Source organism: Diadema antillarum, unplaced genomic scaffold (genome assembly GCF_040938485.1).
Source record: "Diadema antillarum isolate AM-2024a unplaced genomic scaffold, OU_Dant_1.0 seq00000386_RagTag, whole genome shotgun sequence".
Taxonomy (NCBI): domain Eukaryota; kingdom Metazoa; phylum Echinodermata; class Echinoidea; order Diadematoida; family Diadematidae; genus Diadema; species Diadema antillarum.
The window spans coordinates 2,543,196-2,594,850 of record NW_027271384.1 but is presented as its reverse complement, the minus strand read 5'-3'; the positions used below and the strand labels follow the sequence as shown (position 1 = coordinate 2,594,850).

Here is a 51,655-nt window from a genome sequence, read left to right as displayed (position 1 = left end):
GTATATAATTAGTTTGTACACTGTTTTATGTAAAGTATACTAATGTACCATGTGCCTCTGAAGTACATTGATCATCTCTGAAGAAGTTTCACATCATTTCCATTTCAAAGCCAGCTTTTGTTTTTTTAAAGCATTAAATGTAAAAAAAGGAAAACATTTTTTTTTTTATCAACAGGGAGTGACCATGTAAGTGCAAGCCATGTACTAAGACACTCACAAATAGCAATTAACGTTCTAAAGCACAACATCAAAAGAAATCGATTGATCGCACTGTTGTTGTTTTGTTCCTATTCAACATCACTAGCTCTCATGTAATGGATGCCAGTCATATGGCTCATGGAATCATTTTCAAGCCCTAATAATTTGTTCATCATATTTATATCTTGTTATACTTAATGGGAATGTTGGAATAAAACAATGAAATGTATTGATTTTGATTTTTGCATATTGCTTCCTCCGTTTGAATGCATGTGAGTCAACTTGATGAGTCTGTGGGTCTTCAAGCAGAGTTAAAGCGCATGGCCCACAATATGTGTGAATGGGGAACATTCCAAGTGGCATTACTGTGTGATGTCATAATCACACTTGACAGCTCACTCATAAAGAGCAGCAAAGACAGAAAACGAGAGAGAATGATTATAAAAAAAAAAGACGTTAACACTCTACTTCTCATAGAATACCAAAGACAGAGGGCATATTTACTGATAGATTTTATTGTAATATTCCTTTTTTTCTTAATTCATGACTTTTCATGTACTACATAACTTCCACAACAGCATTTATACTGCATAAGCTGTTATTTTTGCACATGGATATTTTTGCAAATGAGGTGGTCACAAACATTTTTCGTGAGATGTTGTTTTTGAAAATTGACACAGAGGCTCTCATAAGTGCACTCTAACCCTAGTGCATGGTGATAGTTTAGCGTGTTGTTTAATTTGCAAAATTCGCAAAATTGAACCCCTTGCGAAAATCACAGCTTATGCAGTATCATTCACATATAGATAGCTTGAAAGAGACAGACAGTCCAATAACCCTGGTAAGAAATGGAATGGTTCATTTGTTCCCATGACAAATTGAGCCCAAACATGCAAATTACAACTAGGCGAACATATACTATCTTCATGTTGTCAATTGTCCATACCCCTTTTCTGCCATGACAGTACAGTTGCTTGACAGCAATGTGCTTTACAGGGTTAAATCATACACAAGGTACATGTACTTGCTCCCATTCAAACTGCAAGTGGCTGAATACACTTACAGCTGAGCTTCAGTCTATGCCAAGCCCACAGGGTTGACACATCAAACAAGAAGTATATCTCAATGAAGACTTTAATTCTGTATGCACACCCACTAAACACAGTAGAGACTAAACACCTCCAGTTAAACCAATTTCCTACAATATATTGTGTATCTATGTCCCACATAGAAACTTGCATGCCCGGGGGCGGCCATTAACACTGAAAAACCTCAATGGCATTAGTGTCCAGTTTCATGCCTGAAATTTAATTAACTAAAATGAATTATCAAAGGGAACAAAATGAAAGGCACTTTCCACATAGAAATAAACTACATTTCAATTTCTGCTTTCTGCCATTGAAGTAATCTGTATGAATTAATCATCTGTAATGGACACATGCTCTGCGAGAGAGCTAGTCCCAGCTGACACACCTTAAAAATCCTAATGAAACACATTCAATAAGAAGCTGGAAAATAATAATCTACACATATGTCACTTGAGCTAAATTCAAACAATGTTTACACAATCAAACAACAAAACAGAAAGTTGACTTGGTCATTTCAGAGAAACTTGGTCACTTCAAAGTAGAAGAAAAAAAACCCCCACCAAGTTGATTATATCTGTATAAGTTCACTACTCTTTGTGACCAATGACCAGAAATTAAAATACTATTCAAAAGTGTTCAGAACATGTAATAACCCTTAACCAGAAGTCAGAACATCCACATGCTGCACCATTTAAAATCTACTACAGTGTACCATCATAATGAACTTCTGGGGTTCCATTCTTTTTTTTTTCTTTTAAATATTCACAAAATGAAGTTCCAAATTACTCATATGAGGATGACACAGAACAATATTCATCTTTGAAACTATACCAAATGAAACAATAGTCATCCCCTTAGAAAAAAAAGAGGAAAAAAAAAACCCAAACAAACAAGCAATGATGATGAAGGATTGGCAGTCAGTGATAGGCAAATCTTGTGTCATACTCTTGTGACACTTGGATGGTGATGTGCCTTAAAACAGGCATCTTTCTTCATTCCTGCCTCCACAATAATGACCAACATGCTAAAGAAAAAAATATATCAAAGATCTGGAATGGACATTGGTAGCAATACATGTACAGCCCATCTTGAGTTTATTAGTCGCTTTGATATACTTCATACACACTTCCTAGACAATGGCCACCAGTAAGTTACAAAAACTACAACTCTGAAGCCCGAGTATTCTCTGGCAGGTGTCTATGGGAAACGTGTGTTAAAGTAAAATCAGCTCGTCCTCGACAGGTTAACAAACTTTCATGCAGCAGCAGACTTTGTGTGCACTGTGCATTGCATCGTTTTCATGATCAATGTTTGAATACCGTTTCACGATTCTGTGATTCCAAAACATGGGGCAAACTGTCACTTTAGGTGTGAGGCTTGTAACATCTGTGCGGACGAGAACTACCATAAATTTGAATACATCACGAGAGAATAAAAAAAAAACAACTCTTTCATTAGCATTGCCATCTTACAGTTACAAAGCAACAATAAGCCTAAGAAGCAGCAATAACAGTACTCTGTTACTACATTTCTGTGAAAGCCTATTCAAACTTCTGAGACACAAGTATATCAGGGATACTTGAACTAATCTATTTTCTTCCTGAAATTCCCTGTTATGCTATTACATTGTATGTTGCTTGATGTTCATACAAAATAAAAAAAGTGAAAGCACTTCATATTCAATTCATAAAAGATACCAATTGGGAATGTGCATTAGATTTGCTCGTGAAAGATGTGACGATTAAACCACTGTTTAAAAAAACACAAAACACATAAAAAAACAAGAAACAAACAAACAAATACACACACCCCAAAAAAGGAAAACAAAACAAACAAAATGGAGTTAACAGGATTTACGTTTTTTTTTTTTCATGCCCAACATAGGGCACACGTACAATATACAATAGTAGTAATAAGTGTACTCTTGGATTTTGACTAAATTGAAGTTTGTCATATCATCTTAATTTCATTGTGTCAAAAGATGAAACGTTTTGAATCAACGTGTCTCTGAAAATGTCAAAACATCCATCTGATCACAAAAGAATATAAAAAAAAAGAAAGAAAGTATGTCACTATTTGTGGGCAATTATTATTTCAAAATTGTGAAACTAAAGTGTTTGACAATTTCCCCCAGAGAAATTTCATTGTTACGAAGTAAAACCTTTTCCCAAATTTGTCCCCCTTCCCCCGAAACCCCCAAACTTCATGAATGAGAGCATTCCAGTGGGTGGAAGACAGTACAGCATTGTAACACATTACAAAAAGTTTCTTGCAGTATACAGTCCATGACAACTTCAACAAAGCCTTGGCGAATTGCTACATTCAAGTCAAGTAGATAAGCTTTGTTTATAATCAAGAACAGAGCAGTTTCTGCCCTAGGTGTACGAGAGAAGAAGGTACATTCATGAATAAAAAACTCTCACTTTCCAAATGAAGTAACGCTCCTCAGACAGAACACTGAGAAAGTATCATGCCACACATGCGACTTCCTTGGTCCCATTGTCTTCTGTAACAGGACATCTGTAGCATCAACAACAAGCACTTCACCGGGTATATCTATGATACAAGAATACATGCTATCTAAAGAGGACATGTTCACATACATATATACATGTACACCCAACACTCCTTTTGTGTGTACACTACAACAGCAAAGAAAGCTACTGCCTTTTTGGATTACCGATATGTTGACCAATCACATCTTCACAAGCAGGTGGGCAGTACGAGTGACAGACACCATGTAGCTTTATCTGCACCCCATACTTCTTGACAGTACACACAAGATTACAGAGAGAAAAAAGGACAGATAAAAAAAAAAAATCATCACTCAGATATTCAAATGTGAGATCCTACAGTTATAAAGTTTTCGAGCAGTGGGTACCATGGATGCTTTCTGTGCATTAAATATTTCTCTGTGCCCAAAACATGCAATGTCATTATTGGATCACCATAGTTAACATGCACTATAGAAAAGGACAAGACAAATTTGACATACAAACACATCACACAAAATCACTCATAATTCAGATAAATTTGCAACAGATATATATTGTCTGTATGTCTACATTTAATCATATACTATGCTTTTAAGTACACTTATCCCAAATCATCAACATACATTTGTATGTTCTCTTTATCTTATAACATAACACTGATCAACAGGCTGCTCTATTGTGATCCCATTCTATAAAAGCATTAACTCCTCTCCCAAATGAACAAAAGGTATCTAGGCATTCAGCACAATGTGGAAATCATGTAGAAGGAAATCAGAACACCGTTGATTAACCCGCGTAATGCCGGCAAATCAACGTTCATGTTCCCTTCTCTAGACACAAGTATTTTACTGCTTGGCATGTCCAGCTGAAGTGGTCAAATGGTGAGAAAGGTGACTAAAAAGTGCTTTTGCTAAGGACTGACAGGTTCAAGACTTTGTCCAGAGCAACTTGACCATTAGGTCACCTTGTCAACGGTGGACACTTTCGCCTTCTTTGACAGACCTCTGTTGACAGTTTTGATGGAACATACAGCTAACTTGAGTGCAAAGACACTCATGATTTCCGCATAATACATCGTACTTCTACACTCTACCTGGGTCACTGAGTAATGCTAGCCCGCAAGGCAACTTCATCAAAAGGAAAAAAAAAAATCAAGAATTAATGCACAAATGTACATTTCATACAAAAGATCCAGAGAGTAATATGGTATACCTACTTTACATCTTCACATTGTTTAATACAGCCAATGCAGCATGTAAAAATTCAATTGGAAATATCATCACAATGATGTCCTGCGTTTTCTCCAAATTTACAATGTGCTTCATATGTTCATCACTTTCACCACACTTAATAAAACTGCTGCTTGCTATTTATCAAGGCAGTTACTTAACACCACTGTACACACAGAAAATGTTTCATTGCACTAGAATCCCTTCTGGCATTTAACCCCGTCTTCTTTTCTCTCCGCCAGAAAGCTTACATTGTGCTTAATTAAGTATCAAAGCATCAGTCATCTAAACCCCCCCCCCCCCAAAAAAAAAAAAAAAATAACAACAACAACAACAACAACAACAAAGAAACAAACTCTAAACCTTAAGATTTCAATATGACAATGTATATAACACAGTCATGAGTGTTCTTTCTCCTCCATAATATCAATCTAACCTGCAACGAGAGTTGTTTGAAAATAAGCCTCACAGCTTATCAGAGTTCTAGTGCTACTTGAAGTGTTTTTTGGCTCTTCATAATACAGAATGGGTGAGAAGGTTCCTTACGAAGCAATCAGGAGAAAGTTAAATGTCAGGAGGTAGCTGTTAGTGGAAAAATGAGCAAAGGTAGTGTTGTGCTGACAAGATAATGTTAGTTGGTCACTTCCAAGAAACTTGGTCACTTCAACCAAACTTAGTCACTTTAGAAAACTTAGTCACTCCAAGAGGAAAAAACAAAACAGTTGGTTGCAGACGTTACAGTTTGCAACCCTTTAAAGAAACTCACTTACTTCAAAGAAAAAAAAAAAACACCAGTTGGTTACACATGAATATTCGTTCGCAACTTCATGACCTTTGACCGAAAAATCACCATACTACAAATTTTTCACTAGTATTCAAAACACTTGGCAACCTCTGACTATAGAAGTGAGAACATTATCATGCCGCACCATCTAAAAATTACTGCCGTAATTACGAGTTTCTTGAAATCAATTCGCTTTTTTGAACATTATGAACTATGAATGATGATTCATTTGTTTTACCTTCTAAAATAAATACTGCACATGTCTGGTAATAATAATGGAATACAATAGGAATGATCTACCAAAGCAAACTAAATCTGTGGATAATTCCTACTTTTCATAACACCAATTCACATATCATCTATCAGGGGGCACGCATCCAAAGGCTGGCATCATAAATACTATGGTGCTATATACAATTACATTGCTCCACCATTTCAGCCAAGTCGTGACTTGGGTTGTACCCAATGTGCTCATTTACACTCCACAGGTAGCAGATGTGAACAGTAGTCAAAGGAAATGGAATAGCATTAGAAGTTTATTAACATGAAAATAGGAAATCAGGTAGCCCAGTCAATATAGAGGAATACATTTCAATTGGTTTAGCACAGGAAAAAACACACCATATAATGCTCTCTCTCTCTTCAGAAACATGATAAAACAACAAAACAAAACAAACTATACACAGAATAGAAATAGAACACACTCTTGAACAGAACACGGAAGGGCAGAATCAGGTGGCTTCAGGACCTTTGGCAATAACGACAAAGAAGGTTCATCTCTGATTATCTCTTCGTTTTCTTTTGTTTTTTCTCTCTACCTGTGCATTTCTGAGTTGCTGTTCTAATCTTTGACAACGTTTACACGACACTGTGTTGGTGCAAACTCAAGCCCCATGCCCCATATAAGGTTGGGATATGTAAGAGTGTGTTAAGAACAAATGCCTTTATTGGTACTAGGCAAAAAGAGGAGAAAATGAACAACACAACAGAACTGGAAGAGGGACAGTGGAATGAGAGATGTGGAAGTAGTCGAAAACCGTGTCAGTGAGAATCCACCGTGAAGATGGCGAGGACGGTCATGGAGCCATTTCATTGTGGCTGTTCAGCTTGTCGGGGAGGTAATCACACATGAGGCCTTCTATTCCACGGTGACTGACTTAGCCAGGTTTCGCGGGCAGTCCACCTGCGTGGGTAAAGAAATCACACAAAAAATTAGTGAGAAGTGATCCAATGATTCCTGATGCATATGTACATTGCTTATGTACATCAGTTGGTTTCCGCAACAGTATCAAAAAAAAAGAAAAGAAAGAAAAACAACAAAAAAGGGCTGCTAACATATAATGTCTTCTGGTCCTATGGCATTGTGACAAAACACTGGACATGAATCTACTCGAGCAATACTCATATGTTATAAAAACAGGAATAGCACAATGAATAGAATTTGAAGCATTGCCCAACAGTAATTCCATTTGCTAGATTTTCTCCTGATGCCACCAGCCATTTGCATTTGCACCATTGCAATAATTTGAATCAAATTTGTTGATTGAAAACACCTTTTTTGATACCTCAAGAACTAGGATATCAATACTGCACATCCACATGTCTATTGGGCCCAAGGTAATTGCATTGAACATGTGTATAGGTCATCACATACATATGAAAATACTTCTAATATGTTAAAGCACTTAGAAATGCCTGCATTAGTCAAGTACTACGTGAAGCATATTTTCTCTTTTACCATAACTGCTATTAGAGGGCATCAAACAGATGGATAATGAAATAGAGCTGCTTTACAAGCAAAACACAGAGTATTTCACAGCATAGTTTCCTTGAGTTTTGATTCCGCTTCAAGTAGTTCACAAAATCAACATTGTCTGTCATTATAGAGTATGCCTAGTAAGATAGTGGCATGGTGGTGTCACTTGTTCATACAACGCAAAAATGGGCCAATGAGATAAACAGATCTCCTATAGAGATCAGTGGTATGCATAATAGTGTAAAAGTTTCCCTTAGCTGTCCGATAGAGGGCGCTGTACTCACATCGAACCCTCTGAGGACGGCGATGTGGTAAGCGAGGAGCTGGAGGGGGATGACACAAAGGATGCCGGAGAGGCAGTCCACACAGCTGGGCAGCACCAGGCAACGGGATGCCGTCTCCTTGGCCTCATCGTCACCAGCCTGGCAGATGATGATGGGCTTGCTCTGTGGGACAGGAAGAAGAGGAAGAAGAGGAGGAGGAGGAGGAGGAGAAGGAGGAACGAACAAAAATGTCATCTCTGAAACCAGTGACGCCTCAGGTCTATCTAAATTTGTTTGACAAAATTGCTCCTAAGCTTTGCTTCATTATGAACCCTGTACATTCTTTTTTTTTTTTTTTTTTTTTGCAGCACGTAACTTTGTTACATTATTGACTTAATGACAATACAAAAAGTGAGCTTTTCCGACACATCCATGGCATTATTTCAGTTCCCAGAGCCTTATCTTCCAACCCAGAGTGCTCTGATATTCAATTCTGTCTCAGGTAACTCTCCAGGAAATCTTATCCATCTCAAGAGCAGATTTCTACAAAAATGTCTTCCAATCTTAAAAGAATATATGAGAGCAGGCTGTGCTGAAGCTTTCATCAATTGAAGCATGCAGGAGGAATACAAGGAACAGTCTACGCATTTGGGTCGAGGCTGCTGAATAACAGTCATAGCAGCACAGGAAGCTGCAAAGTTGTTGTTTTTTTTTTCCCCCGGAATATCTCGTGCCGGGATCAAAGGTTTGGTCAACAGCTCATTTCTTTGTATCACATTTCCTTTGATTCACATCACATTCAAAAACGATGGCAGAATATACCTTTCTCATTCTATTGTGATAGTTTAAAGAAGACTATCTCAGTTCACATCACTCGGCTAGAGGATAGTGAGAATATAACAAATACACAAGGCAGCTGTAATGACATGTGGCTTATATTCGAAATACATGAAGACATCATCTTTGGACTTACCTTTCTGGCAACCACCTCGTGCAATGCATTTTGGCATTTCTGAAAATGAGAGAGAAAAAAAGAGTCAACCATATGCACGGGAATATGAAAGAAACCTGAAAATTAAAATGGACATCACAGCTATTACTTACTGTTGCAAACTAATCCTATAATCAAGACTTTTACTGCAGTCTATGTTGGCTCTTCTTGCATGTTCAAGTCACTGATTGACATTGAAAGGCTACCCATTCTGTACAGACTCCAGTAATCTATGACGTGATCTATCACTTGGTCTGCTCCCACTTCATCTAATAGCCATTTAGTCTAAACCCACATGGTCTAGTCCCGTTTCGTCTACAACAAGTTCGTCTAATGGCCATTAAGTCCAACTGGCACTTAGCCTCTTTACCAATTAGTCTACTTCCAGATGGGCTATGCCCATTTTGTCTAACACCTACAGTTTACTGGACAAAATGTGGAAAAAAATCCAAGGACACAAAGACTGCCATTAGAACATCTGGTCATTAAATGAAATGCTAATTAGCCACACTGGGCATTAGACCAAGTGAGGATTAGACTAAATGGGTATTAGATGAAATTGATAGACCAATGAGTTTAGCTGTAGTGGTGTTAGACAAACTGGAAAGTAGACCATCTGATATTAGACTTAGTGGCAATAAACCATCTATGACCCATGTTTACGCAAATAGTCACTTTGGATCCAGTCAGCTCTCCATTGTAGCTAACATGAGGCCTGCAGCTCACGGGTCGTAATTGCTTCAGTTTCAGGCTGGTTACTACATGTACATGGCTGGAAATGCAGTCATTGCAGAGAGCATGTGAGCTACATCATCTAGGTTATTTCATCGCATACTCATTGTGTAACGTACCTTATTCCCTCTCACAAGTATGGGAATAAGTTTAAAGACAAAGAATTTTTTATTTGCACATGAGAGGAATCCAGTTTATTTTGTTGGTGTGATTGGGAAGAATTGATAGCATCGTGAAATACGAAGGATTCTCAAGGTACAAGGTGTAAGCACTGCTACTTGAGAAAATTGTGACATCAGAATACTGAGTTTATTCCTCACCAACATCAAAAATGGAAAAAGGAGGGTAAAAAGAAAGGAATGGACTTTGAGAGACTAGATAAAGATGACTACAAGGATTAGAAAACTTGGTTTGGCATGGGGCGTTTCCGAGGGGAAAAAAGCTATTCTGTGCCGACATTAGGCAAACACCCCTGCTTGTAAGAATGGAACTTACTGTGTAGGTGCCATCCTTCATCATGATCAGTATGACAGGCATGTCCTCATCCACCAGAGCCAAGGGGCCGTGCTTTAACTCTCCCGCTAAGATCCCCTCAGAGTGCAGGTAGCACAACTCCTTGATTTTCTGTCGAGTGTAAACAGGTCATAAGCAGGATGCAATCAAATGGGTTAAATGCCAATAAAGAAGGAGATAGAGAAAATTGACCTAATGCTGATTTGCAATACTGTATCCTGAAAAAACCCCTGTCTTCCTTCTCATGCTAAGCAATTTCACAGCTGTTCGGCATGAAGATTCATTTCTACATTCATGGATATAGAGAGAAGTTTGAATTTATCAATGCCAATCATGGTGGCCTTGTGATCAGCTTGTTGCTAACAGTATTGTGCTGCCCAGATTCATAAAGTCATGCAATAGAGTCAGAGGAGTGAAACACCATGTCTAAGGAAAGAACAAAAAAATTAGAAAATAACAATAGTCTTTAAAAAAGCTGAAAATACAAATGGAAAGGTAATTGGAACAATCCCAATTCTCCTTCCATGTCAGGTCACAGAGTACCGAAGTAATGATGTCACAATTTTTTTGTTATAGTTTGGGTTGGAACCAGGTGTGAGAATGGTTAGCATCAGGCCAGGTGCCATTACTTAGAACCAGTTTCCATGGCAACGAACGGCTATGACATCACACATTGGTACTCTATGCCAGCAATCACTCACCAGAGCTCCTTCCAAGCAGGTGGCAAAGTTGAAGCCACGCCCCATGAGGAGGATACTCTTCTTCTGGTAGAGCTCCTCTGCCAGGTTCTTGATCTCATCATCCATCTCAAGGACCTGTTTGATCATGTCTGTTAACAGTGAACATGATGAAGAAGTACATTGTTAATTTCTTTGTATCGCTCTGGATCATAGGAGTATATTCACCGTAATCCATCATGGTGGTTTGTTAAAAAACCTGGTATTCATCTAATCATCCACTTACCTACATCTTACTGCTTTTGCGATTGATCGAAACAGCTTATATCTTGCAAAAAAATGCAAGAATCACTTTTCAGCAACCACAGGAGTTCATCTACTGCAACAACAGGTGGGGTTTAAATATTGCAATGGTTCATGCGAGTTCATTTGTTGTCCTAGATAGTGGTACTTTTCACAATCTACTCGAATCCCTATTCTCTCTTTCAGATGTCCATAAAGAATGACATTCTCAATATTTCTTCAGTACTGTAAAAAATGCAATTGTGTGTGTGTGTGTGTGTGTGTGGTTTTGTAGCTATTCTTGAAATAAAAGAGCTTTACAAATGAAACTTCATATGCACACATTTGTGAGTGAATGTTTCTTATGATGAATCAAAGTCAATATTGGCAGTTACATACACCGATAAACCACAATCTACACGAGCCCTATTACAGACACAATTATGACAGCTTACAAGAGTTTATTTTCCTCTCGTTGTAATGATAATGATACTAATACAGAGGACGTGAGAATATTAGTATTCACAGCAATTTACAGTCACAAAACAAGCTCCTAAATTGTTACTCTACTAGGGATCTTCAACCACAGATCGCACTAAACAGTAAGAGGCTGGTTGCATTTGATTGTCACTGCAGATGAGAGATTGTGATCGTACCAGGCAAGCGCTGGAGGTGGCTGATGATTTCCTGTCTGCGGGTGGTGAAGGACAGCCGGTCTTGGTTCATCATCAGTGCAAACATGACCAGGGAGATGAACTGGCTGGTGTAGGCCTAGGGGCGGGGCAGGGTGGGGTCAGGTAGGAAGAAGACAGGACCAAAAAAAGGTCAAGGCTCATATAACTCACAATATATGTACTGAAGCCTAAAGTAACTTTCCAAATACTTCAAACTATCTAAGGCTACCATAATAAGATCAAATCAGTTCAAGCTCTTCCACAAAAGCAACTATTGTAATGGCCGATGCCTCTATAAGATAGAAAGCATGTAGTCTTCTACATGCTGTATGAGTATGAACACATGATAACATGCACACAAACAGAAATCATACAGTGTGTATCTCTACCATAGAAGGCAAGTTGTGTTGATCTCTATCATGATATGTTTCACCATTAGTGTTTGTCACCTTTATCAATGTTAAAATCTTATTTTCTTATTCTTTCACATTGTCTTGGCTGACTAACCCCCCCTTCCTGTGTTGGAAACAAATCATGCAGATTCAACTAGAAATGTCGCGACGGCGACTGATGCCTCCGCCATAATGCATGATTCTCCCAATAGGTGTATAGTACAATGTCTTCACAATGTGTGACGACAGTTTCACATAACTGGCAAAATATCGAAATAACACTCAGGTTTGTCAGAAATATCTTGAATGTTCACTTTCCACGAATTGGGTTTGCTATTTAATTGACCAAATTGTCTATTAAAGAGTGCAGGTACACATATTTGGGGAATTGAAAATTTTTACTTGACTTCTGACCGACCTTATTCTAAGTTTATGCATTGAGTATAATTTCCAAGGTATGAAGAAAGTGTGTAATTACAGTACAAAATATATATTTTTTTTCATATAAACCTGACCTTTGACCCTTAACCTTTGACCTTTGACCTTCTGGCTGGAAATTTCCAAGAGAATCTCTATTAAGTAATACATACATATATTAAATTTTAAAACTAATAATGCTATCATTGCATATACTAACTATATAAGGGAAATAGTAACATTTTAAGGAGTTGACCTAAATTCCCTAGATAATCCCTGCCAGTCAGTACATGCATATGTACCAAGTTCCATGAAGATACATTGAACCATTTGCGAGAAAAGTGATATTGCAACATTTTCACCTAACCTTTGACCTTTTGACCTTTGACCTTATGACATGAAACTCTCTCTGGAGAATCTTTACACAGTAGTACATGTCTACACTAAGTTTCAAGAAAATAACTGCGGGCATTGCATAGATATGGGGGAAATAGCAACATTTTTAGCATTTGACCTTGACCTTTTGACCTTTGACCTCTTGTCAACGTCACTAAAATCTACTCAACTAATTGTCCCATCATACATCATCCTTGGACCAAGTTTGGTGAAAGCTGCTTCCTCCAGTTTTGAGTTATCACGTAAACAGATAAATTTTAAGATTTGACCTTGATCTTTGACCTTTGACCTCTGTCCGATTTCACTGAAAAACTAATCAAGTAATTGTCTTATCAAACATCATCCTCCAACAAAGTTTGGTGAAATTTGCTCCATCCAATCTTGAGTTATCGCGTAAACGGATACAATATCATGATTTGACCTTGACCTTTGACCTTTAGCCGATTTCACCCAAAATCTAATCAAATCATTGCCCCATCATACTTCATACTTGGACCAAGTTTGGTAAAATTCCAGTAAATATTACTCAAGTTATCGCGTAAACGAAAGCGGACGGACGTACGTACGGACGGACGTACGGACGGACGGACGGACAACCCGAAAACATAATGCCTCCGGCACCACTTCGTGGCGGAGGCATAAAAAGGATGCCAATCTCATCTTCATATCCACAACAATCAGCGGACACACTGCTCCAGCAAAGTCTGAAAATAACGAGCTTTAGACCTGCAATGCAAACGCTAAGAAAATGCCTCCTCCTGGGTTAGCCAATGGAAACAGCTGTCTAACACATGTGCGGAATACCAGTTTTTGCCTAATAGCATTGTCGTTATGTTTGTGTTGCAGATCTAAAGCTCGCGATGTATGCAGGTATTCAGTATCACATTTAGAAACAAAACAAGGACAAATGCAATGATGATATGCATTTTCATACAATTCATAATACACAGAGATTCTTTAAAGGGGAAGGCTAGTAACTGATCAGTGGGAATCAGTGGAAATGCTGGGAGATGATTGTTCCAATCCTTATGGGATTCATTCAAGAGTTCATTGTATATCTATTGTTGTGTGAAAATGATTTGCTTCAGAATGGTCTCATATTCAAGTAATGTGCAGTTTAATGCTTCCAGGTTAGCGTCCCTGGTCAGTGACGGAGCATTAATCTGCACATTACTTGAATATGAGACCGTTCTGAAGCAAATCATTTTCACACAACAATAGATATACAATGAACTCTTGAATGAATCCCATAAGGATTGGAACAATCATCTCCCAGCATTTCCACTGATTCCCACTGATCAGTTACTAGCCTTCCCCTTTAACTAACCATCTTACATGAAAAGAATTGTGGCACAATATATGACTTCAATAAATAACAACAACAAAGTGTAAGACACATTCTACGAACTGGTGGATCTTCTGAATATACAGATAAGATAATGTTTGATAGGGCTTTGTGTATATATATCATGCCATGACTCTCAATCATACTATTCACCCTAGTGCATTCTTACCTTGGTGCTAGCAACACCAATCTCCGGACCAGCGTTGATGTGGACGCCGCAGTGCGTCTCGCGGGAGATGCTGCTGCCGACGGTGTTGGTGATTCCGACTGTGAGGGCGCCCCTGGACTTGCAGTAGCGCAGAGCATTCAGGGTGTCTGCAGTCTCTCCTGGCATGTTGAAAAAAAAATCAAGTTTAAAATCAATAAAAGTACCGACTACATTGCATTCATAGTGTAGAAGAAAGGAGTAAGCAGTGCACCCCTCCAATGGAATGCTAAATTTGCCCTGTCGTCTGTGCATCAGTCATTATCTGCTGGGGTGATACTTATGCCCTGAGAGACTCTCTATTTCATTACAACAGCATCAACATACATGATTAGTATTTTGTGCAGTGAAATTTGCATCTCAAGAAATGCTAGGTACAAGCTTGATTATGTAATTCGGTAATGCATTAGGGTGGGATTTCTCGGAGCATGCGAACGATTTGCGAAGGACGCGAATGGCAAAATCCAGCATTCGCATTTTGGTCTGCAAAAGATCGCCAAACGAATGTGAGGGTTCGGAAGTGTCGTCAATTGTTCGCGAATGTCGTTTTTACTTCGGCGAGAATTTCAAAAAAGTTTGAAATTTTCTGCAAACCTTTTCCGCACACTTGGTCGTGATTAGCTCGTGAATTGTTCTCGAAAGTGTCTTTAAAGCCTCGTCATATGCGCAAGACCTTCGCAAGACACGTGCGATGTTCGCAAAATGTTCGTGAAACCCCAAACAAACCCCAAACTTTGGAGAATGTCTCGCGTATGTTGCGCGAAATCTGCGAAGTTTTTCCGATCATTTTACGACGTAATCGCAAACTGTTCGCGTACCTTTTGAGACATTCTCGCGAACGTTTAGCGCACGTTTGGGGATGTATGACCTATACGTTTTCTACAAATAAAAATCGTAGCATACACCTAAACATCAAACAATTAGTAACAACTTTAGTAACAAAAGAAATTTAAGACTAGCAAAGAGAAAGAAATGTTTGATATACAAAAAAAAATCGCAGAATACAGTTAAAATTAATCTAAAGTATGTAAAATTTCATTTGAAGTATAGAGTTTATGTGTTGGAGGAACTGCAAAAAAAAAAAATCATATGCTTTACTAGTGGAGATACGTCCTAGGGAAAAAAAAATGTAGGCAAGCACACAATAGAAAAATGAGAGAAAAAGAAAGGAGAAATAGAGGAAAGAAAAAAATTCAACTCAAGACAGCTTCCACCTCTCCTTGGGTACATTTTCTCCCATGATTATTGAAAATTTTTCGTTGTTCGCATTTCCGTCGCGTGTTCTTCGTGTACGTAACATGCTGTACTTTAGCAATGATACACACGACATTCGCACATACGTCGTGGAAACTTCGCACAAATTGCGCAAGAATAGTTTTCGGTTTCATTGTCGGAAAACATTCGGAGAAAAACTTTTCCGAATGCTGGATTTTGTCCTTCGCGTCCTTCGCAAATCGTTCGCGTGCTCCGTGAAATCCCACCCTTACCAAGACTCCACATTTGTATAATCATTTCCCCTACTGAAAGAGAGAATCTGAGCAGGTTGGCTTTTGCATTGAGAAAATCCAGGTACAATGTGTAAGGTTATTCATCAGATATTGATGAGTTTAACTGCATGATGAAGTAAAGTCCACTGCAATACAGTTCCGAAGCGAGACTCGTATGGGTTTATAGGAAATAATACAGCCCAGTTATTTCATATGTAAATCAGAAGACTTTACATATTTGACATGTAAGCTCAAGCTTCTTCAAGGAATGTTTTCTTGATTGGCCGCATATCTTTGCTATGAAACGGTGGGAGCAAAATTTGGTGGAAAAGTATCCCTCAAGGAAACAGGGTAGGTCTTGAAAGACCCTCGTGTCCTTTTGGGGCTTGGATCTGGCTCGCTCTTGCCAACCTCTCCTTATCCGCCCCCCGCCCTTGAAGATGCGACAGCTAGAAGGCCAGGGTAAAGACAATGGCAACTCCCAACATGGTGATTATTAGAATTTGATCTGGCTTATACCTGACTGGCTGATGAAGAAGGCAACATCATCCCTGAAGATTGGGGTGTGTCGGTCCAGGAAGTCGCTGGAGAGCTCCACCACCACTGGCAACTCTGTCAGCTCCTCAATCAGCTGACGAGTCTGATGACAACCAAAAAGAAAAAAAAAGTAAAAAGACAAGACAAAGGTCACAGACATACTCACTCATATATGGGGACATACATCATTCTCAAAACTACGTAAAGTTTGAGAAGACAGATTCCTGACTAGGATACAATTGCTGTACATCTCTTCACATGTTTGATGCAATACCAAACTGTAAAGGATGAATATAATCACATTTTCAAAAATCATACAGCTTAACCCTTTGGCTTTACTGCTGAAGTTTGACCCTCAAAGGGAAAGTGAAGCCATATTAGCTTTATGAGGGCAGAAATCATAGTCTGTCACTCTGAAGAGAGTAGATCAGGCTTTAGAAAATTGGGCAGACAGGATGGAACTCTCTTGGAGAGAGGACTTACAGCAATGGCGGAGTGATAGCTGGTGCCACAGGCCAGGAAGAGAAGTCGACGACACCTGAGAATCTCATTCATATGATCTTTTAGACCACCAAGGCTCACTGTTGGAACAAAGGGGGTTATAAGCGATTTAATGTTGGGAAGGGGGAGGGAGAGGGACCTTAATCAACGTAGAGAGTATCTCTAAAGAAGAGTACCAACACAAGATGAATTGAGTCAGAATTACTTTTTAGTGAAATCTGACAGGTACTGTGGGGCTGCCAACATTCACCCTTCACAATCAAAGAGATTCCATAGAGCAATTGGGGAGAAACTTGTGTATAGTAAGACATGTATCTCAATGAGCAAAATAATTCCTGAATCAGAGAGATTTTTATATTCTCTTATCTAGACATGAAAAGATACAGAAATTTAAAGGAAGCCTCTTACAGAATCACAGGAAGGAAGCTTCTTACAGAGACTTGGCAGCTCTAACTGGGTGCTGTGCTGATAACAACTATTCTTGTTAACCCTTTACAAGACTTTATCATGGGAAGCCCCATTGATATTTTACAAAGTACAGTTGCCCACGAAACATAAAAGAGTTAAAGACCCGATAGAGTGAGGAGACATGGTTGGCCTGATTAGATCAATTTCCTTTGCTGCCCATCAGGGTACACTGAAAACCATGAATAGAGCCTGTCAATGAATATCGGCATTAAATTGTCAACTCCAGTCGGGGGTCTTCAGCTGTGTGTGTACTTACAAATACAATGTAGATCACTGGTAAAGCAGTACACAGTTTGTTACAGGAATTCTCACATATATCTGAGCCAGGCGAGTCTTCCCACTTCACAGTATCCCCATGCTACCGAGTCTTTAAGCCATACAGGCCCCCCCCCCCCCCCCCCCCCCCCCCCCCCCCCGTCATGACAGTTGCCACATGTTTTTGACAATTGATCCCTGTTATGTCTGCTACAGGAATCCTAGACCCTCAAGACACCTGCTCCATTACTAGTACTTTGCTAAAGATAAAATCAACAACATACAACATGTACAAACATGTACCTTCCTGGACATCCTCCAGAAACCAGAAAATCATTCCCTTGACGACAGATACTACATTCCAAGAAATTTCATAATTCAGTCATTCATGAATGCAGATTAGTTAACTAATCTTGCTTTTTGTTTTGGGGTGATATATCAGACAATCTTGTTTTATGCCATTACCAGTCTTGTCCTCAAAGTTGAGCCTCCCTCTCATCGTGTTGATGACAGATTCAGGCTGCTCAAAGATTTCCTTCAACATGAAATACTTGTAGTTCCCTGCAAACACGATGTATAAGAGACACCCAGAAGGCACATAAGACACAAAGTTCATGGATAATAATCAACAAAGAATGAGAGAAAACGAGGTGGAAAAAAGGGCAGCCTCTTAAATTTACAGTTAGGTTGATAGTTGTCAATTTTTGCCTGCCAGATAACATTTGCCTAACACAAGAACAAAACTGATGGGCAACATGACACTTCAAAAGAAATACTGGCTGAATTAGTTGATGTATGAAAGGATCAATAGACACTGCTTTGAAATGCAGACAGCATTTGTTTTCCTTCAGAATATCAGTGGAAGCCATAGAGAATTTCGACATGGCTTAAATATGACACTCATAACCTATTTGCTATCTAGCTAGAGACTACTTTTTTTTTTTAAATCAGTGGCAAGAAAGCACATGCTCATCCTTGCAACTACACTTGTAACTTCAACATTTTGCTCTTGGACTGGTCTACTTCATACATCTTTCACTGACCAGTCTAAAAGAAAAAAAGAAGAAGATTAAATCATAAAATATATTTGAGGTGCTGCTCATGATGGTCCCTGAACCTTGGTAATGACACAAATGTTTCACCAAATGGGATCCTGATATTAAAGAGAATACTGACCTTTCATGATTTGCTGGATCTCCATCTTGAGTGTCTGGACTTCCCTGGACATGGACTCTCCTTGCTCCTTCTTCAGACGGTGGATGGAAAGAGCTGCAAGGCAGGCAGGAAGGGAAGAAATAGTCTTAAAAATTGCCAAGTGCTGCCGTGATAAACAGTTTTCCTTTAATTTGACTTATCAGGGCCTAATACCAAAGACAACAGAGATTGTCAATGAGATTTTCAATGCCTTTCAAAGCAGTGGCTTCTTGTGTTCCGTCGACAGATCACCATGGATGGCGAACTGGTGAGGAGCAAACTGATTCAAAGACAAGCAGGCAAAATTCAAAATAAAAAACCCACTATAAATCCCAAAAGTGACATGTTTTACCATACCGTGCACATACCCTGAGAATTAATTCAAGATTAACTGAGCAGGAATGATTTCTTGTGTCTGCTAATAACTGGCGATTGTGCAAGGTGTTCAAGTCTGTGCTGATATCCTTTTTTTTCTTCTTTTTCTTCTTTCAATGGGCCTCACACACAAATTATGACTCGCACTCTACTCGGAAATAGGTGCCCCGCAGGAACGTGGCAGATTTACACTATCAAGCTGTCTCTCTCTTGGTGGGGGCGACAAACAAGCTCGGGAGCGACTTACTTCCTTCGCGGATCGCGGCCACATCGTTGTCCTCCAGATAGATGACACGGTTGGTGTGCTCGATGATGGCACTGGCGTCGCTGGCAAAGAAGAACTCCGCCTCCTTGGCCTCACCGACGACTTCGAAGTCCGTTGTGCTGCTGAACGATCGCTCTAGCTCGGGTCCTGTGCCATACCACACATGCATCGCAAGAGCATAGGAATTAGGGTAGAGTTGATAAACAAACCACAAACTAGTCTCATGAACTGCCAACTGAAACCCCTATATAGACCCTCGCACATGAACACCATAGAACTGTTCCACCTCCAAGGTAAGGTTACAGAACATAATGGCAATGTGCAAGTTTCATGAAAGATCATTGACTTTCAAAAACAATATTGGCATAGTATCAAAGCAACGACTATGAAGCGCTAATTGTCATAGTGGGATACTCAATGATATAGTGGATGACACAATGGTGAAAGAAGCTTGTTAAAAAAGTCTTCAGAGACAATCTCTTCTCACATAAGGAACAGAAAGGAAACAACTCCCTGAAAGCCACTGCAGATTCAAAGGTAAAGAATGGGACCATGTGTATGAATGGATAACATCCACCTTAAAGCTACAGACACCTTGAGGTCCAATTTCCCTCGTCACATCCACCTTAAGGTCCCATCCCCCTTGAAGTAACATGCACCTTAAGGTAGTCATGCTTATATTGTATGTCGGCTTGAATAAATTGTAAAACATGATATTGACGAGGTCAGTTCAGGAATACAGTGGTGGCTTCATAAGGTTGTATATCACATATCACCTTGGCCAGTAGGCCCACAGATGAGAATAATATTGTTTGTTATGAATGATACATATTTTGCATGGCATAATTTTGTTGCAAAATGACACCACTTTGGGAGTCAATGGTCAAAGATCATTCAGCAAATTTAGTATATGTACGTGTAGATTGTGATGAAGAACTGCAATAAAAAGGCATGAATGTACTGGGGTTGCCGACAACTAATTGTTGGCTGCGCAGGCAATATTTACTGCACACACACTGCATTCATGTGACAGGGGAGGGGGATATTTTTGTAGTGGTATGTTGTTGATTTCACATACTGGTATATGACTTGCAGAATTTGCAAAACTATAACCACTGCAAAATATATCACATATTTATGTATAATCAATTGCATAGTTGATGTATTAAGTCATTGACCGATATTTGTGACAGGTAGTGGCATATTGTATGCATTGGTTAGGGCAATTGATACCTTGAAGTACATATGAAAGAGGAAGACCAGTTATATCCATGTACACATTGTGGGATATATGCCAAAAGGGATTACAATATACAAATACAATTTACCTGGATTTTAGATAACAGAGGTAAAATCATAGTGTCTCATAGCATGTCTAGTTAAATCTCAACTACATCCTAACTCTATCTCTGGACGACAACCACAGATTTGACAATTGTATACCTACATTGTAGATGTCTGTAAGTCACAAACTTTCATGATAGTGTTTCTACTTTTATCTTCCTTTCTTTTCAAAAGTTGCCCTAGTGACCATGTGGTATCACCACAAAAACATGCACAGCTGACTCAAATTATCCTCCCACAAACTGTCATGTCTATTCCACTTCTATTTCCCTTTCTTTTTAGAAGTTGCTCTAGCGACCAAATGCTATCACATCAAAAATATGCACAGCTGATTCAAATTATCCTCCCCCTCCTCGTTGCTACCATCGGACAACAGCAACAAAAGGAAGCATTTATCATTAATTTATTTTTTCCATTTTAATTTTGACAAGATTAACTCAAGGAGGTCAAAACATGGTCCATGATGTCAAAATATTTGTTACTGACAAACATGTATTTATAAAGTGGCTATAATTTTGGATCCTGATCAAATGTTTGGAAGAGGACAATCATGTGACCAGTCTATAATTTTGCCTGACATGCCCGGCAGGCATACTGTAAAACACAGTATTTTTTTGCGGCACGAAATTTTTGCAAATTGGGGCCGACGGCATTTTTCACGGCATGAAATTTTTGCAAGTTGCCTGTAACATTCAATGCGTATTGTGCAGCCAAGAACTTTCACATGTATTTTAATTTCGCGAATCTTGGCTCTAGTGAAATTAAAATGCATGCGACCATTCCTCATTTTACAGTAAGTTTTTACCTCTGTGTGATAGTGACTGGTACTAATGACTGCTCTGAGATATACTGTACGTGCATGACTGTGGCTTGCCGCAATCACGCTCAATAACATCACAACTGTGTACTTTAGCAATGCGCACTCACTCAGTTACAAGCGTGCACTCAATCACCTATTTAATGTTAACAAGTTTGCGTTCAGTGCCAGTGTGTTTGGGGCATTTCTTCCGACAACTTGACTTTTTCAAAAGCAAGTTCTACATTTAGTTGATTTGTATCAACCCATAAAATAAGACAAATGAAGAATAGTTCAAAGAACCACTGTATAAAACAAATAATGCACAGGTTGAAGCTTAGGATGTTTGTGGGGATGTTTGTGGAAATGCAGCTCACTCTCGGGTATTCATGACGTTGTACACGATACACCTGTAACATAAATACCCTCGAGTGCACTGCATCTCCACTAATGCCCTCTCACCTGTGCAATATTTGTATACTATTTGCCAACATGTGTCACACTATAGCTATTGAAAAGAGTATTTTCAACATCAACAGCTTTTGTAGATGCATGCAAGACATGGGTCACACCCAATACACCGCAGGGTCTTACTTCATAAACTGGCATTCAATCACGGGAAGGTGAAAAAAGAAATTGTTTTTATTACCATGGCAACAACCAAAATGCTCATAGCTGGATGCATATTCCACCCTGCTCCTGCAGTGCGAAATGAAATTAATATTGCATTGTACAGAAACTATAAACTGTTGCCATGGAATCTAGTCCTTGAAGTGTCCATGCTGCGAAAGCAACTAAATTTATTTCTCGATGTAGGGATGTGCATGTGAGTGTGTTTTGATGAAAGTATCACATTGCACACAACATACCTTACATTACTGCATGCATATTATACATGTATACAAAGATTGTGTGCCTGCTGCTGCACAGTTGAGCGCTCATTATAAATACAGTGAGTGTCAGAAATGTACTATCAGCCCAGATGATCTGTATCTACCCATGCATTTTAGTTTGGCTGCGACATGATGCGCTACAACAATCTATTTCACAACTACAAAGCTTTCCGACACAGCAGAGTTCTGAAGGTGTAAAGCAGAAAACTTTAACCCTATTCCAATGGGGGGGTCAAATTGACCCCCCCTTGACATTTCGTGCCACGATTCCGCAACGCGCAAAAGATTTTGCCGCGTCGTTTCATGACTTTTTTCATTGAAGTCTCCCGCATATTTTGAGACCAAATTTGTGATGTCCAGGTACACTGTTCTGAAGTTATATAATGTTTTGCATATGCATGTCAACCAAAAAATGGCTCAAATTCATGATATCATGTGCAAATCCAATGCAAATTGTGTTTTTTTGTTAAATTGATATAAATAAGATTATTTCAACTTTTAACTATAGAAATTGATCAATTCTAATGTAGATAAGTTTGAAAAAGTGCCTGCAACAAATTTTGGCAAAAAAACAATAGAAAACAAAAGGTCTGAAAAACAACAAAATACATAAGAAATTAACAAAACAATAAAAAACAAAAGAAATAAAATTTGATTTTGCTATTTTTTTACAAGAAAATTGTTTGATGTGTCTTGAGGAACTCTGACACAAAGATTTAGGGATCCTTCAGTCATTTTAATGGAGTTATAGGTGAAAATATGATTTCATACAAATTTGCATAATTAATCTACTAAAAATAGAAAGCCAATATTTTTCTATTGTACCACCATATCATCTTGGAGTTGACATCCGGCTCTATCTTCAGGCAAAATTTTGCGGCGATCGCGAGATCGGCGGTCGAGATCTGAAGGGGGGTGGGTCAAATTGACCCCCCCATTAAAAGCTTGGTCTCAAATAGCCCAGTTAAAATAGGGTTAAGAGAGGAAAAAAAATTCAAATTTCATCAATTATGATAGAGAGCTGTCTCACTTAATGTCATCTCCAACTCGGGACCAGATCAATAAACAATATTCATTTCTCATGATAATAAAGGCAAACTACACTGATATACTTGGGTTAGTAAGACCAGATTGAATAATGGCATAATGAGATTAAGTACCTTGCTGATTGGCATATCATGCGTACCTGGCTGAATATGCGAGTTAGAATACTGCTTTTTTTTTTCTTCTTCCATGAACCAGACACTGAAGTAAGTTTGTACTTCAAGCTTTCAAATACTGTGCCTGCAGTTGGTGTGATTACTTGCAATACTGAACAGGAAAAATAGCTAATACATACATGCATGGTTTCAGTTTGAAATCAGTAAATGACTAATGTTGGAGATGAAATATGAAATTACACAGGAAATGCTGAAGATGATACATGCACATATGAAATTACACAGAGATCCTGCACTCTATACGACTAGATATTTTGCATTAGCATGGTTTTGAAAATTTGCTTTGCATATTTCATTAATATTTAGGATTGAAGCACTATGAGATAAGTTTATGCTACAATCATTACATACAATGAAAAAAAAGGAAGAAAAAATGAGAGGCAAACCTCATTCAAGCAATTTCACTTAAACAAGCAGCAATGTATGATCTGATGTCACCTAAAATCTGTAGTACTAGTATAGTTGATTTGCGCATTCAAATGGCTTCTCTTTACACAAACTATGGCAGAATCACTTCACCTGCATTCAGTGCGGTGGGGCCCACGCTGAAGCCCTTGAAAACATTTCTAGTTCTAATAATGTGGACTAGAGCCTGACACCGGTAAAATGCTACTTACAAAACAATGACTACAAACGAACACTTTGATCATAACATGGAATTTGAAAATAATCCCGAGGCAGAAGATAACAAACTATTTAATACCAGACTAATAAGCTGGAGAAAAGCCTGTGAGACAGGATGGGATTTATCTATCATATAAATCAAACTTCTATCTACACCATTCTGAAAAACAAAAAGAACCCAGACAAAAAAAAGAAGAAAAGAATTGGTATAAATTAGGAAAAATATGGTATATCAAATATGCATTAGTTTCAAGTAAGAGAAGATGACAAAGAATGAATTATAAGTTTTTGACAAAATAGTCTGCTGCTTACAAGGATAGCATTGGTAAAGATGATGGTGATGACAGAGATATAGTTTATTTGTCATTTTGTTCATCCTACGCCGAAATTACCAGAATGAAGTTTCTTAACAAAAACAGTCTTCCACCGAGTACAAACCTTTTGTGTTCCCTTTTTCTAAATGGAAGATATGAAATAAACAGTATTGAAATAAAAAAGAAATTAAAAAATAGGCCTTTTTGATGGCTGCTTGCTTAATATGATTGCTGCTAGTGCATAGATTGTAACATATAAACAAACAAACAAACAAACAAACAAATTAACCCATAGATGTGCCAATTTTCCCAAGCACACAAGACTAGAAGAATCAAAGTCTATAATAACAAAAAACAATATGCCAGCTCACCCATGAAATGCTAGCAAACACATTACAAATCTTCTTCAGGCTTTAAGAACACATAAAACAGCAAAGCAATCCCCATTACTTGTTCTCTTCTCTTTCTTTGGAATTGGAGAGAGAAAGAGGAAAAAACAACAACAAACAAACAAAACAAAACAAAACAAAACAAAACACCAAAATGATACTCAATAAATTGGTTCTTAAATGACAGTTTTCCATATCACATATGCCATGTGTGACGTTTGTATGAATTGTAACAGCCTATGAAGTCATATTCACTTTCAATAAACACAAACCAAAAAGTAACACTTCAACAGTAATTTTTTTTTCCCCCCTGCAGATCTACAACACAATGCAACGTATGTCTTCCACTACTAGTAACTGGGGAGGAACCCAGGGCTGCTAATACACCCTGTGTTGTTTGTTCTGGCATTTACGTAGTATTGGGCGAGGTTGTGTCTAGTACAAACAATGGGTAGGACACACAGCAATACTACTGTGACAGTCTGCCATTTTTTTTCCCCCAGTCTTTATTAAATGCCTTCACTGAGCCATGCATATCCTGGCCCCACCCAGGTATCTTTCTTTTCATTGTTACTGGCAGAGCTTTTCAAAAAAAGAAAAATTTATCACACAGGCTTTATGATTGAAAAGTTCCAAAGGAGGATTCATTCCAAAGGAGGAAAAAACAAACCAGGAATAAAAGCTGTGGAACGTTGAAGAAAAAAAGAACAACAACACAAATTAAACTTTGGGAAAACCTTGGCATTTGGTCCAATGTGTTCATGCCAATTAAAATGCCGGTGATGCATGTTATACACAGACTGCCAAAAAACCTAGGGCAACTTGCAATAATCACCATAGACTGTCATGTTACTTAGGAAAAACTTCCTCGTTCCTCTGCTCATGAAATATCACTTGTTGTCTTCGGAGGCGCGTCATTCTCATTTGAATATTTGCGTCTAGTTTTGATCTAGATTTTTCTCGATTCAAGCCTCTGAACATCTACATTCATTCAATCCTGCTCCTACTCTGGATTACTGAATTCTCAATAAGTAAAAAAAAAAATAATTCCATGGAATTAGTCTACCATAAATGCACACACAGATACACTCTGCTGCAACTAACATGCAGTGTGCTACATGTATATGAAACTTGCTTTCTGGCAAAACCATGCCTGTTAAAAGGGGTGAGTATATTTCTCTCTCTTTCTCTCTCTCTCTCTCTCTCTCTCTCACACACACACACACACACACACACACACACACATACATAACATGCCCTGTCAGAAATTCAATGACCAAACAACAGAGCTTGACATGCAGAATCAAAGTTGACCCTCGCTACCTGCTGAAAGCACACACAAATTCCACTCCGCCCATTCCATTGTCTGCGTACGTTCAAGTTAGCAATGGTTATTGAATGTATCTACATGTTTTATATAATATATTCAAGACATGTATGGAAGTGCCATTTGATACAATGATGACTGACTAGGAGCATATAAAGTGGAACTTTAATCTGTGTGCAACTTAACTTTTAATGAGAATATATAGTGAAAAAAAAAGAATAGCAATATCATCGAAGGGATCTGACAAGAACGGAAAGAAATACAACTTTCACTCTTTTTAATTCCATCATCAGTTCACTTTGAACAAAGAGGGGATCTAAACTTGAATATGAATCAAAGTTATCTACCAGTTGATAATGCGATAGTGGATTATAAAAGGTATATTGCAAATTTTGGGGAGAATTGATGATGCAGCTCCGACATCCCGCTTTTGCAAACTTTTCGATTGGGTCGGACCCCATGGCTGGTGTGGCATTTCCTCTTTTTATCTGAGTGGCCTCATTTCGCAGAATGGGGTGATTGTACTTCCAGGGGTTACCAAGAGCATTTGAAGATGATTGCACTTTGCACTACTCTGTGTGTGTCTGTCAGATTAAGAGCCCACAAGACTTCCCCTGCAAGTGAGATGATCTCTAGACCACTTTTTTTTTTTTTTTTTGTGACCACAAAATTAGAATACTATGTGCTGGTGACGAGGAACCAGTTTAAAGGAACTACGCAATGACATGTTGACTTGTAATGATTCATAATACAATGATCATCACTTATGTGGCCAAAATAATATTCAAATATGTGCCACATAGTTTATAATAATATTTCTACTATTTTTTTTTCAAGATTACAGAGATATGCCCACAAAAATTCTTTCAAATCAAGATTCTGCCAGTGACATCATCAGTCAATGATTGTATGAGTACTAATACGAACAATAACAGACAATTGAATGTACCTTCGCCTAGACCGGGCATAACTTGCATGTTTCTCCTCAGTGTCTTTTGGTAATCATACTGGTACTTTAGCAATGATTGACATACATTACATGAAATCACTGGCAGAATATTGGTTTGGTAGCCATTTTATTTTTTTTGTGTGTGAGTGTATTCAAGTAATCTGAAGAAAAATAGTAGAAAACTAATCATAATATATATGACACACATTTAGATATTCATGGCCACTAAGTGATGTTGAGGGTATCATGAATCAACACAAGTCAACATGGATGTGCATTGCATGGTTCCTTTAACAATGCATTATTCCCCTAAAAGGGAGGGCCACACACGGCAATGGGAACGCTTCCAAAAAGATTTGTTTGCGCCTTGTCTGGGTTGGCACTAAATGCTCCAGGAATGATAAAATATCACCATAGCAACTGCCTGAAGAGCCATAGTCAAAGGGATAGTCTGCCTTTACAAACCAGCACAGAAATCTGATAACATTGATGAACAAGTCTGAATGATAAAATTTGTGGAAAATGGTGAAAAAAAAATCCTATCCCAAAACAAAAACAAAAAAGGACGAAAGAAAACAAGTGGCTTGAAGGTGCTGGTTAGTGTGTGAGAGGGAACAAATATTTGAAGACAAGATGAGGTTATTCTGGGAAGTGAAACAAATTTAGTAATGAAATACTAAAGTATGTACAAAACACATCTCCCAGTGGTACTTTCAAAGGACAAAAGAAAGGTAAGAGGAAATCACTTTAAAAAAAAAAGTTTTTCCCACCAATATGATCTCTGTATTTCTTCAGTCCTTGTAAGCCTAGTACATTCCATTCCAGTGAAATAATGGTCAAAATAAAGCTTATCTATTCCTGTAATATCCTATTGATTCCCTTGTCAAGTCAGTTTATTTGGCTCGCATTTAACTTGTGTATTTGACACAGCCTTAGTTATGTGTAGAATATATGTAGCAGCTTGTTGAAGAGGCAAAAAAGTGTCAACATGATAGATCTATACTTGCTTGGTAAACAAGGCTTCACTCTTATCTTGGGTCAAGCGTGAATTCAATCCACGCATAGAGATCTTTATGCCACTAGCAAATTGACCATACCATGCCATACCCTACTCTAGCAAATTATCTAAGACTTCAGGATCACCAGATTCACAACTGATGTGTGAATTAATTCCACTATCTACTCTTTACATAGTTTACGGTAGATGGTTTGGCATATTTACTTTTTATTTTCTATATTTTATTATTATTATTATCATTATCATTATTTTTTTTTTCTTGTCGGGGGGGGGGGGGGGGGGGGGGGGGGGGAGCATGGAGCAAATTTGAATTGATTTCATCTAAAATGAAATGAACCAGGACTGGACTCACAAGGACTAAAAGAAAAATTGACAAGACACTCTTTATAACGTCTGTACCACTTTGAGACGTGGCAAAGCAGAGGTTATGTGAAGCAGCACACTGCGTACAGTATGTGGGACACGTTTAATACCCCAGTCTTACCTGACACAGAGGCACAATTGCCTGCAAAATATACAAACAGATTTGAAGAGACATCCATGAGTGTGACATCACAGAGGAGAGCAACTGCTACATTCACACCAGGTGACAGAGACACCAGGTGACAGAGACTGTCATATCATCCCTGTGTTCTTTCACAACTCAACTTTCTGTTTTTGTTCTTTTTTTTTAAAACCATCCCTGGGGATTATGAAAGTCTAGATCACTAACAATGAGTTTGCATCCCTGATGAACTTTACAAACACCTCCAGAAGACAACTCATTGCCAATCTTTTATTGCTTTTTTAAATTTAAAGAGTACAGGTATAAGTTTAAGAATCATACCAATTTCCAAGCATTCTTAGGGGTATACTGACACACCAAAGAGTCTTTGCACTGCAATGTACCTCACTGTTACAAGAAGCAAACGGAGATAGGTGTATAGAGATAGATACACAGATAGATAGATAGACAGGCAGATAGATAGATACACAGATATACATGTAGATAGATATGCAGATAGATACAATTGTAGATAGATAGATGTACACAGATAGATAGATATATAGATAGATAAGATAGATAGACAGATAGAGAGATACAGTGTAGATATACAGACAGACAGAGGAGAAAAGAGAGGGAAAGAGATGGGGAGAGAGAGAGAAAAAAGCCTTGCAATGCAAAGTTCTATGCCTGCTGTTGGCGGAATGTATACAATTTCTCATTTTCTCTCCTGTCCAAAAAGGAAAAAAAAAAGTTATCCATCATTACAAAGGCTTTCAAAACACTACTGCTTATAGTTTGATGAGGACTTTGATTGTTTTGGCAACTCAAACCCTCATATTGGCATTATACCCACCATTTGTAGGGAGCAAATTTGTGGTTTGCCATTTGTCCTTATCAAACAACAATATATAGAAATGTTACATACTAACCATGGATATCACAGCATATGATAATGATACTGATGATTACAATACCAATGATAATTATAGTGATGATATTGAGAGCAATGATAATATACTATTGATACTGCCAACATGAAAGAAAATGCCAGCATAAACAACAACACCTGCAACAACACAATCACCTGTAATTAAAGTAATGGGTAAAACATATAAGACGATTTCTGAAACAAGCTATTCTTGATTTATGCAGAGACACGCCAACCCTATCTGTGTCATCCACCAACATTCACCCTTTCCATCCACCCCCCACCCCCGGAAATACTTTTATGCACTCAGCAGCATGCAACCTACCTCTGTTATCCTTGTAGAGGATGGGCACGTAGTTACTGGCCAGCTTCGTCTTCGTCTTGATGCCGATGAGGAGGGGGCTGCCGCGCCGTGTCGCCACGCACTCGCCGGGGAAGCGCCAGCTCTTGAATGCCAGGGCAAACGCTCCTTCCTGCCCGGGAGTGATAAAAAACACTGGAAATGTCTCGCCACCAAGTGATGTATGTTTCAGAGTGCACCACATTTCACAAGTCAACAGTTTCTGGCTGAACAAGGCGTTTTATAAGGAGAAACTGTGTGTACACAGGCAACAATCCAAGCTCATGCCAGCAGAATCACGTATGTTTTTGACAAAACCTCAGCAACAATTGTAGTTACCGCATGAACTGCATAAAACAATTGGCAACACTGCAAATCACTGAACCAGCTCAAAAATATTGAAGCCTCAGCCGTTTAGTTCTTAACTTCTCATCATCCAGTTTTTGGGGGCATAAAAACATTAGAGTGTGTATACACGTAGACGGACTGATTTACAATACAGTATGCTAAACGAACACACTACTAAGTATATGAGAAGAAATATACATCAACAGAGCTTACACATACAATTCACGCAGTCATTCGCCATGAGGTTATTTGTTTATTCTGGCAAAACTCAACATCACACTGCATCAATTCTACCTGAAATATTCCTAGTTGCACAAATGATACCCTCTCATATTTCATTTTCATGGAAAGAACCTCACAATATTATAGGACACAGAAGGCATGAGGTGTGATCTTCCTTAAAAGGAACATCGCTTTAATAACCCATTGAGTCCTGGGGGAATTTGTCAGCAGAAATCATTATCTTATCATCATCAAGTGGAAACCTTTAAATTTCATTGCACAATCTTATACTACTTAGAGGATGGTTAGACGGAGCTACAAGAGTGTTGTTATTCATGAAATCTGCACCAAAACAGAAAGAAATTTACAAAAAATTGTCAAGATCAGAAAAACAAACAAACAAACAAACAATTCAAAAGAAATTTGCAAAATCAACAGGCACAAACCACAAGTACTACTTGACCAACTACCAGTACCATACAATATTTCTACATAGCGTTCAACTTGATTTTCAAATATTTCATTGAAATAACTGATGTGAATCTTAGGAAGCGGTTCTAAGCAATAGAAAAAAAAAACTAAAATCATGATCCGAATTTCTGACAAGGTTGAGTATTTACCTTCCGGCCTCTCCCACCATATTGATATGTCAAAATGTACAAAGAATGTATGAATCTCACTCACAATCCACATTCGATTTTTTTGAAAAAAGATCATCTGGAACCGCCGCCATAACTCTGAACAAAGCACAGATGGCCCACCAAAAAATGAAAAATAAAAAAAAAAGCTGCATATTTGTGCTCATTGATCTCATTATCAAATATTGATGTTAACATACAGTGATTGTCATTGTCACTAAGTTTTATACATGGCAAACCGTGTAGCCAAAAGGCAGACAGGATTTTGTTGTTGTTGTTGTTGTTGTCATTTTACTATTCCTCACCAGCTGTTGGATAACAGATTCCACCAGCTCCCTGAAAGTGATGTTCTCATCATCTCGGTTGTCATAGAGATACTTGATGAGCTTGGCGATGACCTCCGTGTCGGTGTCGGACTCGAAGACCATGTTCTTGCTCTCCAGGAATTTCTTGATGTCCTTGTAGTTGGTGATGATGCCATTGTGAATCACAACAAACTCTGCGGAAAGGGATATCAGGGTATTGTTCCACAGTCATGGCAACTGAACACCATAGTCATGTTTTCAGAGAACATGATCCATTAACTTTGCAACAGTTACTCTCCCCGCGCCCCCCCCCCCCCACATCATGTAAAGAGTCTCTATAACAAACGACTGTAGCATACAATGTACATGTGACATTCAGCAATGAAGACTTACAGTGTAAAGAATGCACTCTAACAATCTGCTGGTATTTCATACAAGTCCTTGTGACAGTAGTTGAATTCTGCCTGGTGCATAAAAAAAAAGCAAAAGACGTCTTGAGGAGGGAAACATATGCTACAAAGGACCAAAAAGAGGGAACCAATATTTTTATGCTGGAGAAATTGAAAGAAGTATATTCATACTAATCTGATAGATGCATCAATGAACAGAAATGGCATTCATGAATAATAAAACTGATCTAAACTCTTCAGTTCTGACTTTACACATACAAATGAGAGCACAACTAAAGCATGTCATGCTTATTTATTTTTAAATGTATGGGTCAGCAAACTTTACTTGACCACACAGACCAGTGACATATGTCCTGGACAAGTCCATCTGACCGCAAGCACACAGTATTTGTCTCCTGACTCACCATTGTTCTCGTCTGAGCGCTGGGGATGGCTGTTGACAGCGTTGGGCACACCATGGGTAGCCCAGCGGGTGTGCGCGATGCCACAGTGGGTTTCGTACTCCACATCAAAGTCCAGGTCCTCTTGGGCTGTGACAGAGATGAGATTCACATGAATATATCACGTATGTTTAAAGAGTGGTTAGTCTTTCCCTGACATCACCTCTGATTTGATCTGATCAGATTTGATTTTGTTTTATGTGGCCACTGAGGAAGCATTGAATGCTCATAAGCAACCACCATGGACCGATGGCTTTGAGTCCTGTTAACCCTTTCTGTGCCAATAAGTCAAATGGGCACAAATTTCACACACATTATACATTGTGCACTATGAACAGGGAATCAATGAGACACGCAGAGGGTTAAAGGACTAGGGAAAGAGGATAAAGTGTCTTGCCCCAAGCACAACAGTTGCAGCTATTGAGGGACTCGAACCAGGGATATCATGATTAACACAATGTAAAGACCGCCACACACTGTACGACTTTTGGTCTTTGGATCTGAAACAAATCAGAATAGCCTCTGAATAAACACGCTTGTTCATTGAATTTCAGATCCAAAGTCAGTCATGTGACCGCAAGTAGTACAGTGTGCGGTGGCCTTTAAGTCATCTGCACGTCTTATCCCCCGAGCTTCAACAGCTCCTCTAACACTAGAGTCTGACTGGAAAATCCTTGGAATTAGTCGACAGGCCTACTGTAAAACATATATTTCGCGGCATGAAATTTTTGTGAGGCAATGGGCTTTTCCGAGGCATGAAATATTCGTGAGTTACCTCTAACATTCAATGCATATAATGTAGACAAGAACTTTCACATGCATCTTAATTTTGTAAATCTTTGCTCTCGCAAAATTCGCGAAATTAAAATGCATGTGAACATTCCTCGTTTTACAGTAGTTGCTTCAGTCAATATAACTTGACCTGTGCCAGTCAATATATTACAAAATAATACATGGGGCTAGCAGCCATTAACTCTACAAAAGTGTTTACAGACAGGGAAAGTGGTTTATGCATTTCTCAAGCTGTCACATGCAGGATATTTCAACGACATGCAAACAGTTCATTCATTCATTGTCTGATTAATGATGAGTTCACTGTACATTGTACACATGTAACAAACCTGAAACTACACTGTACACTTCCACTTTTATGTGAATATATGACACAGTGTTATTTCTTTTGCGTTTGTGTTCTCTTACTTCTTTAAAAAAAAAAAAAAAAATGGGATGCCAGCAAGAGAGGTGTATTTGGACGGGTAAGAACATTTTCCACATGAAACATTACTCAAAACATTTGTAAGGGATGTTTTGTTCTTCCTTACCAAAGAGAGGGGAACTGTTGTTGAGGAAAACTGAACTACAATGTACACCATGAGTGAGAAAAAAAAGTGTTGCATAAAAGGCATATTGGTGCAAATACACCAGGAAAATACAACTCATGTGACGCATTTTACCAGGGACTCACATTCTTGTTTACTTTGATACTACTTTGTGCTGTTGATCTCCTTTCTGTTTTTGGGTTGATTGCACTGGAATGAAAAGATTGTCTCACAGCATCTTGATTTTTCCTTTTATCCAATTTCCCCCTTACACGTATGGCACATTTTTCCTTTAGAATAAATATTCACGGGTGGTCATAACATGTCAATGAAATTTGGATGGTGTTGAAATCAAACTAAAAGCAATTTTTGCCATGTGTACTTGAAACATTCATGGATGAATCCTGAATAGTGGAAAAAGAACAATCAGACCTGTTTATTTGAATTAGTTATAAATTTGAAAGAAACTCCATAAACTGGGGAAAAAAAGTGTCAAGTACTTCATCCTGATTGCCACTTAATGACCAAATACTTGATAGCAGTTGCCATGGCTATGGTTGTATTTGTAAACAGCACATATTATACCCCATGGGTAAATAGGTCGGAACTACAATTGGGACGAAAGTTTTTTCACAGGTGCATACGTGGCAGCAGCTTTTCCTGTGCGGTGATTTATGAAGTGCAATGAATCCGGGTACAGCCTTGTCCTTGCCTTCAAATATCAAGCCTCTCAAAACAGTCAATTTGATTCTGTGCTTCACACCTCTAATTAATCTGGCAAACTGCCTCCTTCTGGCCATGTTACACTTAAGGTCAGGAGCAGCACAATCAGTTGTTTGCATGCTATGTTTGATCATACACTTTTGTCTACAAGTACATGATGGAATCATGGGACTGTATGCTTGCCTGTGACTGTTTGCAGTGGTGGTGGTTTCAGGAGGGGGTGGTTTAGGGAGGGGATGGGGTTTAGGGAGGGGATGGGGTTTAGGGAGGGGATGGGGTTTAGGGAGGGGATGGGGCTCAGGGAGGGGATGGGGTTTAGGGAGGGGGTGGGGTTTAAGGAGGGGATGGGGTTTAGGGAGGGGATGGGGCTTAGGGAGGGGATGGGGCTTAGGGAGGGGATGGGGCTTAGGGAGGGGATGGGGTTTAGGGAGGGGATGGGGTGGGGAGAGAGCAGGGAGACAGGGGAACGGGAAGAGGACGTCTACAGGATGACATTTTCTCACTCACTATTTCTGTTATTAAAGAGTTAATTGGCACAAATCCACCACAGCCACAACCAGATGGTTCTACTGACAATTTGCAGTAGGTAGTAAAATCAGCACAACAAATATCACTTGGGTTTTTGTTTTTTATAAATGACCTGCTCCCCAAATGCAAAGCCTTTACAAAATTCTCAACATGCTCACGTATTGATGCGGTGATTACCTAATGCTTTTATACCCATAAATATATTGATGTACATAGTGATAAATGCTCTTAAGCATACACTGATGCCCTGACTATACAGCACAACTGAACAATCGCAAATTCCAGATATTTGATCATGATTGGCTAACAGCTCTGTCATGTTCAATGTTTTCTCCATAATCTTTCCATCTTATTCCATTGTTTCAACGTGTGTAAATATGTATGTGTGTGTGTGTGTGTGTGTGTGTGTGTTCACCTTGACCAGTGGTAAATCTTACCACCCTAAGGTAACACATATGATTTTATAAATATGTTTGTTCTGAAGACAGGGCTAAATTTTCCTAAGTGAATATGTCGCTTAAACATCAGTGGTGAAAGTTTGAAAGACTACAGTTGTACCCACATATAGAGGGGGAAGTGTACCCTTATCACTAGACAATGGGTTTAAAGAAAAATGGGCAACATGAAAACATGTGTGGCTGAATGAGTCAAGAGTAGATGTCTGTGCATAATATTGTTATCTGTATGATGTATGAATGCCTTAGTTGCTTTTTTTTTTTTCAAATAGAGCACGCTTTAAACAGGTACCATGCCCGAGCCTTTATCATGTTTTTCCTGTTGTTATGAGTGGGAAGGCTGCATGCAACCTGTGAACTACAAAACATGCCAACATAATTGGCAGTAAAATGTACCATGCGCAGAACACACTTTAAATTTCAAATTGATCCCCATAATCTCAATGAAAAATTATTTAAACACATTCCAAAGTTTCTTGAAAATGATGCAGTCATCACACTTATCTTGGGCTTTAATCACAGTTTTCCCACACTATATGCGGTAGATGCATACAGTGTAAATAATTTATACCACTTTCGCAATATAGATTGCACATTACCTGGGAATGGAGTTACGTACAATGTAATATCTTTGCAGCAAGTGAATACAGTTCTGCATGATTTGTGTTTTTCCATGAATTTAGAGTCAAGTTGCATGAAGAACTTGGTCCTAGGGGATTTCAGGATATTATTACAAAGATATACAAGAATATTCACAAAAAATGGAGGCATAAAAATAAATCGTGAGAAGATAACATCTGGACTGGAAATAGACACGAAACTGTTCCAACAAGAACTGTTGCATACAACATACTGCTCTTGCACATGCAGTAAAACATTAGAGCAATCATGATAATAATGCAATAAGATGCATTCTTATACATCTGTACATAAAAAACATGTCAAATCAAGGAAAAAACAAAAGTATTTTACTGTTAAAAATAGTGAGTAATGGTACAAAAAACGGAATATAATTTCATCATCTTTCAAAATAAAAAAAAACAACAAACAAACTCAGATTCTGGGGTGGAGGGATGAAATTAAAATCAAGGAATATTACATTTACACTGTACAATTTGTACATATAGGAATTGTAGCCTTTACAAGGAAGTATTATGAGTCTCCACATACAGTTTACTTTATAGCAGTACTTAGTACACCTTGTATGGCATTAACCTACTGGTCACCATTCAATTTCACAGAAGTTGGTATTTCCTGCGAATATGCATGATTCAGATCATATTTCCACTATGACCATAGTCACTTTCACTTGGTTAAAAAGTTCTGTTACATGTAAAAAAGGAAAAGAAAAAGAAAAGAATCTCCAATATTGACCACATGGATCTTCCTTCACGATCACATCAGCCTTCACGATCACATCATCAGATTCAGGCAAACATACTTCATGGGAAGGGTAAGTCATGGAATGCATGTAACTTACAATGTACAATTCAACAAAATAATCAAAGTACATCGTGCACATGCTCCTATCTTGTATAAGTTTGCAATGTCTAAACCACAGGTTGAAAAAGAATATCATGCATCTTTAAAGACAGTATAAACACTCAAATTTGTTGGCATCAAGGGGGGGGGCAGAAATGACAATTGATTTAAACTTATAGTAATGTCTTCGGTAAAATGTGCACTAAGACGAACAATTTCACATTTTTTCAACGTCTGGTACACCTATGATTTGTACATTAAATGCAAGCCATTATGGGCAAGTTGTCACATTTTCAATGGAAAGTTGAATTGGTTATATTCCATTTGGTACCATATGACAGAAAATTGTTTTATGAGATCACAGCAAATCTACACTGGTCATCAATGCAAAACTGATGCTTCAAGACAAAATGATCTTGCTCTGAGCGGGCAATTGCTACTAGTACACTGTTTCTATTTGTTGTGATCATCAATATGCATACAGTTGCATACTTGGCTATGGGGCACATTGAGATTTGCAATGGTAAAAGTATTTGATTTGGGCTGTTGCTTTTTTTCCCCCCCAACAATCTCTCTCCCTTTACATTTCAATAGTATTTTATTTGTAGCATTGCAATAGGAATCACAACAGTATGTGTAGAGTGACTGCTCTAACTTAATTTTCACTGTTTCCATCACTTGAAGCTACAATGTAATCATGAAAGCGTTCTACAAATGTTTAATCTTTCCGTGGCATACTAACGTAGCAGAGGGGGCACCTTCCGGCTTGTGAGGTCAACATTGCACCACTGAAATGAATCATTTGTGGGTTTTTAGCACTGGGCGCAACAACTTTTTCAAGATTGAGTCCCCTATCCCCTCCCTCCCCCCGCCACCCCCCTCCTTGATGCGTGACAAACAAGAGCTGTTCCGTTTAACACCGAACAATCTCTTTGATTGATAACGTCATGCTGCATACACTTGCTACCTGCTAGGTTCACGTTAGTCCATTTTTTACACAGTGGCAGTGGAGTGGAAGGGAGAGATGGTTCATGAGAGAGGGAGAGAGCAGAATGGTGTAAATATCATCACAAACGAACATCAATGCATGTACACAAGACAGATTTGCAGTTTTACAGCTTTGCGTGGCAAACAGCTGCATACTTACAGCAGGAAAATGGACCAATTATACATCCATAATATCTTGCAAAGTACTGCTACTGTAACGTGACTAATATCTCATGCCTTGACATATACAGTATGTGGCCACACATCACAAAACCAACAAAAAGTCGCACATCCTGATTTTACATGAGGACTCCAAATAAGTGAAATTGATCAACCTAGTCAACCTTTAGTTTGTCATATTTTCTGATAAATAGAGTAATTCTTCTCCCACATAATTCTTAAGTTTGGGATTATAAAACCTACACTGTAATGTCTTTTCAATGCAAGATACACAGTAAAAATTACGACATACTGATTCACTGAGGAACAAGACGACACTTTCATCAAAATCACTCCAGTACTTGATGGGTGAAGACCATCAATGTACAACGTAAATCAATGCCACAGACTCCGTGCTGTTGTCTGGGTAGGCAGGACATGAGGAGAGAATATAAAGTTACGAAAGTACAATGGCTTTACTTGTTTTGAGTCTGAACTAGGTCAAAGAGCAATGTGGGCAAAAAAAAAAAGAAGAAGAAGAAAAAAAGGTGGTGTAAATGGCGGGGTCACGTTTATCTTGATGATGATGATGATGATGATGATGATGTCTGACAGTTGGTACTGTAGCAGGTGTCATCCCATATAATCCTTCTACATCTACTACTGGCTTCATGCCTGTATGTAACGTTGTATCTATCTATCTGTCAGTTTATGTCATTATCTATTATTCATCCATCTATATACATATATTTTTTATCTTACCTATCCATCTATCATCTATCTATCTATCTATCTATCTATCTATTTATCTATCTATCTATCTATCTATCTATCTATCAATCTACACAATCATATCACAATATATAAAAAGTATCAGAGAGGTGATCACCGGATAATATTTTCCTGCTGGTAGAGTATGTATAATTAACACACTATCTGTAATCAGCCAACAGCAATAGTGAAATAAAAGATGTTTGAAAAATAAGATTTCATTCCAAATTGCATCATAATAAACCTCGAATCCTTACCCATGGATCATTTGTATGTGCATTGTTTGCATTTGAAAAGCAATTGGCAGTTGTGTCCAAACATGTGCACTCAAAATTGGGGCTGAATATACTACACATTTCAAGTTAGCAACAAAGAAAATTTCATGGCTAATATGCTGGATTGTCATGTTTTCGGTCCAATTTAAGCATTTTGCTGTAATCAAAAGGCATACTACCACAATACGGCATACTACCACAATACAGTTTAAGTGCTATTCCACTTTCTCTGCAAATTACCAATAACTTATGACAGAAATTGATCCTTTCCTTTGCTACTATGACATGTATAGCCAACAGCTAAATCAGACACCTCTCTGAGGATTGACTTCATGCCTTCTTAAAATGACAATGACACCACTATTTCAATCATAAATGGCTTCTAAAGACCATTATCATATCCCCTATAATAACAAAAAAAAAAACAAGACTGGTTTTATTCACTTAAGCCATCAGACAAGTCGCGAGTATACTAGGGCAAGTGTTTAAGGGAAACGTGTGGTGTAGCAAAATCAGCGCGTCCTCAACAGGTTAATGCTAAATCCAGTGTATGGATGGTGTATGTGTAGGGAGATCCCTGGTTTAAAAAAAAATAATAATAATTAATCCCCCTTCAGAAGAGAAAGAAAAACAAATGGTGGGTTTCCTCTTCCTCCCCTCACCACCTCCCAAAAAAGGGAAACGGAATGTCTTTAATGAGGAAATGGGCAAGTACACAGCCCCTGAATAACTTATTGATAATTGTCATAAGAAACAATGGACTCCCATCACTTCTTCCTCCTTAGTGGAGCTATTGCAGATCATTCCATTAATCCTTTCACTACCACTAGCTCACTTTTCCATAGCAACTACATTTTATCATTTTGCCTTCAGGTATGATAGGGACAGACAGGAAGGAGGTAATGGTGGTAGTGGTGGTGGTTGTAAAGGAGTAGGGGAAGGGGGTATTAATTTATCAGTACATACAATAGTTCTGGGGATGACGTTTAATTGAAGGGTGCTAATTGTCTGTGTCTCATTACGCAGAAACTGTTGTTCTTTGGATTACCGATCTGAAAGGAGTGGACGCCATGCAGACTAGATGATCATCTAGAGAGCTGGTTAACTTACAGATAGTCTCTATGAAGTCTCAGAGGCACATTTCTTCATGACACATGATAATATCACCATCATTCCATTAAGTTGAATTATCGCCTATTGAAAGTTGAAGATCTCTTCAAATTTTCTTCTCTTTTTATTCTATTGATTTTCATCCCTTGTAAGTTGAATTTTCTCTAAGATGAAGCTATTTCTTCAGTCAAAATAGATTTGTCTCAAGCAAAGTTGACTGTACACTCATACGGATGTGCCACACCTGTGATTGGAATTTGTGGAAAGTGCATACATGATGCAATACTAGCGTACTGTAACATCACCCTCAGTGGTTCATAGGATTTATATGTAATTTTAGTGCTCGGAGTCCCTGCATGACTGTTTAAGCAGCTCCAGGGCTCCATTTCATAAAAGCTGTTAGGATGACAACTCTTTCTTGCTACAATAGCAACTTCCTGTGGCAACAGCCAATCAGGAAGCTAGATTCTTGTCATTACCTTGACAATTGCCATTCCAGCAAGAGCTGCTATCATAACAAGTTTTTATGAAATGGGGCCCTGGGGTCATAAAGGGCTACAGTTTGTATGATTCATGTATTGCTATTCTACATGTAGTTGCAGACCCACCCCCACTCCTGCTTCTGCCAGACAAGACATTTCAAAAGAAAACTTAAAAAAAACCCAGAAACAAGGCAAATGACTAAGAATGAGCTGTTGACATTTATGAAAGATGAAAATGATGTATCTTACTGAAGATTTCCTCCTCCAGGTTCTTGACCTTTCCCCTCTTCTTGATGATGCGGGTTTGCCTCTGCTCTGTCTTCTCGGGGTCCTCATTCCCACCATCCACTGCAATGCCTACAGATGGGAAGGGAGATGAAAAGAGACAGAGATATGAGAAAAAATAAGAAGGAAGGGGAAAAAAAAAATTAAAGACAGTCAGAAAGGAAGAAAGACAGGGAGACAGACACACACAGACAGAGAAATATCAGTCAAGAATACTTGTACAGCCGGGAATGCAATGTACATGTATTCAGAATTAAACTGCAGATGCCTCATACAACAGGCGAATCTAGTAACATACACAGTATGGTACTCAAAGTTACAGAGGCTTTCATCTTTTTATATCCCATGAACCTGCTCAACCTAACTAAAAATGCTGTATCATGGTAACATTTTGAATCTGCAACCATTTTGTAAGGTATTTGTCACAACATCAGGTAAGCTTTGATACTATTTTTCTAGTTTACTGACAATGAGAAAAAAAAAATCAAACAAATAAACAAACCCCACATTCAAGTACCCTCATTGTAGTGGTATGCTTTTTTTTTTAAACAACAAAGTTGGAAAAGTATTAAACCTTCTTACGATGCCAACTGTAGCATGTACATGTATATCATGCACTTGCCCTCCCTTGAGTAAAATCACATAGCATATCATGGGTTTATAGATTTTTTTTTAGGTCACTCAAATAGCCTTAACCCTTTTGTGCTCAGGCACTCCAATAAACCTTTTTGTTTTGTTTTTCATCAGCATTCAGAAATCGATCCAAACTTGACCTAACTGCAAGGTTTGCAAGCCTACTCAGGTGTAAAAATGTGCCTCCACCAAACACCAAGGCCATGGTGACACAATACTATGATAGCCTAGGGATTACGGGAAATTAGGTTCAATTTCTATTCACTGACATTGAGTTTCCGGACATCTGAGCCAAAATTAAAGCATAGAAAGGCATGTGTGCCAATCAGTGAAAAAAGTGCAGTGAGGGCTAAACTACACAGATGTATGGTGTACGGTGTATAATATTAAGTGATTCAATTTCTCCTGTTGGCACAGACTGTCTTGTAAATTATACTGAAGTGGTCTGCAGAAGAAATACAAGTTATAAAGATGTGAAAGCCACCAAGAATTAAAGATTAACCCACATGACTAGTAATAGGTGGGCACACAGAATTAAGTAGGCATGAAGGCAAGAGAATGCAAGAGGAGAATTTGCTGAATATCCTACCATTTTTCCTTCAGCTCTTCATTCACTGCTATTATGATGTCATGTTGCTAAAAGAGTTGCCGAGAATAATCTCTAATGATTCATGTGTTCATCTCTTACAACACAAATGCTCACACTTAAGAAGAAAAAAAAAATAACTTAAACACCCAAAGCACTATGTCTGGCTTATGGTTACCTAATATTATGTCTTTGAAATTGATTTTCCTGGAACTGTCTGTGCTAACTCAGCAGTTGCACATAATATGTATACAGAAGATAGTGAAAAACTTGAAAAGGCATTGCAAGTTTAATATGCACAGCTGGTGTCAAATCATCGATCTTGCTTCCACATACAAATTTACTTATGGATGTGGAGGGAGAGTGATAGGCATTGGGCAAAGAACAGGTGCATTTAATTTCCATTAAAGGACTACTTTGATATTTTTTCACTGTAATGCGTCTTCAGTTTTGGTTGAACCGCTTGAAGCAATATTTGCCTAACAGTTGGTGTCAGTGTGCTGTATTACTGTATACGGCAAATATTTCGCGAGGTTTTTATTTTCGTGAATTCCGCGAGTCAGGTGCTATTCGCAAAATTAAAGACACACGAAAATATTGAGTCTGATCCCAATGTGGATGTGACGTGCGCGTGTACATTTTTCCGTTCCGTACAAGACTCCACGATCACGAATTTAACCACTCCCGAAATTGTCGGGAATTCCCGATTCGCGAAAATTTTGACTCGCAAAATATATGGCGCATACAGTACTCGCTTTACTAGAAAGCTGAAGAGAAATAATTCGCTGGCTCTATTGTAATATCACTGAGTCATTACTGAAATGATATCCTGTAGTACTGCCAACAATAAGAGCTACCTTTACAGTAACTGCGACCAGCAACCCCAACGTACAACGTACAGTGTTGGGGCTGCGCCGTTTTGGCATCGATATTTTAATGTTGTACCAAACGGGTGCCGTTCCGGCGCTGTATTTCCTTAATTTTTCAACAAAAACTACTGGGAATACTTACATGGGTCGACTAAACCTAAATGATTCACATCGGCGACTGTTTGATGCATTTCATTGCTTATGATGCAGAAAATGCTGTCTTATAAGGCAAATATCTTCAGCTCACCGATGCTCACTAAAACTCACAATCACTTGCACATGCGCACACAATGCATTCAGTGCAGTGCATTGACAGCTGTATTTACTCGCTACATGATGCATATTCACCGTGCGATGATGCATTATTCATATCCTTTTGCGTCCGTAACGTTGACGTCATTGTTTACGCATGCGTAGATGCGTACTGATGGATATACACGTTCAAAATAGCAGCAAAGCTCTCCACTAGGGCAGACCGCCTACTCCTAAAAAATGTGGAAAATTATGCAGTTTCCAGATAAATTGGTGAGAAGGACCAAGGCAATGGGGTAGTGTATATTTCATTGTATATTGTCACTGTGTTTATGATGGACATTTAGCCATGGTTTATTTGTGAAGTTGCCGTATATGTGGCAATAGGGAGTTGTTCGTAATTCTCACTTGAACGAAACTGCGGGGTAGCCGCCAGGACCCCGCCGCAGAGCGGCGGGTCTCCGGGGCTACCTTTACAGCAGATACATCATGGCTTCATGTTCAGTGATAATCAATGACTGCTATGGAGGTGTCTTTACCCCAGCCTTCACAAATGCACTGTGCACACTTATTGTCTGTAGCAGTAATATGCACACACGTTGGAATGCTTTTCATGAATTTGGACGATGCCTTCAATTTGTTGGGTGCGGCATTTCTGCCAAACAGTGAGTATTTAAAAGCTATCTGTTGGGATTTATGTCTTCAGAGATGCCAAAGGCAGTGTAGACTGCCATTACATCAAACTACACGTATGGAAGTGTGTAAACAGACTCTTTGAGATCATCAGAACTTTGTGGAAACTTTCTCTTACATTGCTCAATCAAAACATCTACAAGTACCTCATACATATTCTTTGAAATATCACACTCATTTGAATGGAACCTAGGAGTATATGCCACATTGACAGAATTGATCTAAGGTAAATATAAACCATTTGCCAAATCACATCATTACTTCAGAGGGACTTGCAAGAAAATATCCATTACAAAAACAACCCAAACTTGGGTGTATTCTGGTACCCTGACCCAATCATCAAGCAGACGACAAGCCTTTGTTAGAGCTTGTAGTAATGGACCGTGAAGACGCACTGGTGGTTAGCTAACTTCCAGGTTAGCTCGATGTTAAGAGCCACGAGATATCTCATGGTTAGCGCTCTAACCACGAGCCGCAGGGGGTCCCACTTGTAGTTAAGCACCATGTGGACACAAAAATCAACGTACACTCAAAGGGGCAGGAGCTCAACCTTGAGGTTTCCTAAAGATGCGTTGTGTGGTTCCATAACCTCAAGGTTAAGGCATGTTGTCTGAACGTAACTAGAGTCATTTGCATGGACAGATCGACAGACAAACACAGGAACAGATACTGCTTCCCTGGCATCATAAACAATGGAGAAACTATGATCGATGTGGCACAACACATCTGGTGCTACTTGTATGCAGAACTGCATCTGCTTCAATGGCTAGGTGACATTGCATCAGATGCAGAACTGCATCTGCTGCAATGGCTTGGTGACATTGCATCAGAAAATTCCTCAACAGCTATATCGATGCCTCTACTCAATCATACTTTTCTCATCCAGACTTTGTTTGGATCTACTGATAAGGAGTGTCAGCAATAGCAAATAACCTGAAACCCAGTGGCTTTAAGTATACCTTTATTTGGTATTACAGATCACTTCATACAAATGCGCACCATGTGGTCAAAGCAAGTGAGGCTACCACAAGCAAACTTTACTGGACATGGTATACAATTCATTTCAGCATTTTGCAAGTTTGTCTACACTAAAACTTTGGCATGCAATTATGCTTGTACATGTTTATGATGGACAGCCTACATAAAGGTAACTTTTGCGTGTGTTTGAGAGGTATATTTTGTATTCAGCCAATTTTAACAAACCGATCTCATACTTACTATTGATAAACACACACACAACAGTCTGTACACCCAAAATGAAACAACAGTCAATTGTAAACTGTATTTGGCATTTAATTACAATAAAAAAAAAAAATAAAGAATTGCGAAGTCCGAAAAGTGGGCCAAATTCAGGCTGATCACTGATTGGATGTAGAACAGCAGGTAGCTGAACCTCAAGCTATGAATCCCACATCTTTGCACCTGTTCCTAGCTTGATGACAAATCATGATGATAAAGCCTCACTCTCCCCTGCAACATATTGATCTCGACCTACATTGTATAGATTGTCTCGTGTTCAATACTCACACACAGTTTGGTCAAATATGTCATCCAGTAGTTATGAAAAGATATGGTCTGACTGGCAGACACATCATACATGGTCACAGATTCTCTGACATTTTCAAAAACTCCTCTAGACTAGACATTTTATGTTGTGTTCATTGAGATGTACAACAGCAATACTCATCATTCAAGATTACCACGATATCAAAAGATTTTTTTTTTTTTTTTTTTTTTTTTACATTGGATAGATTGTAATTAAGTAGTAATCAAACGCAAAACAAAAAAACTGACCAGAAATTAATATTACTTATGAGTGGAAAAATGAGCAAAGAAAATGGGATTCCATCGGGATTCAAACCTGAGACCTCTGGATGCTAGTCCGGTGCTCTACCAACTGAGCTATAAAACACCCTAGTTCAGTGTTCGTCCCAGAAACCCTAAATTCTCAATGCTCGAATGGTCAGAAGCTATAGCAGTGTGTTTTGTGTGTGAAACACACATGCACACACTTGAACCTGACATAAACCCGATGGATAATTAACTGCGAGGGATCACCAAAGTGATGGAGCTTTTTGAGTATGTAACAAATGCAAACAGAAAAAGTGAACAGAAACAAATATTATTTATTATTTCCACTAAGTAGTAATCAGTAAATATTAGAGCTAAGCAGTAAAATGATATGCTACTTTCACAAAGAACTACTGCTGAAATATTAATATGCCATCTGACTGCAATCAGCACATAGGAGATTTCCAGTCATGAAGTAGATTTTGGTTTTGATAATATCATTTTAAAATGTTATACATAATATCCACACTGCTTATTGTGTTTTACTGTGTTAGCCTCCATTCACTGTAATTTTGGAACCTGACAGATTATCAGTACTACAATATGGATTGAACTCATTGCATGGTTTGAGTCCTGATTGCCACAAAAAAACAAACAAAAAAAAAACAAAAAAACAAACCCATAGTAGCATTGTACTCACTGTTCCAAGTCCCCAGCATGGATAGGGTTAAAGGCCTTGAGGACACAACCTTATGACAGGTGAGACAGATGCCACTGTCATTTGTGACCTCTTGCCCCACTAAAACCATGAAAAATCATATCTATGATACAATAGGCCAGAAACTATCTGGTTAACAATACTGATTTGAAATTGTTGGTATTCTCTGTATGATTAAGCCTTCTATTCTAATAAATCTCTAGATAAGATTTTGAATCATTAGATTTATCAAAGTGGGTGTTTTTGTGCTTCTGATTTCTTTTGAGACATTTTGTGCATATGTCTAATTGTGTTTTCTCCACTTTCTGTATGCAAGCTTTTCAAACCAGTCAAGAGTATGAAAATGTGCTTATAAAAGGAGTGCACCAAGCGTAGTCTCAGGATAATCTGATGATCCTATACAGTGATTGCTAAATGCCCCTTTGTTGTGTAGGCATGTGTAAAGGGTATTAAAATAGGCTGACGGATATTCTCGACTCATGTCCCTTTAACCTGTTGAGGACGCATCCCGAGTATACTCGGGCAAATGTCTATGGTAAATGCGTGTTGTAGCAAAATCAAACTGTCCTCAACAGGTTAACATCAAAGCCCTTTTACCTCACAGTAAGACCTCCATATGTTGTACAGTTTACTGCCTTTCTTGATTGGTGAGGAACTTCTGATTACGCATATTTTTGTAGCTGAGTTCGAATCTCTTCTTTCAAACTCTAAGCAAACTTCAAAAATTTCTTCAGCAACAAATGTAAACTACATTGTATGGGCTATAGGGAGCAGTTGATAAAATACAGATCTCTTCATGAGTAAATTTGCAATTGCAGCAGGCTGTAATATTTGTAGTTACTATGGCAGAAACCAAGACACAACAACTATGTGCCTGTAGATACAATTTCCAGTTGCACAGCACCTGCAATTGATGCAACTTAAAAACAAAGCAAAACAAAACAACAAACTAAAAGCATTCATGTGATGAACGTCTCGTCCAGATTGGTGATAGGTAATATAGAGGCAATACCACACATCAAGAGAACAGAGCAGTAGAACTTCGCTGTCAAAGTATCAAGGGGCCAGTGAAAATTACCTGCAGAGTCATAGCCTCTGTACTCCAGTCGCTTCAAGCCATTTATTAGTAGTTCCAAGATAGCCTTCCTTTGCTTGGGAACCAAGAAGTTGATGTATGCAAATATACCTGGATGAGACACAATCACATGATGCAGGATAAAACGTACGGGCAAATAAACTCAGAAACCTGACTTTCAACTGCAAAGGAATCATGTTACACGTATACCTGATATTAATTTCTTCTTTGACTTTTGAATGATAAACTAGACCAATTTCTTTTGGAAAATGGGAATTTAAAGAGAGTTGAACATACAAGAATTGAAAATCATGAGAATAACACCACTATCAAGACATCAAAACCTCATAGGGCCAAGATATGTTTTCTGTGAGTCACTGGTATAAAGCATCAAAACTCTCTCAAGATTTAGCTGATTGTGCTAAGACTTTAAATAACTGATAATTCAAAATGTACACCATACAGTTTTTACATCATTTGAAAGACCACAATTTCCCAGCTCTCATTCTCATCTTAGAAAAACATCTAAGTTTCATTTGTTTCATTTATGTACATAGCCAGACAATCACTGATTTACATGCAACAATTTGTAGTAGGAGCAGTTACTTGTAGCATTCATACCATACTAATTCTGGGCTCAAAAACTTGAATTCAAACTCCTAATGGCCTCTGTCACCCATAATACTGTATACGGTAAGTTGTTATTTTTCGCAAATTAGAAGGTCACAGACATTTTCGCAAGATGCTGTTTTCGCGAATTGACACCAACGCTATCTTGCATGCATTGTTACTCCAGTGTATGGCGACATTTTCGCGTGTTGTTAATTTCGCGATCCAACTGTGATTCGCGAAATTTGCGAAAATTAAATCCTCGCGATAATGTAATAACCACTTATACAGTAGCATGGTGTGCATGTAATATATTATTCGCCAGAGATTTCTGCTGTTCCTAATAAAGGATTGCTACGAATCCATTGATTGCACTTGTACCTGGGTTATGACAGGGAGGTGAGACTCTTCCCACCTGGCTGGTTATGAGGGACAGAGCTGGTGAAATGTCCTGTGGAAGGATGTGCATCTGCTGTACCAGGCAGGGTTTGGGCTTGAAATCTCCCATTTACAAGATCAGCCCCAGAGCCTTACTCAAAAATATCACAGTATTCCCACAATCATTTATCAGTGCCGAGCTGATTATGGATAACAGTGTATTACATTAAAATGGATGCGTGCAATCTCTGCCATGAGTGTCTAACATTTTGTAGACACTATACCCTGGCATTTAATTATACTGCGGCCAAAATTTGGAGACTCCTCTGACTGTTCCGAAAACCCTTTTGAAAAGCAGTCCGTTGTCTGTTTAATATACGGTTCATGCTATCTGCCTAAAAGCCTGCTCTGACTGGCTCCATATTCATGGAAACTAGTTTCCCTCCAATAAATGACATCAATCTGGGAATGTGCTACACCTAAAAGAATCTAGCTCTACCCTCTAGATCTGACTGGTTGACTGCTCATCAAATGATGTGCAGTTAAAAGAACCATTGTATGCGCTTGCCATTGAGCTGTGCAATTTTGTTCGAGCAAAAATGCTCAGTCCACAACTGATGTTGCCAATTGAAAGTGACTACTAAACATATTTCAAACTCATGATCAACTTCTAGATTTATGCACCACTGTACACCTCTGAAGTCACAATGAACATGCCTTTGCTGCTGCACACTCTTAGTTACAGTAAGCTCTGCATGCATTCCATTGAGTCACTAATTTTACCCTCAACAACTTTCTACTGATATGGCTTTCGCATCTCGGCTGTACAACTGACTGTACAGCGCCACCCATTTGCCTTTCAATAAAAAATGGTTGCCATTTCTGAATTCTGTACTACAAGATATTGCTAGAGATATCTTATTCTAGGCATACTGCTAAATTCAAGAATCAGTGTGGACCACATCCATTGACTTTTGCAGTACCGGTATTGTAGAAATAAAATGGTACAGTAGTGTGTGATCTGTACTGTATGGCTTTATCCTACACAGATCTTCAATTTGCCTCTATGAATAGATCTATAGTATAGGTCTAGGTCTATATTACTAAACGTTAGACTTCCATCTCACTTCAGAGTATTTCAAGAAGGAGTATTAAGTAAATCTGGATCTGAATATAGAGGCTTAAAGCCTGCATCAGGATCATCCATAGCATAGGTATCTACAGCTACAATTGAAGCACCTCTCTGCTAGCTGCTCTATCATTCACCATGTTCATCTTGTGCGAAATCTCGTATCATTGCCATTCGGCATTCATACCCATTTACATGTCATGACCATCACTATTCACACTTCCTTGTGACGGACCATTCTCATGCATTATAATTTGTAACTGTTCGATTTAATTTATTTCTACTTGTAGAGGGTTAACCCCAGTGCGGGGCGCTGTAACATAGTAACGGTACGTATTGGGGTCACTGCTGCGGTTACTTGAGTGAGGGTGAGACTGAACATATCACTGTCAGTTCACACCTGTTTCAATAAGTTTAATAAGCAGGATCAGTTGATATTTTTAGATTAATCTGAGCTGTGCCTGTGTAGCAACTAGTGAACAACCAACCCCTGAAATGCAGTGTGGTGATACAGTCAGTGTCAGGGACTGTGTGGCCAGTGCAGTGGCAGTGCAGATGATACAGCCACACCAGCCACAGGAGAAGCGACTTTTAACGTCAGTAAAAAACAAAGCAATCCAACATTCAGACTATAGACCTAGTATAAAAAAGTGGGCGGCCAGGGTACCCATGCTCAAAAAATGACAGGTAGCACTGCATGCTGTAGTACAACTGTTGAAAGCATTGACTAATGACTGTTTCTGTTGAGTGTTTCTGTCTCCACTCCTGCATCTGGAATTAACACAAGCTTCGCGGAGCGGAGTCAACCTGGCAGTCGAGCGGGGAGAACTCCCTGGCGTGCAGACTGCAAGGTACGGTAGCTATCTATCTAGACCGCTACGCGGTGGCATCCAGTTACTAAGAATGTCGAATTGTTTACTACAATATCGCAACAAACTCACAATGTTTTACCTTAACAAATCCAAAGTCACATTACAGATTTGCCGAATAAGCCATATATGGGATCTTTATAAGCCACTTACCGCACATTTTGGAGATTAATTTAGCCTAGCTCCTGCCTTTCGTTGATTCTCGACAGCAGACAAGATCGTAAAACGCCGAAAGGGTGATCATGTAAAAAATACGATCACACACACGCCGATTGTGATAGGATAGCTCTATGCTAGGCCGCGTTATTACTGTTATCACCATGCGAAGCGATGTTTTACCGTTGCACCGTGATTCTGTCGAGCAGCTTCATGCGGCGTTCCATAGGTATTCATAAGTGGGTGTGGCTTTGCATGCATTATTAGTCACACCTTCAACGTGCATAACTTACACCTGCAGTGATTGGTTCAACAATGAAGACTGCAGAGTCATCTGGCCAATCGTGTATTATCTAAGGCGACAACACATCATAACGATACTCCTGCGCATAGTACTGGAAATTATGTAGCTCAGGCATACCGACTACGTGGCAAATGGCTAACAAAGTACAAGGTATAATATGCACTTATAACAAACGTAAGCTAAAATCAAATTGCTATCACACCAATATCAAAAGATGAAGACTTGGTAGGCCTAACACAAGAACACGATGAAAACGTAGAGCTCTCCGTCAAATTGCAAAGGGGAATTTTTGACAAATAGAAAATCATAAGCACGCATATCTATCAGAGAGATCACCCTCTCCCTCTCCCTCTCTTCTCTCTCTTTGCCATCGCCAAAACTAAACATTGTATCAAAGCTCGCACGAGAAATTATAGACAGTTTTTGAGAAATGATAATCCTTGTGCAAATGGTGGTCTGATAGGGCCAAGTATAGGAGCCAGCAAAAACGGTATCCCTATTAGCCC

At 38.7% G+C, this 51,655-nt stretch overlaps 1 protein-coding gene across 1 annotated transcript; it reads right to left on the bottom strand.

Annotated features, from left to right (window-relative positions):
- Positions 1–3,578: 3,578 nt before the first annotated feature.
- Positions 3,579–50,910, bottom strand: LOC139731916 (glutamine--fructose-6-phosphate aminotransferase [isomerizing] 2-like). The gene is made up of 19 exons (XM_071642792.1): positions 50,843–50,910; positions 47,708–47,815; positions 41,052–41,159; positions 32,476–32,601; positions 31,662–31,855; positions 30,134–30,281; positions 28,878–28,898; positions 19,502–19,666; positions 18,862–18,954; positions 18,151–18,246; positions 16,945–17,042; positions 16,444–16,564; positions 14,402–14,559; positions 11,665–11,779; positions 10,751–10,878; positions 10,032–10,160; positions 8,787–8,825; positions 7,835–7,996; positions 3,579–6,977 (listed from the first exon to the last, which is right to left on the bottom strand). The coding sequence occupies exons 1-19, from the start codon at positions 50,847–50,849 to the stop codon at positions 6,933–6,935; spliced, it is 2,061 nt and encodes a 686-aa protein (XP_071498893.1). The 5' UTR covers positions 50,850–50,910; the 3' UTR covers positions 3,579–6,932.
- Positions 50,911–51,655: the final 745 nt, after the last annotated feature.

Excerpts from the sequence above, each read along its gene's own strand:
- LOC139731916 (XM_071642792.1), bottom strand. Across the intron at positions 30,282-31,661 it reads AATCTGTTATCCAACAGCTG|GAAGGAGCGTTTGCCCTGGC; the intron begins GTGAGGAATAGT and ends ACTCCCGGGCAG. Across the intron at positions 18,247-18,861 it reads GATCCAGCAAATCATGAAAG|GGAACTACAAGTATTTCATG; the intron begins GTCAGTATTCTC and ends TCGTGTTTGCAG.